The sequence below is a fragment of the Phacochoerus africanus genome, chromosome 15 (assembly GCF_016906955.1).
Source record: "Phacochoerus africanus isolate WHEZ1 chromosome 15, ROS_Pafr_v1, whole genome shotgun sequence".
Lineage (NCBI taxonomy): Eukaryota > Metazoa > Chordata > Mammalia > Artiodactyla > Suidae > Phacochoerus > Phacochoerus africanus.
In genome coordinates this window covers 76,565,121-76,620,502 of record NC_062558.1, presented here as the reverse complement: position 1 = coordinate 76,620,502, position 55,382 = coordinate 76,565,121, and the positions used below count along the sequence as shown (strand labels likewise).

The 55,382-nt window shown below is 41.0% G+C and overlaps 2 protein-coding genes and 1 non-coding gene across 4 annotated transcripts; 1 reads left to right on the top strand and 2 right to left on the bottom strand.

Moving 5' to 3' along the window:
- The first annotated feature begins 890 nt into the window (after positions 1-890).
- Positions 891-25,513, top strand: PLA2G12B (phospholipase A2 group XIIB). Of its 2 annotated transcripts, none has more exons than XM_047761709.1 (4): positions 891-1,249; positions 12,951-13,039; positions 16,212-16,377; positions 24,967-25,513. In XM_047761709.1, the coding sequence occupies exons 1-4, from the start codon at positions 1,039-1,041 to the stop codon at positions 25,083-25,085; spliced, it is 585 nt and encodes a 194-aa protein (XP_047617665.1). In that variant the 5' UTR covers positions 891-1,038; the 3' UTR covers positions 25,086-25,513. The 2 variants fall into 2 exon arrangements, with proteins under 2 accessions (XP_047617665.1, XP_047617664.1); XM_047761708.1 differs by having other exon boundaries at positions 24,964-25,513.
- On the bottom strand, positions 4,232-4,314 carry TRNAL-UAA (transfer RNA leucine (anticodon UAA)). Its single transcript has one exon. It is a non-coding gene; the product is annotated as a tRNA-Leu (tRNA).
- Positions 25,514-26,771: 1,258 nt separating the features above from the next.
- OIT3 (oncoprotein induced transcript 3) lies at positions 26,772-53,253 on the bottom strand. The gene is made up of 9 exons (XM_047760938.1): positions 53,178-53,253; positions 47,986-48,360; positions 46,531-46,638; positions 42,403-42,525; positions 38,673-38,795; positions 36,525-36,685; positions 34,287-34,702; positions 29,059-29,158; positions 26,772-27,360 (listed from the first exon to the last, which is right to left on the bottom strand). The coding sequence occupies exons 1-9, from the start codon at positions 53,236-53,238 to the stop codon at positions 27,187-27,189; spliced, it is 1,641 nt and encodes a 546-aa protein (XP_047616894.1). The 5' UTR covers positions 53,239-53,253; the 3' UTR covers positions 26,772-27,186.
- Between the last annotated feature and the right edge of the window lie 2,129 nt (positions 53,254-55,382).

Here is a 55,382-nt window from a genome sequence, read left to right as displayed (position 1 = left end):
TTTAAACAACTGCTCTTGCTGGAGTCTGAGTCTTTAGACAAACACATTTCTTATCTAAAATGAAGACATCCAACTCACTATTTTCTCTGGGGCTTTCCAGACTTTTGTGAGAGAAGCTAAATGACTCATTTGATACCATGTTTTTAGACTAGCGATTTCACAGATAGGACTTATCTCTTCACACGACTGAAAAAGCAAAGTATAAACTGAAGATGATGCCAAAACACTAGATTTCAGTCAACAATCTTAAAGCCTAAAATTTCATATCGCGTTTCTAGTCGACCCTGATTTTTAAGCAACTCAGTGGAAGAACAACGCTAGGAGCATTCAGTTCCCTCTCAGGGCAATCTGTATATATCAGACATTGGTGGGGATAAATAAAAATACTGCTGTAAAAACAGAGCAAAAAGAGGATGGCCACAAGCCTGAGAGCCGAGATGGGACCAAAGCAGAAGCTGGGGTCCTAAATCTGAACGCCCCCTTCACACACACTGAGAGCACAACCTGACAACATCTGGACCATCAGTCCAGGTGACAGCGTTAACCCACCATCCCTGGGGTTTCCTGAGCCCTTTCTGCATCTTCCTGCATCTCCCTAGAAACCATGTGTACGTGACCAGCTTAGGGGTCGGGCTAGGTCCTTTGTGTCAAGAGGCGTGTCCTGGGGGAACAAACTCTCATAACTGATCCGTAAGTTAACAAGTTGGTTGGGGGTAGATGTTCATTCCTCCCAAGAAGTTAGCTCACATCTGCCTGCTCCAGGGAGAGCTGGGAGCTGCTCTGAAGTGTTCTCTCTCACTGTCCATCCCTCAGATAGGCCCTCGGGCTGCCTAACCTTTGCCCTTTCTAATTGCCCTGATCTCATCCCAACCTCCCGAGCTGTGTGTAAAGTCCAGCTCCGGGGAACACACAGATTGAGTGTCCCAGATAATCCCTTTCCCAGTCCCGCCCGGCATCTGGCCGCTGGGCTACATATTAGGACTTCCGGGGACACGGGCTGGGGTCGAGGAGGGACCTCAGGACCTACCTGGCTGCAGGATGAAGCTGCCCACCAGCTTCTTGATTCTGTGGCTGAGCCTGGAGGGGGTCCTGGTTCAGAGTGGCAGCAGCCCTGACGCAGAGGAGTCCTATTCAGACTGGGGCCTGCGGCACATCCGGGGCAGCTTTGAATCTGTCAACAGCTACTTCGATTCCTTTCTGGAACTGCTGGGAGGGAAAAATGGAGTCTGTCAATACCGGTGCCGATATGGTGAGTCCCCGATTTCTCTTTTTGTGAAACGGTTGCTGGTGAACCTATGAACAGGTGGAGCAGGCGCTTTTTCCTGTCACCCACTGCTTAGAGGGTTGCTGGGTTCAGCACATGAAGCTATAGGACACCTAGTGAAACTGGAATTTCATATCAACAACCAATACTTTGTTAAAATATTTGGGATATTTCGGACACACTTATAGTGACAAATTATTGGTTGTCGATCTGAAATACAAATTTACCCGAGCTTCCTGCATTTTATCCAGCAAACCTACTCCAAAGAGCTTTGCAAAACCTGTACCCTGGGCTCATTTGAACAGGTTTGGTGTGAGGCAGGGAGGTACTGAGGAAAAGACGGCGAGGGCAGGGAAGAAAGGACGTGACATCTTTGTGAGGTCTTCCAGGGATAAAAACTGGAGCTGAACATTCAGGGAAAATTCTACCAGAAAATTCTGAGCTTCTTCAGTCACTCAGCACGTAGCTTGGAAATGGATCCTCCCTCCCCCAATGCAGTCCACGCCTTCGTTGCAGATCTGTCAGTCTCTGATCCATTTGCCTCAATTGGCAAGGGCAAACCTTCAGAAGTAGGATGGGCATTTGCTAGCTACCTCTGAAAACCAAGGATGAGGCCCTGAGCGGGCCTGGGACTGGCCCCTAGGCCTGGTATCAGGTGTGGAGCTGTCAATGGGTAGGAACATGACCTGAGCTGTAGAAAGGGTACATGGGGGTCTGGATGCCAGCCTGGCTGCAAAAGAGCAGACCCTGTGGCCTCTCATCCTTCACCCTGTGTTGGAACTCAGTGTAACGGGACCAGAATATGGAGCCCTGGACCTTAGAGCCAGAAGGTCTGCAAATGTTTTTGAAAGCATGCACAGTCTCATATAGCATTAGTTTCATTGTTAGTTTATCAAGTGTTTCATTATGAGATTAGAGATGAAAATGATGAGTCAGTTTGGCCTAGCAGGAAATCACTTGAGAAAGATTTTCTCCACATACTCAAGATATCAAACTCAGAAACTCAAAAGAGCTACATGCTGAGTTTATCCTATCAGTCTTGCACTCCCTTTTTAGCTTGGAGCAGGGGAAGTCTCTTCCTTATAAACCAAGAGTGACTAAGAGACCACAGTTAACCATTGCTCCAGAACCAAAAATTTTGCTGCATAGAAGTTTTAGCCTCAGAGGGAGATGGTGAAAAAAGGAAGCTACATCTTCTCTGTGAAGATTCCATAGGGTGAATCTGTGCAAGGACCCACCTGGACCGCCAGCCCTGATTTGTCTAAGGCATAGTGGATAAATGCAGAGATGCCTTATCCTAGTTTGCATGGATGGGGCAGGAAAGAGTTAATTCACTTCAGCTATTTGATTAACACAGGGGCTATATTCCGGCCTGGAGTCTTAGGTGTGCCCTTCAGCAAATAGAAGACAGCAGGACAACAGGACTTTGGGGTGGGTTTTTTTTGTTTGTTTTTTTAGGGAAACAAGAAGCAAACCCTTTTCGTCTCTAGCAAAATACCATTAAAAGCTTTTAGCAAACTTTGGTTGTGAGTCTCCACCTGGGTTGGTCGATGCAGCAGCCACTGGTGGGGGATGGGAATAGTCAACAGAGAGATTGCAGGAAGGCAAATAACCGCACTCACGCTACAAAACAGAACCCGTAGAAGGAGGGGAGAAACACATAAGAGAGAGGGGGGATAAGCCTTGTTACCTTTGGAAGGGAGCAGTGCCAAGAACCTGGAGGCTGTGCCCAAACAGTACAGGATATCGTCTCCAGTTGACTGAGAATCAAGCAGGCTTTTGAACAGATAACACCTAATCATTAACCAGGTCTGTGTTCTCTTTCAGTTTGCTCTGTGATGCAGTCCTTAGGCATAGGGCTTCTCTCCTCTCTTTAAAGCAGAGCTTCTCCAACTTAACTTGTGCTGTGAATCCCCCTCCCCGCCAAGGGCTTGTTTAAACTGACTGTTGGGGCCCCACCCTTCTAATTTCTGTAGGTCTGGGGCGGGGTCAGGAAATTTACATTTCTAAGAGTTCCCAGGTGATCCCGATGCTGCTGGTCTTGGGACCTGCTCTGAAAACCAAAAAAAAAAAAAAAAAAAAAAGAAAAAAAAAAGAAAAACAGAAAAAAATCCTGCTTTATTTTTTATTTTTTTGTCTTTTTATGGCTGACTTGCGGCATATGGAGGTTCCCAGGCTAGGGGTCTAGTCGGAGCTGTAGCTGCCAGCCTACAGCACAACCACAGCAACGCCAGATCCCAGCTGCATCTGCGACCTACACCACAGCTCATGGCAACACCGGATCCTTAACCCACTGAGCGAGGCCAGGGATCGAACCTGCAACCTCCAGGTTCCTAGTCAGATTCGTTTCCGCGGCACCACGACGGGAACTCCAAAAACCCTGCTTTAAAAGCTGAAATTTTGGAGTTTTGTGGCACAGTGGATAAGGATCTGGCATTGTCACTGCAGGGGCCTGGGTCCCTGGCCAGAGAACTCCACATGCCACAGGCGCTGGGGCAATAAATAGAAGCTGCAATTTCTTCTAGGCAGAAGGAACAATTGAGCAACAATTAGTCTACTAAGAAAAACTTGCCATTTGGTAGGTACTTAACCACCACTTAAAACGGTGGTTTGTACCTCGCCCTGCACTTAAAATCACCTGGCGGGGGTGGGGGCGGGGGGGATAACTCTAAAAACACCTGCTGCCCTAATCAGTTAAATAAGACTCTCCATGAGTTGGACCCAGACATCAGTGTTTTTAATGTTTCCTAGGGGATTGGGAAGTGACCAAGGTATGGAGCACTATTTGGAGGGTCCTTCTCAAAGAACTTCACCCCATAGGTTGTTCAGACAAGGCAAAGGTGTGTTTGTTTCCTGGCAGCCTACAATAGCGTATCGACATTGCCTTCCCACACTTTTTTCTTTTTTAATTACTCGAATTTATCACATCTGTAGTTGTATAATGATCGTAACAATCCAATAAACCTCTACTGAGAGTGGGGTTCGAACCCACACGGGCACTAGCCCATTGGATCTTAAGTCCAATGCCTTAACCACTGGGCCATCCTGGTGACTACATCTACAATTTGTTTTCATGTCAACCCACAAAATCGGAATTTGCCAAAGGATCAGGCTGGAAATACAGTGAGATTCAGCACAGATCAATAGTATACATGGTACACCTGGCATAAGAGATCTGTACTCATGTGAACACCTTTCCCTCCCTCCCCTCAGGGGTTGGGATACAGTAGGTCTGTGCTAGGAACCGCACACGTGGTCCCTGAACCAGACTTTGAGAAACACTAGTCATGGAAGCATCAGAGGTTTGAACTGGGGGTTGGGAGTGAGTTCCATTGCTGATGACCTTGGGCAAGTTGCCTAAGTCTCAACCTTTGTTTCCTCATGTTTATAAGTAATGTAAATAACACCTACCTTGCAAGGTTGTTGTAAGCATTAAAGATAATATACAAAAAGAATTAGTGCTATGCATGGAGCGTAGCAGGTACCAAACAAATTTTATACCTGTTATGAGGAGGACAGTCTGCTGAACAGGTTAACCAGATTCTTTAGGTTCTCTTTCAATATAAAGTTAAAAATCACAAAAATCCCAGGGGCTGGATAAAACTCTCTTAACGTCTGGAAAAAATCATCAAATGATGCCTTAGATGGTCTGTGCTTTTATGAAGGTCTCTAGAGCAGGGCTTCTGTGTCTTGCAAATCATGATTTAATATATTGGACACAATGTCACACTTAGATAAAAGGACTTCATGATGAATTTCTTCTTGGGTTTAGTTCTAGGGGAAAAAAAAAAAAGGGTATCCTTAAATATCAGTCCTTGTATTTTCCAAAGAACTTTTTATCTGTTTGAAATTTTAGAGCAAATTTTATGAACTTGTGAGTCTGTGTATTTTTCCAGGGAAAGAATTCACAGCCTTTGTCAGATTCTTAGAGGATCCACAGCCTGAAGAAAGATAACAGCTGCTGGCTTAGAGGCAGATTGTTCTCTAGAAGGGTGATGAACTGTCCAGAGTTTGCCAGGATAGAGAGAAGGGGTGAGGGTGCCTGGGATGTGGGACTTTCACTACTAAAACAGAGACAGTCCCAGGCAAACCAGGACAGGTGGTCACCTTTCCTCATGCAGTAGCTTCATCTGCTGTAAGGTCTGAAACAGTTTATTGCTTCAGTTAAATTGTCCAGGTTCTGTTTTGTTCCCTGCGTTCCTCACTCTGACACCCAGGCAGACCTCTAGTGGAGCTCAGAGCTGCTCCTGCAGGAAACAGCTGGATGGGCTCACCCTCCCAGGAGACTTGATTGACCCTTGACCTGGCTAATAAAGCTCCAAACTTTTTTTTTTTTTTTTTAATGTTCTTTTTCGCGACAAAACAAGAGAGGAGAAATTTTGGGCCCAGGAGGCAGTGGGCCTGCCTGCGAGTAGAACACTCAGGTCTCGTGCCTAACTTTCCCTCATTTGTCCTTTAAGTGTTTTGTGGTGTTTCGCTTTATTCAGAAGTTTTACATTTTCATAAGATGGAGTCTGTCAGGCCTTTTCTTCATGGCTTCTGCATTTTTGGTCTTGCTTCAAAGACCATCCTCACACCAAGATCCTAAACACATTAGCCTTTTTTTTTTTTTTTTTTTTTTTCCTCTGAGAACAGCCACGGCTAATACCTAATGGATGAGTGTGGCTTTGTTCAGAAAAAACTTTTTTTATGAACGCTAACATTTTAATTTCAAATAATTTCCATATGTTCCAAAACACTATCCTTGTTTTGACTTTCCCTTCTAACCATTTAAAAATATAAAAATCATTTTTATCTGGCAGGTTATACAAGAACAGGCAATGGGCTGGATTTGGGTTATGTTTGCTAAGCCCTGAACCAGAGGATCAGGTAGTCAGTCTCCCACTCCTATGAATAGCCAAAACCCCCAAATAAAATTAATTTGTGGACATTGTACATTATTGATGCTTAGACTCAAAACACGGAACTGAAAAGACTCAACAAAACTCAAATCTGCTCCAGCTGTAATGTGTGGCTACAGTACATTGTTTCTGTCTAGACTCAAAACTATCACCTTTTTCCTTAGAACTTTTACTTCAAGCTTCATTCCTGAACAGAATCTCTGCGGCTATTGTAAAATATTAAATACAATAAAAACAACTGTCATCAATAACAGGCCAGGTGGGATGTGTCAATAACAGGTGTTCTGTTATCTTTCCAACTGGGATATCAGAGTTTTATCTTCTGTGAGTTACCCAGTGCAAAAAAGGCAGAGGGTAACTCAGGAAACTGCACTGAGTCTGCTGCAAAAGTCCTTTATCAGCAAAATTGTTAGAGCTAAGTTTCATCATAAAATTTATTTATTTATGTTTTTAAAATGATTTTTATTTTTTCCATTATAGTTGGTTTATAGTCTTCTGTCACTTTTCTACTGTGTAGCAAAGCAACCCAGTCACATACATATATATGTTCTTTTTCTCACATTATCTTCCATCATACTTCATCACAAGTGACTAGATATAGTTCCCAGAGCTATACAGCAGGATCTCATTGCTTATCCATTCCAAATGCAATAGTTTGCATCTATTCACCCCAGATTCCCAGTCCATTCCACTCCCACCCCCTCCCCCTGGGCAACCACAAGTCTGTTCTCCAAGTCCGCGAGTTTCTTTTCTGTGGAAAGATTTATTTGTGCCATATATATTAGATTCCACATATAAGTGATATCATTTGGTATTTGTCTTTCACTTTCTGACTCACTTCACTTAGTATGAGAGTTTCTAGTTCCATCCATGTTGCTGCAAATGGCATTATTTTGTTCTTTTTTATAGCTGAGTAGTATTCCATTGTGTATGTATACCACATCTTCTTAATCCATTCATCTGTCAATGGACATTTATGTTTTTCCATGTCTTAGCTAGTGTGAATAGTGCTGCAATGAATATACAGGTATATGTGTCTTTTTCAAGGAAAGTTTTGTCTGGATATATGCCCAGGGATAGGATTGCTGGCTCATATGGTAGTTCTGTATATAGTCTTCTGAGGTACCTCCATACTGTTTTCCACAGTGGTTGTACCAATTTACATTCCAACCAAGAGTGTAAGAGGGTTCCCTTTTCTCCACACCCTCTCCAGCATTTGTTATTTGTGGACTTATTAATGATGGCCATTCTGACTGGTGTGAGGTGGTACCTCATAGTAGTTTTGATTTGCATTTTTCTGATAATCCATGGTGTTGAGCATTTTTTCATGTGCTTTCATCTGTATATCTTCTTTGTGGAAATGTCTATTCAGGTCTTTTGCCCATTTTTCAATTGGGTTGTTGGCTTTTTTGCTGTTGAATTGTTTTAAGTTGCTTGTATATTTTAGAGATTAAGCCCTTGCCAGTTGCATCATTTGAAATTCTTTTCTCCCATTCTGTAAGTTGTCTTTTTGTTTTTTGTTTATGGTTTCCTTTGCTGTGCAAAAGCTTGTCAGTTTGATCAGGTCCCATTGGTTTATTTTTGTATTTATTTCTGTTGCCTTGGGAGACTGACCTGAGAAAACATTTGTAAGGTTGATACCAGAGAATGTTTTGCCTATGTTCTCTTCTAGGAGTTTGTCTTGTCTTATGTTCAAGTCTTTAAGCCATTTGGAGTTTATTTTTGTGCATGGTTTCATTGATTTACATGTGGCTGTCCAGTTTTCTGATCATCACTTGCTGAAGAGAATGTCTTTTTCCCATTTTATGTTCTTGCCTCCTTTGTTGAAGATTAATTGACTGTAGGTGTCTGGGTTTATTTCTGTGTTTCTCTATTCTGTTCCATTGATCGTTATGTCTGTTTTACCAATTGGTATGTCCGTTTTACCAGTACCACACTGTCTTGATGACTGTGGCTTCATAATATTGCCTGAAGTCTGGGAGAGTCATGCCTCCTGCCTGGTTTTTGTTCCTCAGGATTGCTTTGGCAATTCTGGGTCTTTTGTGGTTCCATATAAATTTTTGGATTGTTTTTTCTAGTTCTGTGAAAAATGTCATGGGTAATTTCATAGGGATCTCATTGAATCTGTAGATTGCTTTGGCTAGTATGGCCATTTTTACAATATTAATTTTTCCAACCCAGGAGCATGGAATATCTTTCCATTTCTTTGAATCCTCTTTAATTTCCTTGATTAATGTGTTATAGTTCTCAGAATATAAGTCTTTGACCTCCTTGGTCAGGTTTATTCCCAGGTATTTAATTATTTGGGGTGCAATTTTAAAAGGTACTGTATTTTTGTATTCCTTTTCTAATATTTCATTGCTAGTATACAGAAATGCAACCAACTTCTGGATGTTAATCTTGTATTCTGCTTTGCTGACTTCATTGATCAGTTGGGGTAGTTTTTGTGTGGAGTCCTTAGGGTTTTCTATATATAGTATCATGTCATCTGCCTACAGTAATAATTTTACCTCTTCTTTTCCAATTTGGATACCTTTTATTTCTTTTGTTTGTCTGATTGCTAGGACTTCCAATACTGTGTTGAATAAAAGTGGTAAGAGGGGGCATCCTTGTCTTATTCCAGATTTTAGTGGGAAAGCTTTCAGCTTTTCTCCATTGAGTATTATATTAGCTGGGTTTGTCATAATCAGCTTTGATTAAGTTAAGGTATGTTCCCTCTATACCCACTTTGGTAAGAGTTTTTATCGTGAATGGGTGCTGGATTTTGTCAAATTTTTTTTTTTTTGCATCTATTGAGATGATCATGTGGTTTTTGACTTTTCTTTTGTTAATGCGATGTATGATGTTGATTGATTTGCATATGTTGAACCATCCTTGTGAACCTGAGATGAATCCCACTTGTTCATGGTGTATGATCTTTTTTATATGTTATTGGATTTGGTTGGCTAAAATTTTGTTTAGTCATCCTCAAATTTAGATATTTGTTTCTTCATTGAAAGTTGTTTTCCTGATTTCTATGAAGCTAATATAGGTAGAAGATTTGTAAAAGAATAATCCAAAGAAAAAATAAAATCACCACAATCTCACCTCCAAGAGACAATACACATTTAATTATACGGCATAGTGTGATTATTTTCCTATGTATAATTTGATTTCTGATATTATTTAATATATTTACCCATTCCCACCTCCCAGTGCTTCACACACAAATACAACAGGTTAGTAGAGAAGCAATGCTAAACTGTGTTTTTCAAGACCTTTGAAAAGTAATGCAGAGATTACTTGTGAGCTGGCAGACTCTATCAACAAGAACAGGACTTTGGGATTTCAGTATGGATCATATATAAACACCAGGGGCTGAGGAATGGTTTTAATGCTCATATAGAGAGAGTAAAAGTAACTTCCACCTGTAAGAATTAGGAATTTGGAACTAAACAGTCTGCATAAACCTCAGAGCCTAAGAAGCCACTTATTATGTTTAAAGGGATTAGGAAAGCTCTATCCAATATTCCGAGAAGTAGCAAAGATGTTTTCTATTTACATGGGGCTGGAGCTTGGAGGAAAAATAAAGGACACCCACTTTAAAAATCATTACCCGAAGCATATTCTATGAACAGATGAGGAATCTGAATCTATACAGCTGGTCTGGTATGAATATCCCAAGCTGAGAAATGACCATAAATACCTGTGTCTAGGATATCTAGAGCCACAGAAAACCAATCAGGGACTACTCTGTAGTATGTGACCCAGAGCACAGGAATTCCTTTAGAAAAACAAGCCCTCCAGGGAGTTCCCATCATGGCGCCGCAGAAACAAATCCAACTAGGAACCTTGAGGTTGTGGGTTCGACCCCTGGCCTCGCTCAGTGGGTGAAGGATCTGTCGTTGCCATGAGCTGTGGTGTAGATTGCAGATGCAGCTCAGACCTGATGTTGCTGTGCTGTGGTGTAGGCCAGCAGCTGTAGCTACGATTGGACCCCTAGCCTGGGAATCTCCATATGCCACTGGTGTGCCCCTAAAAAGCAAAAAGCAAAAAGAAAAGAAAAGAAATAGAAAACATAATAATAAAAGAGAACCCAATGAAAATGAATTCACTGTAGTGAATCTGTGAGGCTTGAAGGAATTGGAACCTTTGTGCGTTTCTGGTTGGAATGCAAAGTGGTACAGATGGTGAAGAATGCAGGCTGATATATCCTCAAAAAATTAAACAGAGTTACTAGATGACCCGGCAATTCTACTCCTTAGTATATACACCCAAAAAAACTGAAAATAAATATTCAAACAAATCAGCACTCCTCACCATAGCCAAGTGATGGAAACAACCAATGTCCATCAATGGTGGATAAATAAACAATCTGTGGTAGATCCAGAGAAAGGAATATTACTCAGCCATAAAAAGGAATGTAGTACTGATGCCCACTACAACATGGATGAACCATGAAAGATGGGGAGTGCTAAAAATGCATATGGGTTTTCTTTGGGGATGATTAAAAAAAAGTTCTAAAATTAGATTGTGGCAATGGTCTCTCAACTCTGTGAAAAGCTAAAACCCATTGAACTACACACATTAAATGGATGAATATATAATATGATTTATATCTCAATAAAGCTGTCATGGAAAAAAAAGTAATGAAAAAAAGAGATCCAAGTCATAATGGCAACTTCAGTAGTTATATATTGTTGAGTAACAATGACCCCCAAACTTGGCAGCTGAAAATAACAAACATTTATTGCATCACACAGTTTCTGAGGGTCAGGAATCCTTAGTGTCTCTGCTGGGTAGTTCTGGCACTGAGTTTCTCATAAGGCTGTAGTCACACTGTTGATGTTTCAGTCTCTGAAGATTTGACTGAAGGTGGCCATCTCCTTCCAAACTCATGTAGCTATTAGCAGGCAGCTTTAGTTCTGCACCACACGGACCTTTCCATGACAGAGGTTGTAGTCCTTTGTAACCTAACCTTGGAAGCACCATACTTCCACTTCTGCCATGTTCTGTTTGTCACATAGAGCAACCCTGGGACAATATACAAGGGTATGAATACCAGGATATGGGGATCCCTGAGGGCCATCTTTAACCACTATCTTATACATATGTTGTACCATGGCAACAAATGTCCAAAAAGACTGTGGCAGAGACTGTTTATTGTCCCCTAATACCCTCCCCCTTTTCCACATTAATAAGCCCTCCTCCCAGAGTTAAGCGGGCTCACAGCTGTCTCCACTGAAAAAAAGCTTCATTTCCTAGCCTACTTTTGCAACTTGGTGTTGCCATTTCAATAAGGTCTAGCCAAGGAGAAGAGGAAGTGATGTGTTTAACTGTAGTGTGTTTATTAAAGAAAGGAGCTCTGACCCTCCTACCTCCTTTTTCCAGCCCCCTGCTTGTAATATGGATGTGTTGGCTGAAGCTCCATCTTGAACTATGAGAGCCAGGGCTACAGCCCAGGGCTGATAGACCAGGAAGCTGGAAGCAGCCTGGGTTCCAGAAGAGGAAAGATACAACACTCTAGCCTCATAAGCCTTCAGTCTGGATCTTGAGGAGATATTCTATCTTGTTTAAGCGAGCATCTGAATAATAAGCCTTCAATCTGGATCTTGATGAGATATTCTACTTTGTTTAAGGAAGCATCTGAATGTTACAATATGTAGGAGATATAATAAATATACAGAGAAAATCATAACACTCTATTGAAGGACGTAAAGGAAGACCTAAGTAAATGGAAAGCTATACTATGCGCAAGTTTGGGAATTCAGAATATTCTGAGAAAGTCAGCTGTCTCCAAATTAACCTATAGAGTCAAAGTATTTTCAATAAAAATCCTGATTATATCTCTTGTAGAATGTACAAAGTTGACTCTAAAATGCACATGTAAAAGTCCAAGAGTAACCAAGACAATTTTTAGGAATAATAATGAGGGAGAGTTTTAAAGCATAGACTTAGCATCTAAAAATTAAAAGAGCAAGATGGGTGTGAAGGGGTTTCAACTGTACTTATAACATTTAATTAAACAGAAAAATATTTAACAGCAAGTTTGGCAATGTTAGTTAGCACTTATTGTATTTGTGTGATAGGTACATGGATGTTTGTTTCTCTGACTTCCGTTTTGAAATATTTCATAATACAAAATAATTAAAACTAAAATACCTGTGGGAGGTCCCGTCGTGGCTCAGTGGTTAACGAATCCAACTAGGAACCATGAGGTTGAGGCTTCGATTCCTGGCCTTACTCGGTAGGTTAAGGATCTGGCATTGCTGTGGCTGTGGCGAAGGCCAGCAGCTACAGCTCTGATTAGACCCCTAGCCTGGGAACCTCCATATGCGGTGGGTGCGGCCTTAGAAAAACAAGCAAACAAACAAACAAAAAACTAAAATGCCTGGTAGGGGAAGATTAAGGAAGAGAAAGAAGAAATGCTCTGTGCCCCACTAAGAGGACCAATTCTTGGCTTATTTCCTCCGTCTTTTGCTATGTCATGGCTTTCCCACAAGAGGCAGGGGAATGTGGGGAAAGAACATGGGCTTTGGAGACAAACAGGGAATCTGGATTTATATCCGAATTCCCTCCACTTTCTATACGACTAAGGCAATTCATGTTTTTGGAGAAAAATGCCAAGCTGGTCTGAAGGTTATTACTTTTAATGACATCATTGTTATCATCACCACCTAAGTGAAGTCTAGTGAGCAATGACTTTCAAAGGAAAAATGGAATATGCTTTTAGGTAATTTTGATTTGATGAATGTTCCCAAATGCTTAATTTCTAAACATTTCTCCTCCTCTCTTTCCCCTGCTAGGAAAGGCACCAATGCCCAGACCGGGCTACAAGCCTCAGGAGCCCAATGGGTGCAGTTCCTATTTCCTGGGTCTCAAGGTACCACAAAGTGTATGTACACCATCATTATTTTCTTAGCTGAGTGGTTTTCACTAAGACTAAGCCAAGAGTTATCACTGATAGAAGGCATCACTTAGGGAATGCGTTTGAGCAATATAGTTAGTATTTTTTTTTTTTTTTTTGCTATTTCTTTGGGCCGCTCCCACGGCATATGGAGGTTCCCGGGCTAGGGGTCAAATCGGAGCTGTAGCCACCAGCCTATGCCAGAGCCACAGCAACGCGGGATCCGAGCCGCGTCTGCAACCTACACCACAGCTCACGGCAAGCCGGATCCTTAACCCACTGAGCAAGGCCAGAGATCGAACCCGCCACCTCATGGTTCCTAGTCGGATTCGTTAACCACTGCGCCACGACGGGAACTCCTATAATTAGTATTTTTAATTGGATGCAGAGAAGGGGAGATAATTTTCAAAGAAAGCATCTGATTTCCTTTTCGCAGAGGGAGTTGTTCCTTGGATAAGCTGTTGTGTAGTGAACTCTGAAAGCAGCAAGGCGAATATCAGCTGAGTCTTAGGGGTCACACATAACAATTTGAAATTGATCTGACAAGTTCGACTTATTTAGAGACTTTCCAGTGATGTGCTGGTTGGTGCAAGCTGGTACTGACCACTGAGAGTGGTTTGCTGTATTGTCTGGACTTATGCAACCAGCCGACTTCATGTTAGAACTTTCAACCCAACTATGTTTGGAGTGTTAACATCATAGAAAACTGCAAACATCCTCGCCCACCCCCACACCAACACACACAACCAGCCACTGATTAAACATTTATCATTTGCCACTGACCATTTCTCAAACTATCAGCTTCCTCTAAAATGAGTAATAATTTTTTTTAAAGATCTCTTGGAGGCCGTTTCACGCTTTTCACTTCAGGAAAAAGTTTTCATGTAAAATGTAGGCAGAAGGATTTCTAAATTTCATAGTTTAGATATGTCTTTAAGTTGTATCTTAACCAGGCTAAGCTTCTCTTTTCTGCTGACTCAAAAGATTTTCGCAATAATTTTCTAAGCAGTTTAAAGCTTCTTCTTCTAACTAAAATGCTGCTTACTCATGTGGCATTTTTATGTAAACTGGAAAAAAGTTCCCTTTCCTCAAGAGAGTTTTCTTCCATTTGTCAGAAACTAAGCTGAATATACTGATTTTGTAAGAAAGGGAAACTTGACTGCCACTGGCTAGGCATTTTTCTTAATCAATACGTAAATCCTGTGGGAAGGTGCCCCCTTAAATATGACCCTCTTGTTTACTGCACAACCTACACAGCTGTACACTTAGCCTGATCCACATCATTAATACATGTGTGGACATAGAAGAAATACAGTCTTTTCAACTACATATTTATCTGAGAGAAACTACATATTTTTGACTAATATCTTTGCTTGACATCAAGGTAGTAGCTATGGAAGTGGTATGTACACTAGTTGGAGAGTAATGTCATTTTTTTTATTGGTACAAATGTTATTTAGAACAGTCCAAGAACTTCCAATTTAGTTGAATTGAATGATAGCCACTAGTCTTATCTAATTCTTTTACCTCTGTTATGACATATTTTTAGTTTTAGGGGTAAGGTACATGCAAAGATGTTTGCTTCAGGTATCGGATGATGGGAATTTACCAGAACTGCTGAGTCCAGGCCTTTGCCTAGTCTAACGAGTTAGATTATCTCTTAGTTTAATAATGTTTTGTTTTGGTTTTTGGTTAAAGAGCATTTTAAACTGTCAAAGTCCATATTCAGTTTGGGTGGCCTTGGAGTAAAAATTCAAATAAGAGAACCTTAAGGAGAACCAAGAGGAAAGGATCTATGATAGCTGATTAATCAATCCCCACCCATACCCTGAAACCAGATTTTCACAGCTTCCATCCAAGGCAAAGTTTATATTATGAGAAGAAGTACAAAATACTCATGTCCAGACTCACCCTGTTCCCATCTGTTTTGTAAACCACAGAAAGATCACTTCTCTTTAGTCACTTACTGTGTCATGTTTCTTCCTTGCTCAAGCATCTTTATCAAATCTTACTTATTATAGATGGAAGTCAAGGCCATCTATCAACATGTTTTCCTCTCTAACTAAAATATATATAAACATATATATAAAATAAAAAATACATCACCCTGCTAAGAGCCTTAAAAGACTAAAAAAAAAAAGATTGACTTATCACATATCATTTGCTCATTATTTTAAGACTATCATCATCTCTAGTAATCCTCTTCAAGAAATTCTTGTTTAATAACTCTATGTGTGGCAGTCTATGAACTTAATCTATGACGCATTTATAACTGTTTATAGGACACTTAATAAATGTGTGTGTGTGTGTGTATGAGAAAGAGAAAGTGAGGGACTGTCATTTGATCATAGTCCCCTTGTGGTCAAGAACTATGTTCTACACCCCACTCTGCTCCCCGACACATACAAGCACATACACTCTTAAAACAGGGCTGCAAGAGATGGTCCCTGATAAATGCTGGTGACCTCTTCATGAACTAAGGCTTAATTTTTTATACTTCTAAACCTTGGAATCCTTTATGCAAACAAAATCTCACACAGCATAGGTTTTAGTTGAATTTGGAAGTCTTGAAGCTCTGCCTTCTTGACTAACTTTTTTTTTTTTTTGTCTTTTTGCCATTTCTTGGGCCACTCCTGCAGCATATGGGAGGTTCCCAGGCTAGGGGTCTAGTCGGGGCTGTAACACCAGCCTATGCCAGGGCCACAGCAACGTGGGATCCGAGCCACGTCTGCGACCTACACCACAGCTCACGGCAACGCCGGATCCTTAACCCACTGAGCAAGGGCAGGGATCGAACCTGCAACCTCATGGTTCCTAGTCGGATTCATTAACCACTGTGCCACGACGGGAACTCCCTTGACTAACTTTCTGATTTCTGTTTTTAGCACTGTACTGGCCTGTGAATTTGCAAATGACAAAAATCTGAAAGAAAAAGAAGAAAAATGAACCATTCAAAATTATTAAATTAATAACTAAATCATGAGAGAAGCTTAGCATCCTGTAACTGTCAACCTGATGTATTCTTTGCAGTGACTGGTATTTCTGAATCAATCTGAATCTATAATAGGAATCCAAGTACAAGGTGGGCAAGGTTGCCTGAGGTCCTTGGTCTAAACGTGGCATTTTCTTCCTTCTCTTTTCTTTCTTCACTTTTCCACAGATGGACTTGGGCATTCCAGCAATGACCAAGTGCTGCAACCAGCTGGACGTCTGTTATGACACTTGTGGTGCCAACAAGTATCGCTGTGATGCAAAATTCCGATGGTGTCTCCACTCTATCTGTTCTGACCTCAAGAAGAGTCTGGGCTTTGTCTCCAATGTGGAAGGTAGGTATCTTAAGCACATCTACCAGGTGGGCATGCAGTTTTGTTCCTGTTTTCACACAGAATGTAGCCAGAGCCCCTTTACTCAAAGAGATCATCAGAGCTCACTGGCCCTTCTTTATAGAACACTGATCAGTGCAAGCTAGGAGGAAGGAAGATTCTGGGCAGTCCTTCACCAAAGTTCTTGCTGTCCTGCCCAGGAGTAGCTGGCGCCCCTCCTGATGGACAGAGCCACACCATAGCCTTCCCAGAGATGTTAAAAATCTATCCTCTAAGACCGGAGCAAGAGTTGCCCAACTGGCCTTAGTTACCCATTCCACTGTTAAATCATTTTCCGTATCAGGAGTTATTCTGTGTAGGGCTACATGGTTGAGTTTAAGCCTTTTTTTCCCCCCTCACTTTGTTCTCAATCAGGGGAAAAATGTTTTTAAAACCTATCTCTATTGGGCCTAAATGTCTCTATATTCTTAAGGATAATTATTTTTAAATGACTGCTTAGCTATCTGATTTCTAGCAATGATTCTGTCATTTCTTTTTCCTGATTCACCTTAGGAAAAGGTGTAATCCTTTAGTTTCTGAAGCCCAAACATTATTACATCCAGGTATTAGCATTATATATATTTTTAGATGGTGAAGTCTGAAATTCAGGCTTATGAAGGGCTGGCCCCATGCCACCAAGAAAGTCAGCAGTAGAAAGAATCTTGGATCTTGTCATATATCAATGTCTAGAGTGTCGTCCTAAAGTGAATGTGTGAGAGCTTGAAATATGAATAATTAATTAGAAGGGAATATCACTCTATCTGTACCACAAAAGGTGAAAAAGTGCCTGCAGCCACTCTAGGGTCAGGTCAGGTTACTTCCTCAAAGCAATGTCCTATTGATTCTTGCTCCTAAATATCTCTTTGTTATACCACTTGCCTGGTTACTGCAAATTAATCCAATCTTTGTGTCCCATCCAATCTACTGTCCCTACAGATACCAGATATATTTTTTATACCAGACAAATCTGGTCCTCTCTACGCTCCATGCAAGTCCTTCAATAGGTTCTTCTTCCTTAGGATTAAATCCAAATCCTTATCATGACATTCATAGTCCTTTCTGACTCAGACCTAGCCTTCCTCTCCAGCATCCTCTTGTTTATTTCTGATTTTTTTCCTGACTTCTGCCATTCCGAGTTATGAGGTTGATGTCCCATATCTGTTTGCTTCTTCGCTTCCCTCCAATGAAATACTCTGATCATTCATTTTGTTGTTGTTGTTGAAAGAGTTTTATTGAGACATAATTCACATACTATAGAATTCAACCATTTAAATGCTTTTAAAAATATGTTCATGGAGTTATGCAATCAGCCTCACAATCAATCTTAGAATATTTGCATTAGTCCAAAAACAAACCCCATAGCCACTAGCAGTTCCACTATATCCTTCCCCTGCCCAGCTCTACACAACCATTTGTCTGCTTTCTACCTCTATAGATCTGCCTATGATGGACAATTCATATAAATTGAATTATAAAATATGCGGTCTTCTGTGACTGGATTCTTTCACTTGGCAAGGTTTATCCATATTGTAGCATATATCAGTGTTTTGTTCCTTTTTATTGCTGAATAACATTCCATTGTATGGATATAACATTATCTTTATCCATCTGTCAATTGATGAGCATTTGGGTTGTCTCCACTTTTTGTGGACTATAAATAATTCTGATATGAACATTTATGTACATGTTTTTTTAGCAACATGTTTTCATTACTCTTGAATATATACCTGGGAGGTAAGTTTCTGGGTTATATGGTAATTTTATGACAAACTGATTTCCAAAACAGTTACCCCATTTCACATTCGCACCGGCAATGCACTAAGGTTCCAGTTTCTTCACATCCTCGCCAACACTTGTTATTATCTATCTTTTTGATTATAGGCTCTAATGGATGTGAAGTGCTTTCTTAGTGTGGTTTTGATTTGCATTTCCCTTGTGGCTAATGATGTTGAGTAACTTTTATGTACTTATTGGCCATTAAATAACTGCTTTGGAGAAATGTCTATTTTGATCCTTTGCCCCCTTTTATTTATTTTTATTACTCAATGAATTTATTATATTTATGGTTGTACAATGATCATCACAATCCGATGTTATACGATTTCCATCCCACAACACCAGCACATCCCCCCACCCCCTAAACTGTCTCCTCTGGAGACCATAAGTTTTTCAGTCTTTGAGTCAGTATCTGTTCTGCAAAGAAGTTCCTTCTGTCCTTTTTTCAGATTCCACATGTCAGTGAAAGCATTGGATGTTGGTGTCTCATTGTATGGCTGACTTTACTTAGCATGATAATTTCTAGGTCCATGCCTGTTGCTAAAAATGCTGGTATTTCGTTCCTTTTAAATGGCTGAGTAATATTCCATTGTGTATATGAACCACATCTTCTTGATCCACTCCTCTGTCGATGGACATTTAGGTTGTTTCCATGTCTTGGCTATTGCAAATAGTGCTGCAATGAACATTGGAGTACATGTGTCTTTGTGAGTCATGGTTTTCTCTGGATAGATGCCCAGGAGTGGGATTGCTAGGTCAAATGGTAGTTCTATTTTTAGTTTTCTGAGGAATCTCCATACTGTTTTCCACAGTGGCTGCACCAATTTACAATCCCACCAACAGTTTAAAAGTGTTTCTTTTTCTCGCTCTCCAGCACTTATTGTTTGTAGACTTTCTGATGATGGCCATTCTGGCTGAGGTAAGGTGGTATCTCATAGTCGTTTTGATTTGCATTTCTCTAATAATGAGTGATGTTGAACGTCTTTTCATGTGTTTTGGGGCATCTGTATGTCCTCTTTGGAGAATCGTCTGTTTAGATCTTATGCCCATTTTTTGATGGGATTGTTTTTTTGGTATTGAGCTGCATAAGGTGTTTATAAATTTTGGAGATGAATCTCCTGTCAGTTGATTCATTTGCAAAGATTTTATCCCATTCTGTGGGTTGTCTTTTTGGTTTTTTTTTTAGGGTTTCCTCTGTTGTGCAGAAACTTTGAAGTTTAATTAGGTCCCATTTGTTTGTTTTTACTGTCATTACTCTAAGAGGTGGATCTGAGAAGATGTTGCTGTCATTTATGTCAGAGAGTGTTTGGCCTATGTTTTCCTCTAAGAGGTTTATAGTGTCTGGTCTTATATCGAGGTCTTTAATCCATTTTGAGTTGATTTTTGTGTATGGTGTTAGGGAGTGTTCTAATTTCATTCTTTTACATGTGGCTGTCCAGTTTTCCCAGCACCACTTATTGAAAAGGCTGTCTTTTCTCCATTGTATATTCTTGCCTCCTTTGTCATAGATGAGTTGGCTGTAGGTGCGTGGGCTGAATTCTGGGCTTTCTATCCTGTTCCACTGATCTATATTGATGTCTTTGTGCCAGTACCATACGGTTTTGATGACTGTTGCTTTGTAGTATAGTCTGAAGTCAGGGAGCCTGATTCCTCCAGCTCCATTTTTGTTTTTCAGGATGGCTTTGGCTATTCTGGGTCTTTCATGCTTCCAAACAAACTTTAAAATATTTTGTTCGAGTTCTGTGAAAAAATGTCCTTGGTAATTTGATAGGGATTGCATTGAATCTGTAGATTGCCTTGTGTAGTACAGTCATTTTGATAATATTGATTCTTGCAACCCAAGAGCATGGTATGTCTTTCCATCTATTTGTGTCATCTTTGATTTCTTTTGTCAGCGTCTTATAGTTTTCAGAGTACAGGTCTTTGTCTCTTTAGGTAGGTTTATTCCTAGGTATTTTATTCTTTTGGATGTGATGGTAAACAGGATTGCTTCCCTAATTTCTCTTTCTGATCTTTCATTGTTAGTATATAGAAATGCAGTCAATTTCTGTGTATTAATTTTGTATCCTGTGACTTTGCCAAATTCATGGATGAGTTCTAACAGTTTTTTGGTAGAGTCTTTAGAATTTTCTGGGTACAGTATCATGTCATCTGCAAGTAGTGATAGTTTTACTTCTTCCTTTCCAATATGGATGGCTTTGATTTCTTTTACTTCTCTGCTTGCTGTGGCTAGGACTTCCAAAACTATGTTGAAGAGTAGTGGTGAGAGTGGACATCCTTGTCTAGTTCCTGATCTCAGCCGGAATTCTGTCAGCTTTTCACCATTGAGAATGATGTTCGCTGTGGGTTTGTCATATATGGCCTTTATTACGTTGAGGTAGGTTCCCTCTATGCCTGCTTTCTGAAGGGTTTTTATCAGAAATGGGTGTTGGATTTTGTCAAAGGCTTTTTCTGCATCTATTGAGAGGATCATATGGTTTTTATTCTTTAGTTTTTTAATGTGGTGTATCACACTAATTGATTTGTGGATATCGAAGAACCCTTGCATCCCTGGGATGAATTCCACTTGATCATGATGTACAATCCTTTTAATGTATTGTTGGATGTGGTTTGCTAGTATTTTGTTGAGGATTTTTGCATCGATGTTCATCAGTGAAATTGGCCTGTAGTTTTCTTTTTTTGTGGTATCTTTGTCTGGTTTTGGTATCAGGGTGATGGTAGACTTGCCTTTTTATTATTGCTTTATGAGACTTCTTTATATATTCTGGATGCAAATCCTTTATCAGACGTATGATCTGCAAACATTTTCTGCGTTGTTTTTTCACTTTCTTCGTATAATTTGCCACCCAGAAGTTTTATATTTTGATTAAGTCTATTTTATCTATCTTTCTAAATTGTTTGTACTTTTAGTGTCATAGGTATAAAGGCTTTGCCTAGCCTAAGGCTGCAAAGATTTACTCCTATGTTTTCTTCTAAGAGTTTTGTTTAACTCATATATTTAGATCTGTGATCCATTTTTAAGTTAATTTTTGGATGTGGTGTAAGAAAGGAGTCCAGGAGTTCCCGTCGTGGCGCAGTGGTTAACAAATTCGACTAGGAACCATAAGGCTATGTGTTTGGTCCCTGCCCTTGCTCAGTGGGTTAATGATCCGGCGTTGCCCCTGAGCTGGGTGTAGGTTGCAGACGCGGCTCGGATCCCGCGTTGCTGTGGCTCTGGTATAGCTGGAGGCTACGGCTGTGATTAGACCCCTAGCCTGGGAACCTCCATGTGCCGCAGGAGCGGCCCAAGAAATAGCAAAAAGACAATTAAAAAAAAAAAAAAAGAAAGAAGTCCAACTTCATTCTTTTGTATGTAGATATATACCATTTATTGAAAAAGATTATTCTTTCCCACCATTTATTCCTGCACCACTTGAAAAGGACCATTCTTTCCCATATTAAATCGTCTTTGCAAGCTTGTCAAAAATCAATTGGCTGTAACTGCAGTGTTTATTTATAGACTCTCAATTCCATTCCATTGATGTATGCCAATACCACAGTTTTTATTACTGTAGTTTTATAGTAAATTTGAAATTAGGAAGTGTCCTTCAACTTTGTCCTTCTTTTTCAAGATTTTTTCAGACACTCTGGATCTCTTGCATTCCTACATAAATTTTAGGTTCAGCTTGTCAATGTCTTTAAGAAATGGCAGGTGGAACTTTAATAGGACTTTTTTTGACTCTGTAGATCAATTTGAGGAGTACTGCCATCTCAACGGAATTATGTTTTCTGATCAAGGAACGTGAATGTCTTTCCATTTATTTGGGTCTTCTTTAATTTCTTTCAATGATGTTTTATAGTTTTCAGAGCACAAGTCTTCTTTCATTTAATTTACTCCTAAGTATTTTATTCATTTTAATGCTATTATAAGTGGAATGGCTTTCTTAATTTTATTTTCAGATTATTCATTAATAATGTATAGAGATATAATGGATCTTTGTATATTGATCTTATATCCTGCAACCCTACCGAATTCATCTATTACTTCTAATAAATTTTTAGTAGATTCCTTAGGCTCTTCTGTACTCAAGATAATGTCACTTGCATATTGTCTTCCTTTTCAAGCTGGATGACTTTTATTTCTTTCTCCTGCCAATTGCCCTGGCTAGAACTTCCAATACAACACTGAGTAGAAGTGGTGAGAACAATGTGGAGATTACTGAACAACCAATGTGTCAAGGAAAAAAATCAAGTGAGAGAGATTTAAAAAAAAATACCTTGGGACAGTGAAAATGGAAAAATAACATACCAAAATTTATGAGATTCATCAAAAGCAGTTCTAAGAGGGAGGTTCATAGAGAATACATGTCAACATCAGGAAACAAAAAAGGTCTCAAAAGAACAACCTAGCTTTACCCCTCAAGGAACTAGAAAAAGAAAAACACATGAAGTCTGAAGTTAGTAGAAGAAAGGAAATAATAACGATCAGAGTGGATATAAATGAAATAGAGACTAAAAGGACAATAGAAAAGATCAATAAAACAAAGAGTTTTTTTTTTAAAGATAAGCAAAATAGACAAAACTTTAGTTAGACTTTCCAAGGAAAAAAAAGAGAGGGCACAGATAAATAAAATCAGAAGTGAAGGAGGAAACATTAAAACTCATACCACAGAAATACAAAGGAGCATAACAGACAGTCCTAAACAATTACACACCAACAAATTAGACATCTTAGGCAAAACAGATAATTTTCTAGAAACATACAACTTAGAGGAAACAGAAAATCTGAACAGAACCATTACTAGTAATGAGATTGAATTAGTAATCAAAAATCTCCCGGCAAACAAAAATTCAGGACCAGATGGCTTCACTTTTAAAGTGGCGTCAAAGAAGTAATAAGCCATTTAAATGGTTCAATGTTTAAAGAAGAATTAATACCAATCTTCTCAAAGTTATTCAAAAGGTAGAAGAGGAGCAAACACTTCTACACACACTTTATGAGGCCAGTATTACCCTGATGCTAAAACCAGAGAAGGACACCACAAGAAAAAAAATTACAGGCCAACATTCCTGAGAATAGAGATGCAAAAAGCCTCCACAAAATATTAGCAGCCTGAATTCAACAGTTCATCAAAAGAATCATACACCATGATAAAGCAGCATTTATTCTAGTAATGCAAGAATGGTTCACCAACAACGAATCAATGTGATCTGCCACATTAACAAAATGACGGATAAAAATCACATCATCTCAATAGATGCAGAAAAAGCATATGAAAAAAATCAACACCTATTTATGATTAAAAAAAACAAAACAAAACACCTCTTAACAAAGTGGGAATAAAGGGAACATACTGCAACATAATGAAGGTCATATCCGACAAGCTCACAACTAATATCATACTGACAGTGAAAAGCTGAAAGCATTTCCTCTAAGATTAGGAACAAGACAAGGATGCCCAGTGTCACCACTTTCATTTAACAGAGTATTGGAAGTCTTAGCCAGAGCAATGAGGTAAGAAAAAGAAGTAAAAGCCTTCCAAATCAGAATGGAAAATGTAAAACTGTCACTATTTGCAGATGACGTGGTATCATATATAGACACCTTAAAGATGCCACCAAAAAACTGTTAGAACTAAAAACAAATTGAGTAGAGGTGCAAGATACAAAAGCAATATACAGAAATCTGTTGCATTTCTATACACTAAGGAAAAAAAAAAAAACTATTGGAAAGAGTGGCTCAGTGGTTAACGAACCTGACTAGTATCCATGAGGACATGGGTTCGATCCCCAGCCTTGCTCAATGGGTTAAGGATCCCGCATTGCTGTGGCTGTGGCATCAGCCAACGGCTACAGCTCTGATTCAACCCCTAGCCTGGGAACCTCCATATGCTGTAGGTGCAGTCCTAAAAAGACCAAAAAAAAAAAAATTATCAGAAAGAGAAATTAAAAAAACAATCCCATTTGCAATTATATCAAAATAACTAGGAATAATGTATAGAAACCTATGAAACACTGGTGAAAAATTGAAAATGACATAAATAACAGAAAACTTATGGATTGAAAGAATTACCATTGTTGAAAAGTCCATACTACTCAAAGCATTCTACAGATTCAATGCAATCTCTATCAAAATGCCAGTGGGAGGTGTTGTGAAATGCTTTCTGAATAACCTTTACCACAAAGGGACAGAAACGCTTTCTCTAGGCTGCCACATCACCTTGGGGTTACTTCCATCATGATGTAGTGTAACTGTTTACCTGTCCATTCTGTCCATCTCTTTGTGCAAACTGTGAGGTCCTTCAGTTGGGGTCTCTTTGGTCTCTGTATCCCTGATGCCTAACAGAGTGGCTGACCAACATATCCAACAGGCACACACATTTTTCCAAAGAATGAATGGTTATTCATCCCACACTTGAACAGGGAAAGCTATAGGAAATACAGTAGTATTATCTGAGGGAATATTCTGGGGGGGGGGGAATGCTAAATTTTCCATAGAGGGAGCATAGGCATATGGGAGGGAGATTCTGATTGCTAATCATGGTTTTCGCCCAATGGTCTCTAACAGGAGGGCATGCCAAAGTGTGTTCTATTTGACTAGACTGTATAGAAGCTTCTCTGAAAAAGCTTCCCTTAAATCTATTTTTTCCTTCTAATTCTATATTTGAACCACTGCCTCTACTTTCCTCTGGGTATCATGTCATCCTCAGAAATACGCTGCCTCTTCAAAATTACTCAAACTACCTGGGGTAGTCTTGCACATTAACCTTTATATGTCTCTTCATCTTTTTCAAGCAGCCTGTGATTCTCTGGCTGATACTGTGTTCAACACTGTATGGACCTTGGGCTGCCGACCTTTTATGAATAGTCAGCGGGCAGCCTGCATCTGTGCAGAAGAGGAGAAAGAAGAGTTATGAGGAAGAGGTGATTCCTTCCTGGGTTTGAGCGATACTACACTGTCAGTCTTGGAGATGGTAGTGCGGCAGACGTGTCTCATCCTTTCTTCCAAAAGTGTGGATACCATGAAGCAGGAGAAAGGAAACATTATTCTACCCCTGGAAAGTGAGTCTCATCTTTTGAGCAGAGTTGGAGAAAAGACATGGAGTGAAGACTCTTCACATTAACATGGGCCTCCCCAGAAAAGACACACTTGCCTGGAAATTCAGTTCTTAGTTTAAAGACGAAAATAAAGACGAAAATACTGGGATTCCTGGAATTGATAATTATGTTCATAAGTGAAATTTTGGAAAGTCCAACCATTTGGGAGGCAATGACTTTCCTCTGGTCTATGTTTCAGCTGCCAGTAAGCACCTCACATTTAATAAAGTGTACTTTTTAGAAAATCTGAAAAGAGATGAATGCATTCTATTATCAGCAACATGCTTCCATTTCACTTAGAAGAGAACTCAACCTGGTAAGTTCCACCAATGATAACAATTATTCCCATAAACAACAGGTCAACAAAGTCAGAGGCTTACCTGATTAAAGCCAACGGAAGTGGAGGCCAGATGCAGTTACGTCTCTGAGGTTCCTTTTTTTTCTTCATTAAACTATTCCTGTTGATATTCTCAATTATTAATGATTTTGGTGTCATGTTAAGACCTGGGAAGCACTTGGTGAGAATTGCCACTGAAGACAGCTAGGAGAAGTCCCTAAAAACTGAGGGGAGTAAGAGACAGCCAGCCATTCCCTAAACTGTGTGGTTCTCAGCCCTGACTGTGGATGAGAATCACCTGAGGAGCATTAAAAAAAAAAAAAAAAAAAAGCATCTCTGGGGATGGTACCTACGTACTGGCATTTTATAAACACTCCTCAATGATTCTGAGGCAGTGAGGCCTGAGGGCCTCTAAGGTCAGGGACTGACAAATGAAGGCCTGTGGGCCAAATCACACCTAAACACCTGTTTTTGTGAAGTTTTACTGGAACGCAGCCAGGCTCACATGTGTTTATGGCTGCCCCTGTGCTGGGAAAGCAGAGCCGAGGAGCAGTAACAGAGCCTGTGTGGCCCAGGAAGTCTAAACTATTTACCTTTTGGCCCTTTACAGAAAGCGTCTGCCAACCCCTAATCTAGGTCATTTCCTCCTTTCCCTTCCTTTTGCTAATTTTACTGGTTCTATTTCAAATGGGTGGTTGCAGCCCTTTCTAAAAAGAAAAAGAAGAAAAACTATTTTCTGGTCTTATGTTAAGCCATAAAATGAATTGGTATATTAAGGAATTGGATTTCACTGCAGATAACATTTATCTCTGTGATTTAGGATATTTATTTCAATAAAATGTATTTAAGTCCCTACATAATACAGTATAATTTTATACCCTTTTCTATTGCCTTATCAGTCTGAGGACATAAAATGCCGAAAGGTTTCCACATTTTATTTTTGTCCATAGTTCAGTCACTGAACCACTTAAATGCATGTTAATGAATTTATTAACATTCACTAATTGCAAATAGTTCAATTAAGACAATATAAAAACCTCAGAAGGAAATATGGTGCAAGAGAAAAAACAGTATTTTTTTAGTACACACTTATATTGATAAACTTCCAAATCCCCTATAACCATTCTTTATTTGAATGGAAATTTCTGGGTTATTTACATACTTAAGGAGTCGTTGGTGTTTAAGTCATAATTTCAAGCAACTATTTGATTTTTTTCAGTTCCTAATTTGCAATACTATGCTCACCTTCTGATTTTAATGGTGCTGCTGCATCCTACACTAGGTGTTCTACTGCAGGGAGGAAACGGGGTGGGAGGGGGCCTGGGGTGAGCTGCTTTCTAGGTACCCCTGCAGCTTCTGACATCCGGAGGATGAAGCCCCACGAGGACAGGTAGGTTAGCAGTGAGGTGACCTTTCCTGACCCAGTGGGCTAGAGTCAGAGTGAGCTGGTTCTGGCAGTTTGTCTAAAGCCACAGTATGAGGTTTAAAGCAGCATGGTGTTCTAGGGTGTGGGCTGGTGTTCTCAGAGTGCAAGAAATCCAATCAGGCAGCAGCCCCAAGCAGAACTCGGGTGTTGGGTCGTCCTAATCCTCCCAGTCGATGCTGATGGGGCCACCTGTCAGCATCTGGCTCTGCAGGCCAGCAGCATCCTCTCCTTCAACTGCCTCTCGGCGCATTCGCCGATGGCAGCCCTGGGCGCAGCGGGACCGCTGATCCAGCATCCCGCAGACCAGGACCCGACAGTGCAGGAACACCTCCTGGAAGGATCGGAGTGATAATGAATAAAAAGAGCAATAGCAGTTGCCACTCATGGGGCCCTTACTAGAAGCCAGACACTGTACCAAACCTTTCACACGTATTATCTCATTTCAGCTAAACAACCACCTTTGAAGTAGATGCCATCTCTTCCACAGATGAGGAAACTGGAGGTTAATGGACTTGGCCAAATTCACACATTTAGTAGGGTGACAAAGACAGTGAGGCAGGTGGGTGATTTGAAACCCGGCATCCATAACTTCTGCCTTTGTGTGGAGATGGGAGACACTTTTGTGAGGACAACAGCTAGTAACGTTATAATCTTCGTTCTTCACCCCAACATATGGGCATAACATGGGCTTCCATGTACCTCTGTGTAAAAGGACAAGTTCTTTCTGCAAGCTTCTTCCTGCAAGTAACTTCCCAAAGCATGCTCCCTAGTTGAGGAGGGAGATCAGGGTTAGCTAAGTGTTCTAGAAGTGATGTAGCTGGACAGGACATGAATGCATGTAAAGGCAGCATGGAGAAGACTACTGGTCTCAAACTTTCTTGTTTAAGTGTTTCAACAACTCTACCAAAAAAAAGAAAAAGAAAAAGAAATAGAAAGAAACTTCACACACACACACACACACACACACACACACACACGGCCTCATAACCTCTATCCATGTGTATACATTAAAAATGTATCATATTCAGGAGTTCCTGTCGTGGCGCAGTGGTTAACGAATCCGACTAGGAACCATGAGGTTGCGGGTTCGGTCCTTGCCCTTACTCAGTGGGTTAATGATCTGGCGTTGCCGTGAGCTGTGGTGTAGGTCGCAGGTGTGGCTTGGATCCTGCGTTGCTGTGGCTCTGGCTTAGGCTGGTGGCTACAGCTCCGATTCGACCCCTAGCCTGGGAACCTCCATATGCCATGGGAGCGGCCCAAAGAAATAGCAAAAAGACAAAAAAAAAGTATCATATTCAACTGCATATAAATTTTTATGACAATGCTTTTTCATATTTCCTTTTCCTATATTTTATTCTACATTAACTACTTAATATTGCATTAATCAATATACTGTTTGTTTGGTATAAACAACCCCTCTCTCATAACAGTGCTCTATAATCACATTCAACAAATAATGCTTGTCTTTTTGTTTATTTTGAGAAGCTATCAGAATCGGAATTTTTAGAATATGATAATTTTGTGGTCATTACACACGTCAGATAACTTTCCAGAAAGTATACCAATTTACACTGCCCCTGTGCATCTCCCTGTAGCCTTGCAAATTGGGATTTCTAATTTTTATAAATGTAATACATATAAAATAGTCTTATAATTATTTTGATTGGCATATATCTACCATTTTCACTATTTGTCTTTTCTGTGGATACTTTTCCATATCTTTTGCCATGTGACCACTATACAGGCTGTTTCAACCACATCTGCTCACAAGGATTTTACACTATAATCATATAGCATTTTCTTTGAATAAGCACAATTATTTTATTGGGAGAGGGCAGATAATTGTGACATTCATAGGGGTGTTGAGTTTTTGGATGGCCAGTTGCATAGTATTTTTCACAGAGGTGATGCAGATCCTAATCGTAGGCTTGTAGAATGTGAACAGATTGGGACACCAAGAAGGAAGGCTCAGATTGATGGGAGGCTGGGGAGGGGACACACCTTAACAAGGTAAAGGAACTCAGCTCACCTTGTGGTCTTTGCCCACAAACTTGAAGACAGGGACCTGGAAGTGCTTTGCTAGGTGATCTCGTGATGTGTACTGTTTTACTGAGTCATCTGAAACACAGCTGGAAGTAGGACAGGATAGCACGTAAGACTTGATTGTTTAAACAGAGATGGAAAAACAATCCAGTCCAACATTTTGGTCCAAGAAGAAGCAAACTGGGTGGAGGAGGCTGGGCTGCACTCAAGATTTCTGAGAATGAAGGAAAAATGACTCTAGAAGGCATCTTCAGACACAGCCCTGCTCATTAATGCTGTTTGTCCCGTTCTCATTTACTCCACCCACAAACCGGGCAAAGGGACCTCCTGTTAAGTCGATGTGCTGAAATATTAGCAATGGCAATGACGTTTGTTTCGAAGATATCTTCTGAAACCAAGGTATCTTTGTAAGGCTGAATTTTCATTTGTAATATATTGCAGGAATTCTGCAGTCACAGACTTTATTATCGATATAAGAAGGCTTTTCTTTAACTAGATTTCATTATATTCATCAGACACCTAATAGACACTCACTCCTGAAGGGGATCCAAAGGTGAGCACATGCCAATTTGTACAACAAAATGCTGCATAAAAATGTGACTTTCTTAGAGAATAACTGGATCTGGTGGGGACGGGTCATTCACCTCCAAAATGTTTTCATTCCTCTTTTCCCAAATTTACTGCTAAATCTTAGTTTGACAGGGCTTTTGGGCTTTAATCTCAGGTCTGTCACTCAAAGTGAAATTCCTAGGCTCACCACAGGGTTGGCTGGGGGAAAAGAGGTGTTACGGATTCTCCAGTTTGAGGCCAAAGTTTAACATTGATCAACCATTTTTTTTCTTAAAGACCAGGACTCACCCATGTATTATCTATTCTATTATGTATTATCTATTTTACACATGTATTTTATATCTATTATATAGTTTCTATTCTGAATTCAAAAGGAACTTTTTTCCCTGACTGTATTTTCCTTTTAATGGATACTTCATAGCTCCCCGCCAACCAGGCCAATAAAAAAGCGGGGATCAGATGTAAAAGCCTATAAAACTGGATACTTGCTCGACACACAACCACCTTCTAGGTCATTGCTAATTGCTGTTAAAGGGCAGCTGAAAAATCCAATAAAATTGTTTAAAAATAAGATACTGTGACTTGTGTTGCCCGTGGTACCTTATCGCCCTGCACTGAAGAGTATCTAAATACATTATGCAGTTCCTCTTATTTCTTGTGTCCATGTACACATTTTCATTTCCTGAGGGTAAATGAATTTATACCACCTTCTAATTATGTTCTCTCATAAATACCTAGTGCATATCTAATCTGTGTGACACACTTTGCTGGGCGCTGCAGAGGAGATTGAGATGAACAGTATAGTCTGTGATGTCAGAGAGCTTATAGTCCACTACCTATGAACCTATGATAATGACTGTAACATGATGTTAAAATGGCACTTCATCTAAGTGCCTCAGCATTTTCAATTTTTTTTTCCCGCTTTCTAGGGTTGCACCCGCGGCATATGGAGGTTCCCAGGCTAGGGGTCAAATCAGAGCTACAGTTGCCCGCCTACACCACAGCCACAGCCACACCAGATCCGATCCGCGTCTGCAACCTACACCACAGCTCATGGCAACGCCGGATCCCTAACCCACTGAGTGAGGCCAGGGATCGAACCTGCAACCTCATGGTTCCTAGCCGGATTTGTTTCCACTGCACCACAACAGGAACTCCCATTTTCAATTTATCTTTACCTAAAGATATTTTTAAATTGAAGTATACACTTTGCTGTACAGCAGAAATTGATGCAGCACTGTAAATTAACTATACATTAATTTAAAAAAATTTTGGGGGGAGTCCCCGTCATGGTGCAGTGGAAACGAATCTGACTAGGAACCATGAGGTTACAGGTTTGATCCCTGGCCTTGTTCAGTGGGTTAATGATCCAGCGTTGCCATGAGCTGTGGTGTAAGTCACAGATGTGGCTCAGATTTTGGCGTTGCTGTGGCTCTGGTGTAGGCCAGCAGCAACAGCTCTGATTGGACCCCTAGCCTGGGAAACTCCATATGCCACAAATGCAGCCCTAAAAATACACACACACAAAAAAGAAAGAAATTAAAGAAAAAAAATTGTAGTTGCTTTACAATGTTATGTTAGTCTCTGGTGTACAGCAGATGTATACATAACTTTTTCATATTCTTTTCCATTACAGGTTATTATAAGATACTGAATATAGCTTCCTGTGCTACAGTAGGATCTTGCTGTTTACCTATTTTATATATAGTAACTTGTATCTGTTAATCTGAAACTCCTAATTTATTCCTCCCCTACGCTCTTCCCCCTTGGTAGCTATAAGTTTGTTTTCTATGTCTATGAATCTGTTTCTGTTTTGTAAAATAAGTTCACCTGTATTATATTTTGGATTCCACACACATACGAGGATATTTATTTTCCTCTTTTTGACTTATTTCACTCAGTATGACACTCCTTAGGTCCATCCATGTTGCTGCAAATGGCATTATTTCATTCTTTTTTATGGCTGAGTAGTAAAAATACTATTATTTTTAAAGAGAAAATGTGGCAGGAGTTCCCGTCATGGCTCAGTGGTTAACTCCAACTAGAAACCATGAGGTTGTGAGGTCAATCCCTGGCCTCGCTCAATGGGTTAAGGATCCAGTGTTGCCGTGAGCTGTGGTGCAGGTCACAGATGTGGCTTGGATCTGACGTGGCTGTGGCTGTGGCGTAGGCTGGCAGGTGTTTTGACCCCTAGCCTGGTAACCTCCATATGCCGTGGATACGGCCCTAAAAAAAAAAAAAAAAAAGAGAGAGAGAGAGAAAGATAAAATGTGGCAGAAAGAGTTGTTTCAAGGTAACACATTACAGAATAGAATCCAAGACAAATTCTGGCTCTTGATTTGGTGTTTGCTGTGGTTAGATAATGCTAGTTTGTCAGCTCCAAGTTCATGTGCTAAAAGAAAGTAACAATAATATAGGAGAATCTAAAAGAACTGATTACCAAAAAGTTGTTTGATATTTGATTTTGGAATTCAACGTTTTTCTTTTTCTGGAGATAAATTTTCTGCTTTGCCCAGGCTTATATTAAATTATTTGCCTTCTCGAAGCGTAGGCCTTTAAACTAAAACTAGAGGGAGGTGAATCAGATGTGTTAAAAATCAGGGGAAACCAGCCTGATTTAAATCGAAGTTGGACAATGAATAATCAAATAGTTTATAAATATAAGCAAATCACATTATGTGTATTCTTCCTGTCTAACTCTTAATGATCCTTCAAGATTCATTGGAGTTTCTTTCCTCAATGAGACTTTCTCTGATTCCTTCTGATGTGACCTAGAAATCTCCCTTCCTTCACCTCAATGCTGCGCCTGCAGTAAAGTTCATTAAATATTAACCTAATGAATTAGGGAATGAGTATTTATCATAATACTTTACTTCTACTTTTTATTTTAAAACTTTGTGGAGAACATTTTAGGATGGAAAGAAATCCAAAGGGCTCCAGACCACTATCAGCCATCCAAAGCAGCTCAGAATGATGTATTTTCCAGAATCTGAAAACAAGCTAAGAAGGCCTCAGGAATTTGAAGCTAGAAGTATTCCTACTGGTAAACAGTTAAATTTACCAACCACAGGAAAGCAAGAGCCATCAAAATGTTTTCAGCAGGGATCTGACTATATATATATTCTTCTTCTTTTTTGTTTTTTTTTTCTTTTGACTGGATACCAGGGCTCCATGGAGCTGAGGAAGGCTGTGTTAGGAAGTGTTTTATCTGTCCAGGTGGGAGATAGTGAGGGCTGGAATTAAGGCAGTAAGAGAAGACTAGAGAGAACAAGGTTGAGGCATTGCTACATTAAAAAAATACTTCTCAGTTGATCCTAATGTGCATCAGGGGTTGAAAAATCACTGCAGGAGATTGACAGCAGCAGGTGAAGTTTTCCTGTGGGGAGAGATCCGGGGAGATAAAAGCAAAGCAGAAATTTCAGTGTCTGTCAGGCCAATTAGCAAAGGGCATGAACCCAGGGCACATCTTATGGTGCTTTTATTAGACCATTCCGCTCTTCCTAAGCTGCAAGTCCTGACCCTGCTTGAGCTATGTCCCATCTGACATTGAGAATGAAGAAGAAACTGATGAAATACTGAGTTTGAGGAGTGAGTGTAATTTTCCTGGGAATTAAGCAGGGGGTGTGGTAACTGCTAGGATTCCAAAGATACACAGAGACACACAAAGTTCCCAATCCAAGCATCCTCAGGAAATATGGAAATCCCTATGTATAAAACAAGCAAACAAAAACAAACTTCACTTGATCTTTCCTCTGCTAAAATCTAGCAAGTATTTCTTCTCTCTCCTTCACTATCAAACTTCTTAAAAGAGGGGTCTACATTTGCTGCTTCCACTTTCTCAGCCCCTTGCATTTTCCAGCCCCCACCTGCCACCCATGCTTTACCCCGTCTGAGCAAGTTAATCAATGCTATAGTTTCGGAGTTGCCGTCACGGTGCAGAGGAAACGAATCTGACTAGGAACCGTGAGGTTGCAGGTTCCATCCCTGGCCTCGCTCAGGGGGTTAAGGATCCGACGTTGTCCTGAGCTGTGGTGTAGGTGGCAGACAGCTTCGATCCTGCATTGCTGTGGCTGTGGTGTAGGCTGGCAGCTGTAGCTCAATTCGACCCCTAGCCTGGGAACCTCCATATGCCGTGGGTGCGGCCCTAAAAAGGAAAAAAAAAAAATCATATAGTTTCAACTGTAAACAGGAGTGATTCTCTGTCCTTTGCTTCTAGTCTTGAATTTGTTCTTGGGTCCAACTGATACATATTTCCCACAGCCCACTGAACCTCTAGTATCCTGTGGACATTTACAATACAATATTACTTCTTGGAGTGATCATATTCAATATTTTCACATCAAATCTGCTTTTCTACCTATGTCCTTTCATCTTGGGTAAGGGCATCAGGTCAGCCAAATGAGCTAGACCCCTTGCACTCATTTTCAACTCCCCACTCCCTCACCAGTTTTTACCACCGAAAGGTCCATAAACGGTTTCTGAATTAAGAGCTCGGCTTCTGAACGAATTAGGAACTCGCAAGAGTGCAGCGTGGTTTTAGGAAAAGAGTTTGCTCGAGCGGGTGTGGACCGGGTGTGGGCGGGTGTGGACCCGGCGGGTCGGGGAGGGGTGGGGGCGAATCCGTTGTCCAAGCAGCCTGCTTACCCATCTCGGATGAGGTAGTACTTCAGGATCTCATCGATCTTGGACGTGGGGGTGGCAAAGCAGCTCTCCACCAGGCTTTCTAAGCCATTCACGTGCACCAGGGGCTCAATGCCAAAGTAGAGGGAGTCGCGAAGCTTGAGGGTGGGCAGAGCTTCCCGGTAAGGCTCTTCAAACTCATTGTCCTTGAAGATCTCCAGGGTGAACGGGAAGATTCCGTGACTGCGGCTCATGATTTCCAGAGGGGTGTTGCGAAGGTTGGGGACGTAGCCTTCAGAAATGGTGTACAGACGCGGGAACTCGCAGGTCACCGGGATCAGCAGTTTGCTGGTGCGGATGATGATGTCGCCGCTGCTCCCTGGGGTCTGCTTGGGTAGACCTGTCACAAGGTTGCTAGCCACGATCTTGTCGTTCACCACCTGTCAGTGGAGAAAGAGTCTACGTTTATTTCCACAGAGTCCCCTCCCTACAACCGTAATATTCCCCAAATTCCTCTTTACATCAGAACGTATGAAAGATTTGGTTGCTGAAGCCTGAAGCTTTTTTTTTTTAATTGCTTCTCCTCTTTTTAGTAAGATGTTTTGACTGTTAAGAGCTTTACATACCATTTCATGCTCAACCCACACATTCCTTTGGAGTGTTAGTCATAAAACCTGAGCTATGCAGAATCAGCAAATTCAAAGCTCTGATATTTTAGAGAAAAAAAGCTTCTGCTTTTTTTTGTTGTTGTTCTTTTTAGGGCCGCACCCGTGGCACATGGAGGTTCCCAGGCTAGGGGTCAAATCAGAGCTACAGCTGCCAGCCTACACCACAGCCACAGCAACACCAGATGCCAGCCCCGTCTGTGACCTACACCACAGCTCATGGCAATGCTGGATCCTTAACCCACTGAGCGAGGCCAGGGATGGAACCCATCACCTCTGTTTCCGCTGCGCCACAATGGGAACTCCTGCGTGTGTTTTTTTTTTTTTTCTGGAAACCTAGAACTGGTGCTCATGCTGCAGCATGACCTTGTACTCAACTCAGACTTCAGCTATCACATTTATGTGGATGATTCTCAGCTCCTTATCTCCAGCCTTGTCCGCTCTCCTGAGTGCCAGATACTCCGACTCAACCTGAGGCATTTCCATCCGATTCTCCACAGGGCTACAAACACAGTTTGCCTCAAGTGGGAACTTCTCCAATCTCTCCCCCATGTCTCGCCCCCAGTCTGATTAGCTCTCTGATTTTCCCTGAGTACAGTAAATATTTGTTTATTTGGTCACAAGGGCCTCTGCCTTGATCTTCTGGATCCAGGTCCTCTTTTTTTCTATCCATCTCTCTCACTATTGACAAGATCCTAAGAGTGCCTGCTTAATCTCATTCCCAGGGGGAAAAGCCCAAACATCCCACCCTAGCACACAAGGCAGATCTCTGAAAGTACAGTCTCCCCATATCTACTTTTCCACTGTCCTCTTCCACTCTGAATTCCTTGCCAGTCTGGCTGTGTTGCCCATTCACTCAGCATAAGCCTCAAGAATTCCCAGCTCTGAGACTTGCTCACTTGTTTCCCATTGGAAATGCTCTTTCTTTCCTTCTCTGCCTGCCTAAACCACACACAAGCTTCCACCCCAATTCAAGGCCCACTTGTCTTGACTGCTCCAGTGTCGGTCTCTTTCTGGGCTCCTACACCACCTTCCAATTAGAGCCCCTGCCTTTAATTTATATTTTGTGTGTGATGTCATTTCAGTACTACCTTGTATGTTCTTAGAAGTCAGGAATCTTATTTCACATACCCCTCAGACTCCTCAGCCTGGGGCTATACCCAGATTCTTGGATGAAAGTACGAACTTTTACCTCTACCTGATTCAATCCATGAACTCATTTGCTATCTCATACATGGACTGTCATCTCTATCAATCGCTTTCTTCAGGTAAAAACTGGTCAGAGGAGACACAGTCTGCCTCCCGGTACTGGTGCTGATGCACTCAGGAAAATGCCTGCATGTGTTGGACAGATGGTTCTATTTGAGAATAAAAAGAGCAGAATTCTTCCTAACTCACGGTCCTCCCAATGCTTCTGGGACCACAGCAGATGCTCAATAATACATCTGTTAAATGAATGGCATATGATTTTTTGAGTTCCATCCTTCCTTATGGAAATACTTCATCTATGACACAAGCTACACAGCACACCTCTGTCAACAACCTCCCAAACAACTGGATTTGGTAACTCCCCGAGGGTCCTCCAGGAAGAACCTACATCGACCACCGTGCCACAGGTCTTGAGGGAGAAGATGATGTTGACGTGGGTACCATTGGACACTCCTCGGCAGGAGGTGTTGGTCAGGAAGAGCTCCAGACCGCCGACCAGGTCCCTGGGGATGCTGACTTCAATGGTGTTTGACTTGCAGAACACGGGGACTGCGGGGACAGGGGCTGCTGTTAGAAGCAGGAAAGCAGAATTGGGAAAAGGGGAAGAAGCCTCCTAGGAGACATAACTTCACCCTCTTACAACTTGAGCTGTTTGTTCCAGCCTCAAGGAAATCTATGAGGCTCAAAACAAATTGCTACTCCTACCTCCCAAGGTTGTGTTCAAATGATGCTCCTCAAATATTATATGGTTTCCCAAATGAGGAAATACTGTGTTTTAGTTTCAGTTCAACAGACATTTATTTCAAAATATGGCTAGCATAACTCCATGCCCTGCAACACCTAAAGGATGAACTTTTAGTGCAAACACAATTTATTGGCAATACAAAACAAGACTGCTTTGATACAGGCTTAAATTACATAATGCTACTGCTTCGACTTTACCATTAATTACCACCTCATAAAACAGAGGTAATAAAAACAGTTTTAGTGCACTTGGGGAAGTGTTCCAAATTGTCCTTGCACTGCTCAGTAAACCATAAACACTGACTATAAATTCCACTTTAATTTAATATAAAGAGATTGCTTTTCTTTAAACGTTCACTTCTTCAGACTCTACAAATACCCTAAAAGGAATACTTCTGGGTACTCTTGGACAATATGTGAAGGCATAACATAAAAATGGTATAGTACAGGAATTCCTATTGTGGCTCAGACGGTGAAAAACCCGACATAACGGAGTTTCCATTGTGGTGCAGCAGAAACAAATCAGTCTAGGGACCATGAGGTTGTGAGTTCGATCCTTGGCCCTGCTCAGCGGGTTAAGGATCCGGTGTCGCCACGAGCTTTGTTGTAGGTTGAAGATACGGCTCGGATCTGGTGTTGCTGTGGCTGTGGCATGGGCCGGCAGCAATAGCTCCAATTCGACCCCTAGCCTGGGAACCTCCATATGCTGCGGGTACAGCCCCCCAGAAAGACAAAAAGACAAAACAAAATCAAAATAAAACCCAACATAGTGTCCATGGGGATTCGGGTTTGATTCCTGGCCTAACTCAGTGGATTAAGGATACATCTGCAGAACTAGGGCTCCCACAACTGCTTCCCGAGACATTCCTCTTGCTTAATGTGATCCACACGTCTGTTGCCTAATGTTTTCTGAACTTTTCTGTTACATTATGTTTGTCTGAAGTTGTCTTTGGCCAGTTTAAATACGGCTTGCAAGACTACCTCCAGGAGTTCCTGTTGTGGCGTGGCGGAAATGAATCCAACTGGTATCCACGAGGATACTGGTTTGACCCCTGGCCTCACTCAGTGGGTTAAGGATCCGGCGTTGCCGGGAACTGTGATGTAGGTTGCAGACGCGACTTGGATCCTGCATTGCTGTGGCTGTGGTGTAGGCTGGCAGCTGTGGCTTCGATTCAACCCCCTGCCTGGGAACTTACATATGGTGTGTCTGTGGCCCTAAAAAAAAAAAAGGTGGATCTCAAAGGGATATCTGCATACCCATGTTACGCAGTGGACTAGCTTTATAAAGGGAAGAAGCCCTGTCATTTGCTGCAGCATGGATGGAACTTGTGGACAATTTGCTAAGTGAAATAAGCCAATCACAAAAAGATAAATATTGTAGGAGTCCACTTATATGAGGCATCTAAAGTGGCTGACTTCATAGAAACAGAAGGTAGAACAGCAGTTGTCAGGGACTGAGGGGAGGAAAGAATGAGGAATAGTTGTTTTAATGGGTATAGAGTTTCAGTCTTGCAAGATAAGAAAGCTCAGGAGATCTGTTGCACAAAACTGTGAATATACTTAACACTACTGAACTATCTCCTTAAAGTTGATTTAGACAGTAAATGTTATGATGTATTTTTTGCAACATTTTAAAAATGATTCCAGAGTGAATACACACTGCTGAAAGAGTTGGTATTCTAAAAGATGAGACTCTTGACACACTTGGGTGAGGAAGGCAGGGTGATTGGGGGGGGGTGAAGAGTGGGTGGGTCGGAAGTTAGGGCAGAGCTTAAGCCTGTCCATACACTACCTTGGCACGTGTGGTTATCCTCAGACAGCACCAAGCCCCGGGGACATTCACACTGGTAGCCCTTCTCAGACGTAAGGCAAGAATGACTGCAGCCGCCATTGTTATTGTGGCATCCTTCAATGTCTGCAGTAAAAACCAAAAGAAAAGGGAACGATCTTGTAGTCCTCTTCCCCAAGAATTCTGATTCTTGGACTGGTGCTTTGCATCAGGCATCATACCTGACTTATCACAGTATCACCAGGGCCCAAATTAGTCACTGAGACATGTAGGGACATCCACAGAGAAGTTTATTAAATGTAAGAGCAGTCTTACAACACACATAGCTCTAACCATTGAAGCCAGTCATTGTGTAGAATGCCCTTCAATCTGGATTTGTCTGTTTTTTTCATGGTTAGACTAACTATGGGGAGGAAGACTCAAAAGTCATTTCTTAATTGCTCTAACATTTAATCCACCCAATTTGAAATGTTATAGTCTTATGGATGTAAAAGAAACTGACAGAATATAAATTCACCTGGAACAGCTAAATCAGAGTTAATCAGAATTATTGCCAGTTTGTTGGGTCACCAGCCTCTCTCCTCCGGGAATAATAGCACTGGAGCCATGTTGCTTGGGCTGACAGCACACTGAGGGACTCCACTCCACAGAGCCCTCTGTGACATTCCTCTTATGAGGTGGTTTTTTAAAGCTTCCTTTTTAAAAGTTTTGTATTTTCAAAAAGCATACTCAATCAAATGGACAAAAAGGAAAAATATTCAATTGAAAAATGAATAAACTACCACATAATGTTATAATTAGCAGAGGAAAAGTAATAATCTTTGTGGGCTCTAGATATTATCTTCTAGATCATGGGTTATCAAATTCTGGCCTGCTACATGTTGTAAATAAAGTTTTATTGGCACACAGTCATGTCCATTTATTTCCCTATTGTCTGTGGGTTTCTTTCTCACTACAAGGGCAGAGTTGATTAGTTTAAATAGATTCTGTATAGTCCACAAAGCCTAAAAAAATCTACTATTTGGTCTATGCAGAAAAAGCTTGCTGTTCTAGGGGTAAGATAATAAAAGGGAATGCTTTCAAATCATTTAAGATGCTCAAGGAAAGATATGAGCCAATTTCCGGCTATAGCTATAACTCTCGGTTCAATAATAGTAAAAAAAATATTAGTTGTTTGGAATATCAATAAATTAACTTGGGCTGAATCAATTTTTGTGAAACAGAGAAATGTGCAATGAATTAATCTTTGCAAAATTTGAGAGATGAGACTATTACCTGTATGTAAATCTGTACAGTTAAAAATGCAGAAGTATTCCTATGGATTTTTGAAGTAGCTGAAAATGCTATACAATGGCTTAGAAGAATCATAAAAATATGCTATATTAAAATTAATATTAATAGGATTTTTTTTCCTTAAGAATGATCCTCAAGTCATTTTAATTTCCCTGAGTCTCCATTTCTTTTTTTTTTTTGCCATTTCTTGGGCCTCTCCATGGGCATATGGAGGTTCCCAGGCTAGGGGTCTAATGGGTGCTGTAGCTGCTGGCCTACGCCAGAGCCACAGCAACATGGGATCCAAGCCGCGTCTGCGACTTACACCACAGCTCACGGCAACACCGGATCGTTAACCCACTGAGCAAGGCCAGGGATTGAACCTGCAACCTCATGGTTCCTAGTCGGATGCGTTAACCACTGCACTACGACGGGAACTCCTCAATTTCAATATATGTAAAATGAAGGGGTTGGACTAAATGTTCACTCTGGATATTTCCAGGTCTAAAACTGCAAAGCACAGGAGTTCCTGCTGTGGCTCAGTAGGTTAAGAACCTGACTTTAGTGGCCGAGGTTGCTGCAGAAGGGGTTCAAGCCCCAGTGAGGTGTTGCAGCTTAGATTCAATCCCTGGTCCAGAGAACATTCATATGCTGCAGGTGCGGCCATAAAGTAAAAGAATAAATTAAAAATAAAACTGCCAAGTATAACATAAATTGAAATTCTTATATAAAATTCTTGAAGAATTTTAAGTCTCTTATGAAGATATACCAAAATGTTTAGAATGGATATATCTGGCGAATGGGATTGTGGGTCATCTTAGTTATCTTTCTTTTACTGTTCTGTATTTTCTTCTAGAATATAATTTTTTCAAATAAAAGAGCATAATAAAAATTTAAAAAGAGTTTTTATTTTAAAAAAGAAGATATGCTCATCTAACAGACCAGCTGAAGAAACAAATATGTTTGAACTATTAATAAAATTTAAGGGTTTCAAATATGAATCTTAATCCTAAAGTGTAATTCATATTCAAATTTTATTTTCTAAACTGCTTGTCAGTTAATGATTATTAGGTTTTAAAGTTATATGAGGATTAACTGTAATATTTCCAATAAAATACTCATGGATAATTACAAACGTTCCTCATGGAACATTTTATTAATATTCAAATGTGAAAAGATTATTGCATAAAATAAAATTTAAGGGGGATTCAGGACATTACCCTTATTTGATAAAATTTAAATTTCATTTAGTCTTATTATAAGGGATAGCAGTTTGAAACTCTGGTTAATGGTCCCTGAGTTAATAATGCAAACTTTGTTGCATGAAATAAATTGTGAGCACTAGCCCTAATTTTTCCTTTTGGGGTAATATTTTATTATTTTGAATATAACTAGAATAAAGTGAGCTCTTGTAAGCGGTATTACGGTCTATTATGCCACAAATTCAATTATCCTCTGAGATAAATCATCTGTCCTTTGTAAATAATAATAACTATTTATCTCTTCCTATAATCTGCAAAGAGTTGTGTGGCTTTTTTTTGGGAGGAGGGTAACCCTCCACTCCCAATGTCATGAGATTCGGGCTTATTAAAGTGGAAGTGATGACATTTTAGTTAGGATAGTTTGCAAGGGCAAATATGCCCTGGAGAAGGGACATTATCTAAGTTTCATATCATAATAGTAGACAATTTCCATTTCAGTTATTTAACATACATCACAAAGTCTTTTTATTACTTAATTATGTAAAATTATACTAAATGTATACAGCATTTCTACTATTAAAAAAATAGATAACTGTACTTATCTCCCCAAATGTATTAATATTCAATAAATGCAAAGCATACAAGTAGAAAACATGACCTCATGCAGACCAGTTTCCCAAACTTCCAAGACAGTAAGACTGACCTATGGAACATGCGAAAAACACAAACTAAGGCCCCTGCCACCTCACTGAGCCAGAGTCCCCAGGAGAGAGGCCTGGGAAGGGCCAGCTTTAAAAGCACCCAGGCGGTCCTCCTCAGCAGGGTTTCTATCATCTTGTTCCTTGGATCCGCAGCATAGGTGTCACTTAGATGTTATTTAGAAACCCAGTATCTTCACCTGACCCCAGACCTACTGAATCAGAATCTACATTTTAACAAGTTCCCATGTGATTCGTGGGCACATTAAAGCTTGAGAAACACGGAATACGCTGTTTTTATATCTCAAATTAAAGTGTGGTGTTCTTCTTCTTGCAAAATGCAACAGCTCCCTCCTGCTAAAGCTTAGAGACAAAAATCAACACTGCACTCAGCCTTCAACACGAGTGTCCTGCAACAATGCTCAGTAATGGTGATCTGTGGCTTCTTTACACAGCCAGAGCATTCCTCTCTTCTGATGCTGGGCAGTTTCATGCACATCAAAGAATAAGCCAGTGGCTTAGCTGGGACTCTTGATGTGAATCCCTTCTTACCCATCTCACCTTCACACGTCCTGCCATCACTTCTCAGCACACGGCCGACACCACATTCACAGCGATATGAATTTTTGAGGTTTACACAGATCTCACTGCAGCCACCATTGTTTTGCTCACATTCATTTTCATCTGCAGAGGAGAAACCACACCTTTTGCATACTGCTGAGCCTCAAAGTCTTTTCCCAAGCCCCTTAGCAGAATCTCCACTTCTTTTCAGATTCTGTCCATAGCCTTTCCACAACCCAAATCCCTCCCTGCAATCCAGTATGATCCCTTCTATCAGCCTGGTCTCCGCAACCCAGTTATTTGTCTACCTACCCTCTGCTGGAATGAAGGCAGCGGCTGCCTACTGATTCCCTGCTAAGGGCAAAACTGTTGGGGAAATGAAGTGCTCTTTTTAACCTGGGTTCACCTATTTGTATTGGTGAGTCTCACTTTCTCCCGTTTCTACAGATTTGCTAAATAAATGAAAACTTCTAAATCAAATTGTGTTTTAAATGCATTAAAGGAATTTACACTGCAGGAGAATATGTCTGATAAATTTTGTGTGTGTGAGGCAGTCTTCTATGATAATATGAACAATTGCCCTCAAAATCTATTTTAAAGATCAGAATAGTCCTGCATTGTGCTTAAGCAATAATTGCTAACCTTTTTAAGAATTGATGAAGTTGGGATGGAAATACTGTAAAACTGGGTTATGATGATCACTGTACAACTATAAATATAATAAAATTTATTGAGTTTAAAAAAAAAGAATCTGACGAAGGATATGGACTCTTGCTATAAAAAAAAATGCACAGTTGGCAACATATGTCGATCCCCTTCCTTCTACAAACAAAAAAGGCAAGTTGAGGAGCTAAATTTGTCATGGTTTGGATACAGGACATAAGCCAGGGACTGGGGTTTAAACACCCACAAGGTGACAGATGGCATGGCCTTGCGCCCACGAGAGGAGATGGGCTGGAACTGAAACCCTGCTCAAGTCTGGACCCCTGGAAAAGGTATCCCCACAATGAAAGGGGGAGAAGTCTGCTCCGAGGTCCAGGGAAGCAGTGAGGAGCCAAATGCCTGAGGCTGTAGGAGAGAGAAAAGGCTTCACTAAAGCCCAAGTCAGGCCCTGCCAAGGGTGAAATATGAACTCAGAATTCGCACATGGCGTGGGGATCTTGAAACAGATAAACTGATACAAAATTTGGCTTGGACCTGGTAAAGCTTCTGTGACAAAAACATTTGAAAAACTGCTCAGTGGTTTACAAACAAACAAGCAAACTAGAAAACTTCCAGGTGATAAGAGTGGCGTCCCACAGCAAAACAATTACGACAGAAGATGGTTTGCCATAAAACATTACGCACGAGGAGGTGATCCAGGTTGAGAAAGCTGGCAAGATAACAAGTGGGAGGCTCTGGACTGGAGAGAACAGGGTAACCCAGAAAAATCCATAATACAAGGATTTAAAAAATTACTAAACAGTGAAAGAAAGGCCGGTAACTAACATAAAAGAATGTATAGGAAGACAAGGCACAGCTGAAACCAAACATATAAAACTCGTAGAAATGAAAAATATAGTTGATAAGACTAGAATCTGCCTCTGGGCCTCTGGGCCTCTACTGCCTGAGTGGATGGTCAGAGGCACCATCAGTCTTCCTGGGTGGTGGCCACACTGGTAAATGGGTCCCAGCTTCTGTCCAAAACCTGGACTGCTTACTTTGTGACTGATTTTTTTTTACCTGCGAGAGAAATTCACTTCTACATATTTAAGCCATTGTTCTTTGGGAGTTTATTGTCATTTACAGCCTAACCTAAATACTTGATTCCAATTTCATAGATATGCACACATGAGGTAAGGTATCTTTTTTTTTTCTTTTTGCCTTTTCTAGGGCCACTCTCGCGGCATATGGACATTCCCAGGCTAGGGGTCTAATTGGAGCCATAGCCACCAGCCCAAGCCAGAGCCACAGCAACGCGGGATCTGAGCCGAGTCTGCAACCTACACCACAGCTCACGGCAATGCCGGATCCTTAACCCACTGAGCAAGGCCAGGGATCGAACCTGCAACCTCATGGTTCCTAGTCGGATTCGTTAACCACTGTGCCACGACGAGAACTCCGGAAAGGTATCATTTTAATGTTCATTTTTAAGGACTCACAAAACCATGATATATATTGTTATGGGTACAACATAAATAATAAAACGAACCAGAAGGACACATACTAACTTCAACACAGTCATTACTCCTGCAGGTGAGTAGGGAGGGTATTGAGAGGGGTAAATGAAACAGAGCGAGATGGCTTTATTTGTATCTGTAAACTTTTATTTTAGAAAAAGTTAGAAAAATTTAGCTATAAATCTGGGGACATGGATGTCTGTTATATTACTCTCCTATACTCTTCTCTCTGCCCCCAAAAATACATAATTTATAATAAATAATTTAAATTGTTACATTACAAAAACTAAAGTAACACATAAACACAAAACTTTGCCTCTACTTTCAGGAAATCCACATCATCTCCTTGAAATCAACAGAGAGACCCCAGGCAAAAAGCAGGGACTTTTCCCTATGTCCCGCTAGGCAGAGATGTCCAAGGTAAGTTGTTAAGCAAGAGATGTGAATGGTGTGTATGATACATGACCTTTGGTTTAGAAAAGTTATATACATATATATATAGGTGTGTATATATGTATGTATATAAATACCTATATATATATATATACATAGGTATTTTTATATCTGCTGACGAAACCTTGGAAGGGTTCATAAGCAAATAATGTAAGAGTTTACTTGGGATGGAGGATGGAGTTGGAGGAGGGGGTAATGGAACAAACGGAGGATAGAGAGTTGGAAATTTCACTGTATGCCTTTCATGCTGCTTAATTTGGGAGCCATTTGGATACATTACCTATTCAAAAGTTATATTAGAACCAAAGCAGAGAAATGAATTTCTTTAAAGGAAGGCAAATATTTTCCAACAGATGTGTGTGTGTGTGTGTGTGTACTTGTGAGAGGTTGAGGGATTATAGGAACCACTGACTCCCATACTCCAAACCTTTTTGCATTAAATCACATAGTCAAAATTGGCCATGCAAGAGCCCTGACAACTGTTACAGGCGGGCCTAAGGATGGTCAGTGGGTTCATGAAAGAGACTGAGGAATAAAAGCTTTTCTAAAATCAGAACGCTGTTATATCCCTTTATATCCTGATCCCCTCTCCTGTCCTGATCTTGCTACTGTTCTTCTAGAGGAGGTGGGTGTGGGGCAGTTCTCCCCTTTCTCTCTTGACTTGTTTTAAAATCTACTTGAGTCTGAATACAAAAAGCTTTACAACATTAAATGGAAAAGAGATGAGCTTCACTCTTGGGTTTTTCAACTCTATCTTCTTCAGCTGTAGACAAAAAAAGCACGTATCCTGTTGGACAACTCCGAATTTCCTACAAATAATCTGACTCTTTCTGACTGCTCAGAGAAACCAAAATTATATTAGTGAAGCTGTAGGTGCAGGTTCTTAGATAATTCTCAATAAAACCTAGCCAACAGAAATACAAAACAAGTCACACATGTAACTTAAAATTCCCACATAAAAAACCTGTTAAAGACATTGGTAAAATTAATTTTAATAATATATTTCATTTAACCCAGTATGTCCCCAAATTTCATTTTAATATGTAATCAAGATTAAAATTATTGAGATATTATTATTTTTTAAACTAGTCTTCAAAATCTGGTGTGTGTTTTGTACTTACAGCACGTCTCAAATTGCATGCTAAATATTTATCAGAAATACTTGATCTGTATTTTAGAGTCATCAAATTTACAGTTTACTCAAGTTGTCCCATACATTTTCAGTTTTCCAATGACCAAATCAAACATTAGTTTTTCAGTTAAAAATAAGTAAAATTACAATTCGGTTTTTCAGTCACATAAGCCACATTTTGAGGATGTCATGGCCACACATGACTGTTTGGGACAACACAGTCCTACACTGTCCCTACATATGACATAAATTTGGCTTGAGGCTTTCATTCCAAGTGTTCAGAGACACAAACTGGAAAAATTATGGAGCTCTGAGTCAGGAAGAGTTTTTGATTTGTCCTTTTGCTCCTAATAGTCTGTTTCTACTGCAAAATGAGTTTCTTACCAAAGCACGTCTGTCTGTCGGGGCCTAGCACAGTCCCTGGAGAGCAGGTGCACTCACTGGTATCCAGGCAGCTGCCATGGCAGTCCTCATCGCAGATGTCATAGAAATCTACAGGAGGATAAAGACAACCTTTCATGAGGGACAGGCCCAGAGGACCATCTCATTCATGAGAAAGCCTCAGGAGTTCAATCCTGGGGTACGAGTTCCTAGCCAACATCAAGAGAATTCTCGCTGTTCACGGTTTACAGAATCCAGTGCAAAGAGACACTGCCCAGAACATGTTCTGTGATTGAGACCAACGAGTACTGACTTCAGATCCACAGGCCCTTGGGTGACTATGGAGTTTCCGCAGATCGAAAAGCTCACCAAATATGAGTTGTAGATTAAATAAGCATTATGTCCTATTCTTCTATGCAATCTATTTTTTTTAGTGTATAGATTTTGATGGGATTAGTAACAAAAAAATTCACTTAAAGGTATTCCTGATCTCAATTAGTTTCTTCCCCTTATATATTCTTTTAAAAAACCAGAGGATACTAAGCACAATGCTACCATACGGATGTCTGAAATATATCTTTTTTTTTTTTTTTGCTTTTGCTTTTTAGGGCTGCACTGCGGCACATGGAAGTTTCCAGGCTAGGAGTCAAATCGGAGCCACAGCTGCCGCCACAGCTGCCGCCACAGCCACAGTCACAGCAACACGGGATCGGAGCCGCATCTGCAACCTACACCACAGCTCATGGCAATGTGGAGTCCTTAACCCGCTAAGCAAGGCCATGGATAGAACTCCCATCCACATGGATACTAGTTGGGTTTGTTACTGCTTAGTCACAACGGGAACTCCCTGAAATAGATCTTTTTTTTTTTTTTTTTTGGTATTTTTGCCTTTTCTAGGGCCACAACCACAGCATATGGAGGTTCCCAGGCTAGGGGTCTAATCAGAGCTGTAGCTGGCAGCCTACGCCACAGCCACAGCAACGCGGGATCCGAGCCACATCTGACCTACACCACAGCTCATGGCAACGCCAGATCCTTAACCCACTGAGCAAGGCCAGGGATCAAACCCGCACCCTCATGGTTCCTAGTCAGATTCATTAACCACTGCGCCATGACGAGAACTCCTGAAATAGATCTTAAGAAGGGGTCCTCCAAGTTCAAAAAGGTTGAAAATCCACACTAGGTAACGGATATCAACATTTCACTTTCTAATGTCTTGTATGAATGGAATGAAGACAAAATAAAACCGATCAAAGTCATAGCCCCTTTCCCTTTCCATTCTTCAGGGATTTTTCAGCAATATAAGAACAGACCTCAGAAATTACAATCTGGAGGTATCCAACTCCCTATATCAATGTTCTTCAGGCCCTGAAATACTACCAGGCCTGAACTTCGGGGGGGCACTTTCTCTTTGATGCCGTCTGTGGCCTTGTGGGAGAGGGAAAGGAAGGTACTCACGACCACAGTAGACATGAAAGCAGACACTAGGCTTGGTCAGACGATACACATAGTAGCCTCCAGGGCAAGCCTTGACCTCCACGGTGGTGTTCCAGAGGCAGCAGTTGCCATTGAAGCTCGCACAAGCCTGGCGCTGCACAATGCCATCCCCTTCCCGAGGATGGCTGCCATTGAGCCAGACCGGCGCATGGGTCCCACAGTGGTTTTCTGGTATGCAGAAGGTGGGCATGGCATCCCCTGCCATGCCTGTGAAGCGGTACCACTCCCCATCCACACTGTTGTCACACAGAGGGGAACCTTGAGACTCATCAAATTGGTGGTCAGTGTTCCTCCACGGCTCATTCAGGCTGATGTAAGCAGAACAAGGGTCTAGGGCTGTGAATGAAAAAGACATCTCAGAGGCACCTTGTGATGTTTCAGATCCCAGTGAAAATAGCCTGAGTGCACCTTGAGGTATTACATTTTGGCTTTTTGGGGTACGAGAAAGAAATAATCTGATGTCCCCAAAAGTAGCTTGAGATTCCTCAAGTTGAATTAAACATATGTATATGACTTATAAATATATATTATTGTATATTATATATATATATTTTGTTTTTTTGTCTAGGGCTGCATCTGCAGCACATGGAGGTTCCCAGGCTACAGATCAAATCAGAGCTGTAACTGCCAGCCTATACCACAGCCACAGCCACAGCAACTCGGGATCTGAGCCAAGTCTGTGACCTACACCACAGCTCACCGCAACATCGGATCCTTAACCCACTGAGCAAGGCCAAGGATCGAACCTGCGTCCTCAGGGTTGCTAGTCAGATTTGGTTCCGCTGAGCCATGATGGGAACTCCGACTTAAACATACTTCATAAATGCTTTTTGCATGTGAAAAATTTTTTCAAATCTATTTAAGGTTTTGTGTCCACATTAGACTAAACCTTTGATCCAGAGCAATCGTCTGATAGAGGAGAGTTGTTCAGACCAAGGGAGGTTATAGTCTCACTGAACTCTGCACTTATCAGATTATAGTTTGAGCACAGTGTTCAGACCTGGAGACTATATTTTATGAAAGTAATGGACAAACTTGATGTCCAGAGGAAGGTGACCAGAGTTAGAAGGAAGCCTAACAATTATTTACTGGAGAAGAAGCTGAGAACTATCATTTGGAGAGAAAAAAAAAAAAAAAAACCCTGAAGAAAATGCATTGGTTTTCAAAAATCTGGAAAAGGCTTATGAAAGAGGACTTGGGTATTCTGTTAACAACAAGAACAAATTGTTAGTGGGAAGTGCATTTCAGTTCAGCTACCCAGTAATGGAGAGGCTGTACCACAGTGTGGTAAGCTCTTTATCTCTGGAATTTTTCAAAAAGTGGTTGGAGGATCATTTGTAAGCAAGATCATGGATGGAATTTGCACTAATGGGCAGTTTGGCTGGATACTGAATGTGTAAAACTCATTCCACTGAGAGGGAAAAGGCTTCTGGCACAGGTCAACTGCCTTGAAATATACAATTGATTGGCCAAGAAATTACCAAAGATATTGTCTATGTGAATGTTGGTATATGTTTCATCAGCTTATTACAGATATCATGAACTTTGTGTCTTCACAGTCAGCCACGGCAAAACTGTCTAGAATACAGAAAAATCTCAAGTCTGCATTTTTAGTGCATAAACAATATGGACAAGGAGTTCCTGTCATGGTTCAGTGGAAACAAATCTGACCAGTATCCACGATAACGCAGGTTCCATCCCTGGCCTTGCTCAGTGGGTTAAGGATCCTGCGTTGCTCTGAGTTGTGGTGCAGGTCGCAGATATGGCTCAGATCTGGTGTTGCTGTGGCTGTGATATGGCTGTGGCATAAGCCGGCAGTTACAGCTCAGATTCGACCCCTAATCTGGGAAACTCCATATTCCACAGCTGCAGCCCTGAAAAGAAAAGAAAAATAATGATAATAATAATAATGGCAAATATATTATCAAAAACATTTTAATGACTGAAGACACTAATATCCCCAGTGTTATCACTGCTTCTCTTAATTTCAGGGAAGCACTGAATTAAGGTAAGCAAATTGTCCTTACAAAGAACGTATAAGACCAAAAAATTCTAGAAAGGAGCGTTAGCCAGAAGGAACTATCCTTCTTAATGCATGTGAGGCTGACTTAATTGACATTGCAGGCAGGGAATTCATATTAAGGCCAATAACACTCTGTAAGCAGGAAATGCAATGTCAGCAAATACTACACAATAAATGTGGCTGGGCCATGAACATAAAATCTAAGTTGTCTAGAAAATATTTTGGATTTTCCCAATCTACACTTCAAACTCAAGTTTACTATCAAAACTTGAGATACATAGAGGAGAGTGTAGCCAAATGCTAATGGCCTCACTGGGAATACAACAGATTGGGCCAGGAAATAAGAAGGATATTGCATATTTTGGAAATAACACTTTTGCAGAGTTATACATGGCAGGAACAACTCTCCCCTTAAAATGTCCCCGAGGTATCCCAACTGTGCCCTGATCATGGTAGGATGTCCCTTGAGGGGGAGAAATGTCCTCATACAGACTTTCTCCCCTCTCAGAAGGGAAAAATTCCTTCATCTGCTCTCCTAGCTGTGGTTCTCCTATGAAGAAAGGTTTCCAGGGCAATTTCACAGGTGATTACAAATTCATAGAAATATTTGGTTCATCTCCTTGGCTCTAATTTTTAAGAAATGGTTAGGTATTCAACTTTTAATAGCTTTTACAGAAATTCCTAAACCTCCCTCAGTAACTATTTCACAATTTATTAAGTTTTTCCTTAAATCAAACTATCATTTCTTGTTGCTATCTCTTAAAAGTTTACTTCCTTTCTTGTTGCAGGAGATACATGGCACACATTGGAGAAATTTACCCACTATCTTCTGTAAAATAAGCATATATTTTAAAAGTTACCCGTGCAATATTTTCTAACATTAAATATAGTCATTCCCCCCCCCCCCCCCCCGCCTTTTAAGGCAGTAATTCAATCCTTTAATAACCTGGCCACGGGTGTAAATTCCTACCTTCAGTCACTCAATGTGTAGAGTCTGGAATTCGGTAATTACTAATGTTGCATCCTGAACTGCTGATGTGTAAGCGTGTGTGTGTGTGTGTGTGTGCGCACATATACACTTCTCAAGTGAGAAAGCTTCAAAAAGAACAGCCCAGTGGGGTTCTCTCAAAGTCTAAGTTGGGGACCAGCTGGCAGAGGGCTGGTCAGTTTTTACTTGGATGCTCGCCTGTCAGCCGCCCGGCCGCCCCTCCTCAACCCGGGATGCGGCGCGGACGTCAGTGCGCCCCCAGGGCCCGCATCCCGCGGGCTGGGCGTTCGAGAGCAAAGGTCAGCATGCATCCCCGCCCTTTGGTTCTGGACTTCGGGAGTCGCCGACAGTTCAGTCCGCACTCTAGACGCCGCCCCTCGGGTGGTCGCGGTTGCGGGATTCTGCGCCCACGAGCTGGGGCCGGAAGCCCCTCCTCTTCCCCCCCTTTACTTCCCGCCTTCCCCCTCAGCTCCTCCCCCTCAGCTCCTCTCCCTCGCCTCTTCTCCTTTTCTCCTGTTGCTCTTCTCCTCCCAGAGCAGCCCTATCCTCGACTCCAATCCCCAGCCCCCAAAGTTCTCCCTTTCTTTTCTGATGGCATTGAGTCAAACGTCTTAGAAGGGCTGCGAAAAAGAATAAAATAAATGAATAAAATAAAATAAAAATATCTGCGAAGGGAGAAGGTGTCTGATGGGAGGATACAGGAGGTGCTGGAGGGAGGGTAAGCCAGGAAAAAACTGGGAGAGAGCTGAGAGGAAATTAAGGGAGAGATGACTTTGGCTTAAGCAATTCTTGGTTCGGTACTGGCTGCAGATACAGGCTGATGAAACAGCCCAAAACTATCTTTAAGATTATTTTTTTTAGACCAGTTCTAGATTTAGAGAATAATGGAGAAGTTAGTACAAAGAGTTCCTGTCTAATGGGACCCAGTTTCCCATATTACAAAATAATCATACACTAGTGTAGTACCTTTGCCACAAATAATGAACCAGTGTTGGTACATTATTATTAACTCAACCATAGTTTAGATTTCTTTAGTTTTTGCCTATGTCTTTCTCGTTCCTAGATCCGATCTAGGACACCACATGGGATTTAGTTTACCATGTCTCTTTAGGGTCTCAAACCTATTTATATATGTATAAATATATACATGTATATACATATTTTTTTGGGGGGGTCTTTTTAGGGCTGCTCCTGCTGCATGTGGAAGTTCCCAGGCTTAGGGGCCTAACTGGAGCTGCAGCTGTTGACCACAGCCACACCAGATCTGAGCTGCGTCTGTGACCTACACCACAGCTCCCAGCAATGCTGGATCCTTAACCCACAGAGCAAGGCCAGGGATCAAACCCTTCATCCTCATGGATACTGGTGGGGGGGGGGGTTCCTTACCACTGAGCCACAGTGGGAACTTCCTTTAATATATATTCTTGAAGGTGCTAGAGCAAGGCCTGAGCTACCCAGAATAAATAAATAGTGGCAATTAAGCACCCAGCTTTTCAAAAGTGCCAAGAAGGACGCTTCTCTTCACCTTAACCTCCTCTCACTTTCTCTTCTAGTTAGAACTCATATTGGGAAAGGAGAGAGAAATTTTTAGTAACTGGAATTTAAATTTTTCTTTGCCATGTTGGCCAGTTTTGTGCCAAGCCTGAGGGGGAAGACAGTTTAAAGTTCATTCAGTCTGTGCAAAAGTCATATTTTCAGATGTCAAGACTCAGAAGACTGATTTATTCAGATCTGTTCCTTTCATGGGCACAGTTAGTCCCTTGCATTCATTAAAGAAAAAAAGCTCCTTCCCTCTAAAAACCTTTTTTTTTTTTTTTCCTCTTGAAGTTGGAACTATAAAAGTGCCTAGAATATAAAGAGGTTAGAATTTCTTTTACACATATCCAAGAAATACTTGGCTTGTGGAAAGTTGTTTGGACATGGCAGATCCATGGAAATTTTAGATGCCCAGGCAAGAGGCTAAATGGCACATGGAAGAGAAATTCTCTGAAAACATATCTTCATAGGTTATTCATGACTTTTCTTATACTATTCTAGAACCCATATTTAAGATTCTGGAATCTTGCTCTTAATAACCTGTACACAACAGCAAATTCCTACAACAAAAAGTACATTGTGCCATGTACTTGGCATAAGACTTACCCTTTGGTGACACGAGTGTTATTGTGATAAAGAGGCAGGTGAGAAGCAGGAACTGAGGCATTCTTCTGGACCAGCCACCAGAGACAGACTGGAAAATCCTCTTAATTTCAGTTTTCCTTTGTCCGCTTCTTTTTCAAGCACCTTTTTTAAAAGGCCTCAAGGCTCTTATGAAGAAAGACTTCAGTACTGGTTGGGACATTATCAGAGGAAGAGGATGAGTGGGATAAAGTGTCCATTGCTCTGGCCTTGACCCCAGATAGAAGCACTGCTTTACATTGTCAACAGGGTTATTTTATTGGTATTTTTCTTTAGGAAAAAAAAAAAAAACAACCAAAACCAAACAAACTTCACAATCCCTCATCCTCCTATTGTCTTTTTTCTCAAAAGTTCCCTGCAGTGAGACCTCCAGTATCTTATCCAGAAGGGAACTCTAAAAGCGGGACATCCCCTCACGTCAAAATCTTGTTTTGTGACTTCTAGGTATTGATTTCATGGTGTTGCAGCCATAGCATTGCATTCTAAATGAGAATGGGATAAAACCTACTTTTTGGAATTGATCATTAGGAAATGTCTTCATCGGGTGGTTAAGGAGTTTACAGTATAGCATGCAAAGGAGTAGTAAGGTCATGTGTGGCATGAGGACAGTATTCTCCTGAAGCAAGCTTCTAAGTCTGGTATCTTTGCTATCAAAACTTCTTTGGGCTCAAAACTTCCTAAAGAAACAAGGTTTAGGTTGTGTTTTTAATCAATTTCGAGCAGCAGTATCTCATGTTTTCATAATGCCTTTCTTCCTCCATTTAAAATGGTTTAAAGTTATTTATATTACTAATTTTCACACAAAGATAAGGGCAGGAGCTTCAAATTAGGAAACACTCATTAAATTAATGACACTGAAAAAGGAGTGATGAAGTTTCATTTTTAGACAAAAGAGGGAAAATGTAGAGTTCTGTATATTTCGTGTCACTAGACATGTCACCATAATTATGTGTATCAGTTTGCAAGCTCCCTGACTTTCTATGGTGTGTAGAATGAGAATTGGCCAGGAGTTCCCGTCGTGGCGCAGTGGTAAACGAATCCGACTAGGAACCATGAGGTTTCGGGTTCCATCCCTGGCCTTGCTCAGTGGGTTAAGGATCCGGCGTTGCTGTGAGCTGTGGCGCGGGTTGCAGACACAGCTCAGATCCCGAGTTGCTGTGGCTCTGGTGTAGGCCAGTGTCTACAGCTCCAATTAGACCCCTAGACTGGGAACCTCCATATGCCGCGGGTGCGGCCCAAGAAATGCCAAAAAGACAAAAAAAAAAAAAAGAATGAGAATTGACCAGCACTAATACTGAAGATAATGTAAAGGGGAAGTATTAAAAATTAAGTTAGAGAGGAGTTCCTATTGCAGCTTGGCAGGTTAAGAACCTGACGTATTCATGAGAATGTGATTTCGATACTGGCCTTGCTCAGTAGGTTAAGGACCTGGCGTTGCCGTGAGCTGTGGTATAGATTGCAGATGCAGCTCGGATCCTGAGTTGCTGTGGCTGTGGTGTAGGCTGGCAGCTGCAGGTTATGATTCAGCCCCTAGCCTGGGAAATTCCATATGCTGCAGGTGTGGCCCAAAAAAGAAAAAGAAAAAAAAAAAGAGAGAGGAAAGTATTTTATTTGTTTTTAAATACTGTTTTAAGCAAGGATCCAAGCGAAACCAAAATTTTTCTCTCCTAATCTTACCTTGACCTGGTGCTTTGGGCTTTTGTTATTCCTAAACTTTCTGCATCTATGTTTCTTTGCCTAATAACTGTACTTCTGGTGACTGGCAAAGGAATATTATGGTCTGTAGGAAGCAGTCCCTAAACCGGTCTTCATGATCTTTTTTCTTCCTACGCTAAGTAGCATTCCCTTTGGCTCCTTTCCCTAGGGTTTGTTTGATTAAACAGTAGTGCTTACTAGGGGCCAGGTAACATGCTGGTCACTGGTATTTGACAGTGAGTAAGGTAAAAGTGCGGTGTCTATACGCAGAATATACAGTCTAGCAAGGGGTTCCCATTGATTTAACGTGTAGGTAGCTATCACTGATGCTAGCAGAACACAGGCAATTTGACCTTGACCACTGGCTTATTAAACTGCAATCTGATGGCAGCAGTGGATGACTCTGGGACCGAGGTACAATCTCACTGCAGGATACTTCTGCAAAGGGGCAATGTTCTTAACAGAAAAAAGAAA

Excerpts from the sequence above, each read along its gene's own strand:
- PLA2G12B (XM_047761708.1), top strand. The coding sequence starts at position 1,039 with ATGAAGCTGCCCACCAGCTTCTTGATTCTGTGGCTGAGCCTGGAGGGG. Across the intron at positions 1,250-12,950 it reads TCAATACCGGTGCCGATATG|GAAAGGCACCAATGCCCAGA; the intron begins GTGAGTCCCCGA and ends TTCCCCTGCTAG. Across the intron at positions 13,040-16,211 it reads GTCTCAAGGTACCACAAAGT|ATGGACTTGGGCATTCCAGC; the intron begins GTATGTACACCA and ends ACTTTTCCACAG.
- OIT3 (XM_047760938.1), bottom strand. The coding sequence starts at position 53,238 with ATGCCTCAGTTCCTGCTTCTCACCTGCCTCTTTATCACAATAACACTC. Across the intron at positions 42,526-46,530 it reads CGACAGACAGACGTGCTTTG|ATGAAAATGAATGTGAGCAA; the intron begins GTAAGAAACTCA and ends TCTCCTCTGCAG. Across the intron at positions 29,159-34,286 it reads TACTACCTCATCCGAGATGG|CTGTGTTTCAGATGACTCAG; the intron begins GTAAGCAGGCTG and ends TCCTACTTCCAG.